Source organism: Erinaceus europaeus, chromosome 22 (assembly GCF_950295315.1).
Source record: "Erinaceus europaeus chromosome 22, mEriEur2.1, whole genome shotgun sequence".
Taxonomy (NCBI): Eukaryota; Metazoa; Chordata; class Mammalia; order Eulipotyphla; family Erinaceidae; genus Erinaceus; species Erinaceus europaeus.
Window position 1 is genome coordinate 3,559,195 of NC_080183.1, and position 56,446 is coordinate 3,615,640.

The window sequence follows — 56,446 nt, forward strand, 5'->3', positions numbered from 1 at the left end:
TGCTCTGAAAACACATAGGGGCTGCAGACAGTGGCACACTGAGTTGAGCCCAAGTGTCACCACAGATACCAAGGACCTGGGTTCAAGCCCCCGGTCCCTGCCTGCAAGAGGAAAGCTTTGTGAGTAGTGAAACAAGGCTGTAGGTATCTCTCTCTCTCCCCCCCTTCTCAATTTCTCTTCTTTCTTTCTTTTTTAATTTCTTCATTGGGGGGATTAATGGTTTACAGTCGACAGTAAAATACAATAGTTTGTGCATGCGTAACATTTCCCAATTTTCCACATAACAGCCCCCACTAGGTCCCCCTCTGCCATCATGTTCCAGGACCTGACCCCTCCCCCACAACCCCAGAGTCTTGTACTTTGGTGCACTACACCAACTTCTCTTTATTGTTATTATTGGTGATTTAATAATGATTAAGAAGATTGTTGGGAGTCAGGCGGGCAGTAGCACAATGGGTTAAGCGCAGGTGGCACAAAATGCAAGGACCGGCGTAAGGATCCCGGTTCGAGCCCCTGGCTCCCCACCTGCAGGGGACACAAGCAGTGAACCAGGTCTGCAGGTGTCTGTCTTTCTCTCCCCTTCTCCATCTTCCCCTCCTCTCTCCATTTCTCTCTGTCCTATCCAACAACAAAGACTTCAATAACAACAACAATAATAACTACCACAATAAAACAACAAGGGCAACAAAAGGGAATAAATAAATAAATAAATATTTTTAAGAAGAAGATTGTAAAATAACAGGGGTACAATTCCACATAGTACCCACCACCTGAGTTCTGTATCCCAACGCCTCCACTGGAAGCTTCCCTATTCTTTATCCCTCTGGGAATATGGGCCAAAATTCTTTTTGGGGTGCAAAAGGTGGAAGGTCTGGCTTCTGTAATTGCTTCTCCACTAAACATGGATGTTGGCAGGTGGATCCACACCCCCCTCTCTCTCTCTCTCAATTCCATCTGCCCCTTCCCTCTCAATTTTTCTGCCTTTATCCAATAAATAAACAAGAGTTTTTTTTAAAAAATAAAAAATAAAACATATAGTCTTGTAGGTCACTTTACAACAAGTAAACATCTCCAGAGAAGCTCAGAATTCCCACAAGGAGGAGTCAGTGTGGATAGTTTAAACCGGGAACAATATTCATCCATCCTGATGCTGTAAGGAGGCTATGCTGGGGAAAAAAGAGGGACAAGGACGTGTGGATTCAAACCTCTGGGCCCGGAGAAGAGAGAGGGTCTGCTGTGCTGGATCTAGGCCTGTACCAAGAGCTGTGGGGAGGGTGTTGCCAGGTCTGGAGGCCAGTGGCGGAGACAGGCAGGCACGTGGAGAGGAGAGGCAGGGAGGCTGATTTCAGGTTTGGATCCAAGTCAGACACGCTCTCAGTGTTTTGGGGTTTGAAGCTCTGGCATGTGGCTTGTTTGGGCTTTGAAACTCTGGGCTTGTATATTTATCTGACTCTCGGTGCTGGGGATGGAGCCTGGGCCGCCTCACAGGCTCGTCCTGTGCAAATGTGTTTTGTTTTTTTCTCTTGAGAGATTTGTGTATCTTTGGGGGAGGGGGAGAGAGAAGCAGGACTTCACTCTGGCATGCGTGAGGTTGGCATCAAGCTCTGGGCCTGGTGTAAAGAGTCTAGCACATTATCTGTCCATGTTTGAAAGTTTATAAGGGAGGAGCAGCATAATGGTTTCCTGCCTGAGGCTCTGAGACCCCACTTTCAGTTCCTAGCACCACCATCAACCAGAGCTGAGCTGGGTTCTGGTAAAGAAAGAAAGTAAATAAGAAAGAGAAAAAATTAGATGGTTCAAATGGTACCCGGGAATGTGTAAGTTTTGACAAAGGGGCCTTCACTGTTAAATGGAAAAAGGAGAGTCTCTTCAACAAATGGTGCTGGGAAAATTGGGGTGAAACGTGCAGAAGAATGAAACTGAACCACTACATGTAACCAGACACAAAAGTAAACTCCCAGTGGGTCAAAGACTTGGATGTTAAGCCAGAAACCATCAAATATTTAGAGGAAAACATTGGCAGAACTTTCTTTGATCTAAGTTTTAAAGACCACTTGGAGGATTCAAGCCCCTTCGCCTGGGACCTTGGAGCCTCAGGCATGAGAGTGTCTTTGCATACTCATTATGCTGTCTATCCCCACCCAAATAAACCATTTTTTTAAAAGAATGTAGATTCTAAAAAAGTAGAGAAGGAGCAGGAGGAAGAGATTAGGGTTCAAGGTTGGTTCATAGCAGACTGAGTGGTGCCAGCCCCCAGCTCCGGGGCTGATGGCCGTGGAGACAACCCCAGAGACCTCACACAGCGGCCAGCACCAGGACGTGAGGAAAAAGTACCGGGCACAGGCACAGCGAGACCAGGCTGTGAGAGTGGTGACCGTGACTCCCTCCCACACACACGGAGCAGCTGTCTCTGATCTCACCCTGGGGACAGGTCCCTGCACAGAGACAGGGAGATGCTACCAGGAGGACCCACATGTGTGGGCTGGGGGCATGAGTCCGGGGTTCGAGTCCTGACAGTCAAGGCATTTCTGAAGCTGCAGTCTCAGCCAGAAGCATTTTCTGGAGAAGAATCCGGGAGGACTCTTGGTAGCTAGCTCCCCCGTTTCGGATGCGACCTGGGATGGACCTGACCACCCCCACCCCACGCTCGACCTCCCCAGCCTGGGGTGCTGCTCCCCACTGCCAGACAGAGGCTCCGTGTGGCCACCCTATTATCTAGGCCTGAGCTTCCTGTCCTTGGGCTGGGTTCCCAGAAGCAGGCTTGGGGGAGGGTGCTGCTTCCCGCTTCTGAGGGGGCTAAGGATCCTCCCTTGTCTAGGGGAGCCAACGCCCCAGCCCCACCCACTGCCCTGCCTGGCCTAGAGTTTCCAGAAGGAGAGGGCGTGAGGAAGGTGACAGCTCTATCCCTTTCCTGGAAACACCTGTCACTGGCCTCACGCCACTGCTGGGACAGGCAGAGTTCTGAGCACCCAGGTGACTCAATGCCATCTTTCTGGACCACCCAGATGGTGCCTGGCCGGAGGCTGGTGGTCTGCTGAGGCCACAGGAAGGGAAAGCAACCCCCCAGGATGTTGGTGTGTCTACAGCTGGGGGTTGGGGGGCCCTTCAGAACTGGCTGCATGACTCCCCACCTCCTGGCCTCAGCCTCTCCCATCTGACCTTTACACTGCCCCACCCCCAACTAGCTCAGCCTCTCTCCTTCCCCACGTTCTGCCCTGCCTGGGTATGAGCCTTCCCTCTCTGTCCAGGCAGTGCTCACAAGCTGCAGGGCTGGAGGGCCAGGGCACTCTCTGTGCCTCAGTTTCCTTCTTTGTCAAATGAAGAGTGCTGCTGTGTTAATCACTGTGGTGAGGACCAAGAGCAAGCATGGGCTGAGCAGGGTATGTGCTGAACAGATAGATGGATGGATGAATGAGTGAATGAATGAATGAATGAATGAATGAATGAGCTGGCCTAGCCTTAACCACAGTCTCACCTGCCATTACTGCCCTGGATCATGTTTCTCATGGAGAGAGAGGGGGGGGGGGGCTGATTTATCAGGATGTCATGGTATTGGGTGACCTTACCCTGACTGCAGGTGGACAGAGAAGCAGGGCACAGGGTGGAGGAGGTGTGGAGAGGCTGTCCTCAGTGTTCCTCACACAGGCACATGGCCTCTGTCTCACTGCAGACAGGCGCCTCGGTCAGGAGGCAAACATTGTGTCTGAGGCAGAGAAGCGTGTGGCGGTCACAGGAAGGCAGGTGGGAGGCAGCTTCTGCTTGGGCTTGGGCCCCCACGCTGACTCGCTTGGCACAAGGCCGTCTCTGAGACACTTGGTTGGTAGATGTGCTTGGTCTTCTCGTGGGCACAGCCTGGGTTCAAGCCCCATCACTCTGTCTGCAGAAGGAGCTTTGGCCTCTGTGCTATGGTGTCCTCCCTCCACCCCCGCTTTTTTTTCTTTCTATTTTTCTTTTATTTATTTTGGATAGAGACAGAGAGAAGAGAGGGGAGAGGAAGAGAGAGACGCCTGCAGCCCTGCTTCACCATTTATAAAGTGTCCCCCCTGCAGGTGGAGACTGGGGTCTTAAACCCAGGTCCTTGTGCCTGGCAACAGATGTGCTCAGCTAGGTGTGTCGCCACCCGACCCCTCTTCCTCTTTCGGCCTCTCCTGCCACCTCTGACTCTGGAAGCAGTAAAATCACATGAACATGAAGCCCTGGCACTGCAAACTAATTTTAAACGATAGCTGGTAGCAGTGCGGGGCGGGAGAGGGCACTGGCAAGAAGCAGGTGAAAGAAGGGGGCCCCGGGAAGACTGGGGACCCAGCCGACTGCCTGTCTGACCTGCTCCTCCTCCTTTCTTGCCCAGGCAGGTTCCTCGGCCCCCCAGCCCAGACATCCCTTCAGCTTTGCATCCTGCAGCCCTCAGTGGGCTGGGCTTTGCCTTCCCAATGGGGTTTGAGCAGTCATAGAGCCCCCCCAGTCCCCCTGCAGGGCTGTATGGGGACGCTGGGTGACAGTGACTGAGCTCAGCAGAGAGCAAGTCTGGCCCTACCAGCTCCCGCAGGTCTGGGCTTTTATCCCAACATCTTGTCCAGGGACTCTGCCTTGTCTCCCTGTGTGTGTGTGTGTGTGGGGGGGTGTGCTCCCCACCCCCTGGGGGCCCCTCCTGGGATCTGAGCACTACAGATGTGGCCAGAGCAGCCGGCCAGTGAGTAAGCCACTATTTTGGGGGACCAGTGCCCCCCCAGAGCCACAGACAGCCTGGCTCTTCCCAGGGTGAAAATTCCAGATCCTTCTATCCCGTGACCCCAGCTCCATGACTGACCTGATGCATGGGACCCCAAGCAGCAGGTCTGAGGGGACAGGCAGAAGATGAGGCTGGGACGGGGGGTGGCAGTTCTGAACTGTTTCTGGGGACACAGCACTGACCCCCACTTTGCCAAGCTGGTTGGGGCTCTGGCCCGGGATGCCTGCTGGAGCCCAGAGTTCTCAGCGACCACAGTCCACTTTGCAGAGGGGGAAACTGGGGCTAAGGCCACATAGCCAGGGTGTCCCAAACCTGCCTGGCATGGAGACTCGTCTGACCCAGACAGCAAGCCGCCTCCCACAGTTGTCAAGGCCATTCCCACAGCCATTCCCATGGCCAGTGCACACCGCCAATGGTGTGGTCATGGTAATTACCAGGCTGGTTCCCCCCACCCCTACCCCAAGCAGGTCTGCGTCACTGTGTCATTGGGCAGGGCTCTGACTGGTACAGAAGCAGGCGGGGTGGGCAGGGGCAGGGGCAGCACTGAGGATGAAGGCCCCATGGGCAGATGGCATGGTTGTCATTCAAAAAGGCTTTCTTGCCTGGGACTCTGAGGTCCAAGGTTCAGTCCCTAGCACCGCCATCAGCCAGAGATGAGCTGGACTCTGGTCTCTCTCTTTGTATCTTTCTGTCCCCCCCCCCATATAAAATAAAAAGAAAGTAGTAAAAAGAAAGAAAAAAGGAAGGAAAAGAATGAATGAATGAAAAGGGAGGAAGAAAGAAAGCAAAGAAGGTAGGAAAGAGGGAAGGACAGCCACACTTGCAAACTCTCTCTCTCCTCTCTCCTCTCTCTAACACACACACACACACACACACACACACACTCTCTCTCTCTCACACTCTCTCAGACACACACACACTCTCACAGACACTCTCTCACACACACTCTCAGACACACACTCTCTCTAAGTCTCTCTCTCTCTCTCTCCCTCCCTCCCTCCCTCAGACACACACACACACACACACTCACACTCTCTCTCACACACTCTCTCTCAGACACACACACACTCTCACAGACACTCTCTCACACACTCTCAGACACACACTCTCTCTAAGTCTCTCTCTCCCTCCCTCCCTCCCTCAGACACACACACACACACACACACACACACTCTCTCTCTCACACACTCTCTCTCAGACACACACACACTCTCACAGACACTCTCTCACACACACTCTCAGACACACACTCTCTCTAAGTCTCTCTCTCTCTCTCTCCCTCCCTCCCTCCCTCAGACACACACACACACACACACACACTCACACTCTCTCTCACACACTCTCTCTCAGACACACACACACTCTCACAGACACTCTCTCACACACACTCTCAGACACACACTCTCTCTAAGTCTCTCTCTCCCTCCCTCCCTCCCTCCCTCCCTCAGACACACACACACACACACACACACACACGCACTCAAAGCACACTGTTACGCTTACTCCCACTCCCACCATGCCAGCCAAGTGCTCTCCTCTGAGATGCCAAATGTGCTGCCCGGCTCCATCCTGGAGCTTCTGCCCCCATAATGCCTTGTGTTCTCCAGGACAGGTGGGCCCACCTGTGCTCACCTGCGCTCACCTGGACAGGGAAGCTCACCTGTTCTTGGCTCCCAGCTCTGCAAATCTCAGGACCTGTGAGACCCAGGGTCCGCTGTGCTGCCATTGTCACTGCTCCCCTCCGGGGCCAGGAAAGCACCCCCCCCCCAACTACAGAGGGGCTCGGGGACTCTGCCTGGCTGCCTCCACATGGCCCTGTGGCCCAGAGTGCACTGGCTCTGGGCTGGCTCTCGGGGCATCCCTTGTACTGAGGACTCGGCCAGCCCATAGGCCCCCGTCTTCCTGCTCCCATGCCTTCTGTCATGCCTTCTGTCCTATCAGGAGGGTTGGGAGAGTGGGGAAGCACCCATCATCCTTCAGTTTCCTCACCTGCCAACGGAGTGGAGTGTAGTCTAGCCCTGTGGCCCCGCCAGCTCTGGGCAGGATGGGCACGTGGCTGTCAGGCCGCCAGTCAGGGAGGGCTTTGCCAGTCTGGGGGTGAGGAGGGTGGGAGCACCCCTAACAGGGCAGCGGGCAATGCAGGCCAGGAAGCTGGGTCTCAGGTCCAGGTGTGGGTGGCCAGGGTGCTGAGGGGTGGGGGTTGGGGTAGGAGCCTGAGACAGCACGGGGCCCTGGCATCAACCGGGTTTCCTGGAAGGGAGCTGGGCCTGACGCGGGGTGGGGGCCGGGGCTGGAGGGGCGTTCTGGAACCCAGTTCCAGGTACTTTGAGTTTTGAGCCAGATGAAAGGACCTTGAGCTGAGACCAGTGGATGCCCCCCGGCCACGTTTGTTCTCCCCTATTAAGCCCATGGGTGGGACGGGCTTCTCTGGAAGAGGGTGAGGCAGGAGTCCTCTGTTCTGCGCGGCCACAGAGGATGGGGGTGCCTCCATGGCGCCCCCTCGTGGCCAGAAGCGTTTCTGCAGCCGTTCCACCCAGACTTGTTCATCTGGGACCTGCCAGGTGCTCTCAGAGCAACCCAGCAAGCGCCACGCCAAGAGCCCGCGAGGAGGGAGTCCAGTCTGTTTCCAGATCATCAAATAAAACTTTGGAAAAAATAAGTCAGGACAGCTGGGTGGTAGGGCACCTGGTGTGTAAGGACCACCCTCCCACCCCCGGCTTCCAGATCCGGTCCTCACCAGGACACCAGCCAGGGACAGATGATGACTCACACAACACATCATATGCTCGTTTTATTTATTTATTTTGCATTTCCTTTATTTGTTGGATAGAGACAGCCAGCAGTCGAGAGGGAAGGGAAGATAGAGAGAGAGAGAGACAGAGAGATACCTGCAGCCCTGCTTCACCACTCATGAAGCTTTTCCCCCCCACAGGTGTGGACCAGGGGCTTGAACCTGGGTCCTTGCACATGTTAATATGCGTGCTCAACCAGGTGCGCCACCACCTGGCTTATTTGACACATCCAGACTCGTGTGCTGGCTCAAACAGCAAGTCTGGGGTTCCCAGAACTTTCTGGAAGGGCACCAGGTTGAGCTAGGTGGGAAAAATTTATTTACTTATTTATTGTTGTGGGATACAGTTCCTTGGGCTTTGATTTCTCAGGACTATATAAAAGCACTTCCTACACTTAAACATATAGGACATGTGTAAATATTCCTATACTCACAGACTCGGTGACGTCAAGGAACCAGGAAGTGACAGAACTTCCTGCCAGTGGCTGAGGCTGTCTGACCATAACTCACTTTCCTCGTGGGTGGGGGGCTTACTCTTAACAGACCAACTCCCAGTCCTCAGAGAGCCTCTCTCCATGGTCTGGAACATAGTTCCCTGGTTTTCTTTGTTTGTTTTTGGATAGAGATAGAGAGAAATTGAGAGGAGAGAGAGAGAGAGAGAGAGAGAGAGAGAGAGAGAGAGAGAGTGGGAGGAGGAGGAGGAGAGGAGAAGAGAGGAGAGGAGGGGAGGGGAGGGGAAGGGAGGGGAGGGGAGAGAAGAGAAGAGAAGAGAAGAGAAGAGAAGAGAAGAGAGAGTGAGAGAGAGAGACACCTGCAGCACTGTTTCACCACTGTAATGTGTGTGCTTAGCCAGGTGTGCTACCATCCAGCTGTCCAGGCTTATTTTTTTCTAAAGTTATATTTAATGTGAAGATCCTGCAATGTTTCGCCCACATTTTCTTCTATAAACGTTAGAGTTTCTGGTCTAATATTCAGGTCTTTGATCCATCTGGACGTGATTTTGGTGTGTGGTGGTAGGTGGTGGTCTAGTTTCACTTATCCACATGTAGCTAGCTGTCCGATCTCCCCGACACCATTCGCTGGACAGAACCCCCACGGCTCCTCCCCCACCCCCAACTCAATGGCTTCAGCCTTGTCACATGTCAGGTGGCTGTATAAACATGGGTTTGTTTCTGGGTTTTTGATTCTGTCCCATTGATCCCAATGTCCCTTTTTAAAAAAATATTTATTATTTATTCCCTTTTGTTGCCCTTGTTGTTTCATTGTAGTTATGACTGATGTCATTGTTGTTGGATAGGACAGAGAGACATGGAGAGAGGAGGGGAAGACAGAGAGGGGGAGAGAAAGATAGACACCTGCAGACCTGCTTCACCACCTGTGAAGCGACTCCCCTGCAGGTGGGGAGCCGGGGGCTTGAACCGGGATCCTTATGCCAGTCCTTGAGCTTTGCGCCACCTGCGCTTAACCCGCTGCGCTACCACCCGGCCCTCTCAATGTCCCTTTTTAGTCAATGCTGCTTTGTAGTAGAAACTGAAGTTGAGGAGCATGATGCCCCCATTCCCCCCCCCTTTTTTCCCTCACAAGTACTTTGGCTATTCATGGTTTTGTCTGTTTGTTTGTTTCCATTTTATTGGACAGGACAGAGGAAAATTGAGAGAGGATAGGGAGAGAGAAAAGGAGAGAGAAAGAGAGATACCTGCGGGTGGGGAGCCGGGGGATTGAACCAGGTTCCCTACACCAGTCCTTGCACTTTGTGTCATGTGTGTTTTTTTTTTTTTTTATTGTGTTAAGTTTTTCTTTCTTTTCTTTTTTTTTTTTTTTTAATTTTTTATTTAAGAAAGGATTAGTGAACAAAGGCATAAGGTAGGAGGGGTACAACTCCACACAATTCCCACCACCCAATCCCCATAACCCACCCCCTCCCATGATAGCCTTCCCATTCTCTAGCCCTCTGGGAGCATGGACCCAGGGTCGTTGAGGGTTGCAGAAGGTAGAGGGTCTGGCTTCTGTAATTGCTTCCCCGCTGAACATGGGCATTGACTTGTCGGTCCATACCCCCAGTCTGCCTCTCTCTTTCCCTAGTAAGGTGTGTCTCTGGGGAATCTGAGCTCCAGGACACATTGGTGGGGTCTTCAATCCAGGGAAGCCTAGTCAGCATCCTGGTGGCATCTGGAACCTGGTGATTGAAAAGAGAGTTAACATACAAAGCCAAACAATTTGTTGAGCAATCATGGATCCCAAGTTTGGAATAGTGGAGAGGAAGTGTTAGGGAGGTACTCACTGCAAACTCTAGTGTAATCCTGCTTTCAGGTATATATTTTGCAGTAGTTTATGGATACGTGTGAACATAAGCTCTCTCTCACAGAAACTGTTGTATGTCTAGGTTATGGGACTTTGTTAGAAAGTGAACTACCTGAGATGAAATTAGAGTGTACTATTAAAGGAAAGGTCTCACCCGAGTAATGAAGCTGAAGGGTTGTCATTCCACACGTGAAGTCTCTGGATACAGTCTGAGGTGAAGCATGTTGAGATGGCAATCGTTGCTTTGGTTAGGTTGTGATCGGCGGATGCAATATTATTTGGTTTGGATTGGGAGATGCATACGGGAAAGTGGGCCCTATCCAAGGGTGCCAGGACTGAGGGAAGTAGGGGCTCTATAGTGAAGATGTGAGGTTCCTGCTGCCTTAGGGTTCAAAAAGACAATCAATAGTTAATATTATCATCACATTATTTGTTAATAGGGTTAACTTTGAAAAGTCCCTTTGTTATGGTTTGCTGTACAGTACCCAGTATCTTGTATATAGCTGTGCTATTGGAAGCTTCTAATCTACTTGGTCTAGGCTTTTGAGAGAGTCCGCATATCAAATATGTAGCCTATCTATTTAAAAGATTCAAGTTTGTCTTTTGAGAACCTTTGAGACATACAATTGATTTCCCCCTCTCATATTAATTAACTACTGATTTATATGTCTACATTTTGCTAGGAGTGTACATAAACACCATTCCCATCACCAAAGGACTGTGACCCATCCCTCCCGCCCACTCCCACCCCCCACTGGCCCAGGAAGCTACATGTCTACCCCTCACCACTGGGTTTTTACTTTGGTGCCCTACTTGTGTCATGTGTGTTTAACCCGCTGCGCTACCCCCTGGCCCCCTGCACTTCATTCTATGTGCACTTAACCTGGTGTGCCTCTGCCCAGCGCTCCCTATTCTTTCTCTTTTCTTTTGGGATTCCATACACATTTTTAGACAAGTTGTTCGATTTCCTTAAAAAATGTCACTGGAGTGTGAGGGAGACAGCATCATGGTTCTGCAAAAAGACCCTCATGCCTAAGGCTCCAGAGTCCCAGGCTCAGTCCCCCGCACCAGCATAAGTCAGAGCCGAGCAGTGCTCTACAAAGAAATATAATAAAATTCTCTGCAGTTTTCTCTGGCTAAGGCTCAGTGGTCAGAGGTTGTGGGCTGGGCTGCTCCTGGAGCCTGTGTGTGGTCCCAGCATTATCACATGTACCAGAGCCAAGTCCTGCTCTCTCTCTCTCTCTCCTCTCCCCCTCTCTCTCCTCTTTCTCTTTCTCTTTCTCTCTCTCTCTCTCCCTGTGAGCAGATAGCTTTGTGGGCCCTGAGTCATCTGCTGACATGCAAAGCCACAATCTGGGGAGGAGAGCGCTCTGGTCTCTGCAGCTCGAGGCCGGTTTCTTCAGGGCTACGGGGTTCAAAGGCCTGGCTTTGCCTCCCTCCAGCCCCCAAACACTAGGTGGAATTGTCTCAGTCACTGGTCACAACAGGAGCTTAGTTACCTCATTCATTCATTCATTCACTGTTTTCATCCATCCACTTGATAGAATTCAGGTGGGAAACCGCTCAACATCAGAGCAAAGACTCTCCTCCCAAGGCTCTGAGGTCTCAGCTTCAACCCCCAGCAGCACCATCAACCAGAGCTGAGCAGGGCTCTGGTTTCCAGATGGAAATAAGCAAATTCTATTGTATATCCATGCCAAGAGAATCCCCAGCACTTGGAAGACCCCCCTCCCCGCCCCAGAGAGGGGCCCTCCCTCCGGGCTGGGGGAGACAGCTCTGGCTTGCACAGCTAGAGCATGGGAACTATTTCCGAAAGTGCGGCAAACTTACTGGACCTTCCTCCCTCTCTTTATTTATTATTATTATTACCATTATTACTATTATCACTATTATTATTATTATTATTGTTATTATTATTATTACCTCCAGGGGCTGGGTGCCTGCACTATGAATCCATGGCTCCTGGAGGCTATTTTTTCCCTTTTGTTGTCCTTGTTTCTTTTTTTTAAAAAACATTGCAGGGGTGGAGCCTAGGCCTCAAGCATTCACACCATGCGCCCCACCCATGAGCCCCCGCTGAGGCGCTGAGGCTGCCTCCAAGGCTTTGCTCCTTACCTGTGGCTTTTCCAGCTGGACTAGGCTGTGCTGTGGAATTGGTCCTGCCTTCTGTTTTCTCCAATTCCTGGTTCTGCCTTTTCGTCTCTGTTATCAATTTCAGAAAATTCCTGCAGTCATTATTGATTACTGCAAGTGTTTTATCTGCCACACCTCCCTCCCTCCCTCTCTCTCTCTCTCTCTCTCTGGATTTCCAGTTATGCATTTCTTAGGCCTTCTGAATTTCTCCCACATTCTTGGGTGTTCTGTTCTGCTTTACCCCTGTCCCCCATTTTGTATATTCATTTGGGAAATTCCTGCTGGCTTATCTTCAAAGTGATGGCTGTTCCTGGCCGCGGGCAGGCTAGCAGGGTGAACCCAGCTCCCTGGCTTTCTTCATCCCATTACAGAGTCTTCTGCTGTTACCCTTTCTGCATCCAGAGGTGGTGCAGTGGATACAGTGGGTCTAAGCATGAGGTCTCGAGTTCGGTCCCCAGAAATGCATCGCTAGAGGGATGTCCTCTCTCTCTCTCTCTCTCTCTCTCTCTCTCTCTCCTTCACAAACAAATACACTTTGAATTAAAACTCCATCTTTCTTGAAGTTGCATCTCTGGTCCTATTTCCCATCTGTCTTTGCAGGGTGTCAGCCTTTCCATCCCTGCCCTCTGGTCAGCTCAGAGTCTGTGTCTGGCTTTGGTGTCCTCCCTCTCCAATGTCCTTTCCTCCGGGGTCCTTGTCAGGTCTCCCCTGTTGTCTTTTAAGATGTCCCTTAGTCCTTCCTTACTGTAGTCCCTCTCCCAGCTGGAACTGCGTCTCTGTGCTTATGATATGACGTGTAAGGAGGAATGACTGATGGGCTCTGTGATGTCAGGTCCCTGGTTGTGACATGCACTTCTGATTTCCAGGTTAGACGGGAAAAGGGAGGAGGGAAGGATTGGTCCAAAGGTCCCCACAGGATGGCTGAGACTGGAGACCTCTGCCCTGTGGATGGGCTTCTGTCGAAGCTACACTGTGGACCTCCTTCACAATGCCTACCCCCACCCCCCAAAAAACCCTGGAGACTGAGGGGAGGGACTGTGGCGTTCTAGAGTTGTGAGTCACAGAACTAAGTCTCCCTCCTGTAGACTGTGACACCCCCCCCCCACGCCCAGCGCTTCCCAATGAGTCAGAAAAATGCCCAAGTGAGCCAGACTCTTGGGTTGTGGCTCCAGAAATTGTCCGGGTGGGGGCTGGGGGCACAGTGTGACCTGGGTTTCTGGTCTCCCCAAATTTGGTCTCGAAGAGTCTCAGATTTTGTTTTATTTTTAATAATTTTTAATGTTTTGTTTATTTATTGGATAGAGATAGAAGTGAGAGGGAAGAGGGAGACAGGGAAAGAAAGAGGAACACCTGTGGACCTGTTTCAGAGCTCCAGAAGCTTCCTCCCTGCAGGTGGGGAGTGGGGGCTTGAACCCGGTCCTTGTGTATTGTAGCCCGTGCACTCAGCCAGGTGTGTTACCACCCTGGATCTCAGTTTTCATATGGTTCTAGGGAAAGTCACCAGCCTTTTCCTCCCTCCCTCTCTTCCTTTCTTTCCTTTGTCCTGGCATTTCTAACTTTCTTTCTCTCTCTTTTTTTAATCTTTTTTTTTAAATGATTTTTTAAAATATTTATTTTCCCTCTTGTTGCCCTTGTTTAACATTGTTGTGGTTATTGATGTCGTTGTTGTTGGACAGGACAGAGAGACATGGAGAGAGGAGGGGAAGACAGAGAGGGGGAGAGAAAGACAGACACCTGCAGACCTGCTTCACCGCCTGGGAAGCGACTCCCCTGCAGGTGGGGAGCCGGGGCTCGAACCGGGATCCTTACTCCCGTCCTCGCTCTTGGAGCCACCTGCGTGGTGCTTAACCCGCTGCGCTACTGCCCGACTCCCTTTATGTGTCTTTATGGGGGGAATTCATGTTTTACAGCGCCTTTCTCATTAAAATATTTTTGAAAATGAAAATCAACGATCCGCTGCTGCTTGTAATGACCGAGAACAGGAGGGGGCGCTGCGGGCGGGCCGGGGGTTGAACCTGGGGCCCGGGAGGGACACGCACGTCCTGCGCTCCGCCGCCCAGCCGCCGCGCGGCCCCACACCGCGACCTTGGAGCGGTTCCCGGGGGCCGGCTGTGCGCCCCGCCGGGCTGCGGGCGCCCCCGGGAGGCGGCGGGGAGCACAGTCCCGCGGGCCGGGCGTGGTGGGCGGCGGGGCGGCGGGCGGCATGGCGGGGGCGCTGCTGGCGCTGGGCGCGCTGGGCGCGCTGGGGGCGCTGGGGGCGCGGGGACACCCCCAGTGCCTGGACTTCAGGCCGCCCTTCCGGCCGCCGCGCCCGCTGCGCTTCTGCGCGCAGTACTCGGCCTTCGGCTGCTGCGGGGCGGAGCGGGACGCGGCGCTGGCCCGGCGCTTCGCGGCCCTGGCGGCGCGGGTGGACGCGGGCGAGTGGGCGGCCTGCGCGGGCTACGCGCTCGACCTGCTGTGCCAGGTGAGCGGGCACGGGGGCGCGCACGGGGCGGGGGCAGTCTGTTGTGCCGGGGGCGCGCACGGGGGGGGGCATGGGGGGTCGGGGGCGGGAGGACCACCTGGTGGGCCAGGTGAGGCGCGGGCACTGGGTGGGGGCACTGCAGGGACGGAGGGGGCGGTCTGCTGTGCCAAGGGGCTTGGGCGCAAGGGGGTCTGGGCACAAGGGGGCGCACAGCGGGGTCCAGGCGGTCTGCTGTGCCGGTGAGGCGCGGGCACGGTGGGGGTGCGGGTACGGGGTGGGCACTGCAGGGACGGAGGGGGCAGTCTGCTGTGCCAAGGGGTGTGGGTATGGGTCGCGGGCACAGCGGGGTTCGGGCACAAGGGGGCGCACAGGGTGGGAGGCACAACAGGAGTGGGCAGGGTTGTTGTGCCAGGGGAGGGGTGTATGGGACCCCCACAACTGGGGAACCCCAGGCCCACAGGACGAGACATTGGACACCCCAGCCTCCACCGGCTCTGACTTGGGTCTGTCTGTGCCTCAGTTTCCCCTTCCTGGGGACGAGCCATCGCCCCCTCTCAGCTCTCGCACCGCCTGGAGTCAGCTCGGCCCAGGAGCCTTCCTTGGTTGGGGTCCCAGGGTGGGGGGCCCTGCTCTCTGCTCCCTGCACCCCTGCACCATTAAATGTTTCCCAAGGGAGGGACACTCAGAACCCTGCAAAGGTTACAGTCAGTGCCCTGGAGGTGGGGGTGTCCAGGTGTTGGGGGCCCCCTGTTCTTAAATGAGGACCCCTCACCCCCAGGGTGTAGTGTGAGGCTCTGGCTTGAGAGGGTGCTCAGAGCTGGGTGAGAGGCCTCCGCCTCCTCCCGCCGTCCGTCCCCCTGTGGGCAGAGCCATCCCCCCTTTCCCGCCCAACCAGCTTGTGTCCAGCTGTTCTGCCAACTGGTGAGGCTGCCCCCTCCCCAGGTCTGAGTCAGGTCATGTGGTCCAGGGCCCCCCACCTTTGGCCAGTGCGGTGAGACACTGGGGAGAAGCGGGCAGCCTGGAGCCAGACATGCTGGGGGCTCCATCTTGGCTCTGACTGTCCTGGCTGTGTGAGCCTGAGCGGGTGCCCACACAACTTGTCTTTATTGGACAGAGACAGCTAGAAATCAAAAGGGATGGGGAGATTGAGAGATAGACATAGATAGATAGATAGATAGATAGACACCTGCAGCCCTGTTCACCACTTGTGAAGCTTCCCCCTGGCAGGTGGGGACCAGGGGCTTAAACCCAGGTCCTTGTGCCCTGTAATGTGTGCGCTCAACCGGGCACGCCCCTCCCCACCCCCCCACAACCCTCTTTAAAATGGAAGCAACCGGGGGTCGGGCGGTGGCGCAGTGGGTTAAGCGCATGTGGCGCAAAGCGCAGGGACCGGAGTAAGGATCCCGGTTCGAGCCCCCGGCTCCCCACCTGCAGGGGAGTCGCTTCACAGGCGGTGAAGCAGGTCTGCAGGTGTCTATCTTTCTCTCCCCTTCTCTGTCTTCCCCTCCTCTCTCCATTTCTCTCTGTACTATCCAACAACGAATTGCGTCAACAAGGGCAATAATAATAATCACAACGAAGCTACAACAAGGGCAACAAAAGGGGGGAAAAAATGGCTCCAGGAGCGGTGGATTCATGGTGCAGGTACCGAGCCCAGCAATAACCCTGGAGGAGGAAAAAAAAAAAAAAAAAAAAAATGGAAGCAACCTTGCCCACCCACCTATGGTTGCTAAGCAGACAAGATGTCACTCCAAGGGACTTGGATGGTTCACTAGGATTCTCTAGCTCCTCCTCAGTGGCTGAAGAAGACAGAAGGGGGTCCCAGTGCCAGGTCTGGGAGACCAAGAGAGGTGGGGACCCCATCTACGGTCACACAGCCCGGTGGTGGCACTGGAGCCCACAGGGACCACAAACCTTGCAGGTGTGAGCTGTCAGTGAGACAGGCTGGAGGCAGGGCAGAGAGCCTGGGAGGGGGGTCCCAGAATACAGAGTCGGGGTGTGCCATGGGCCTTAGTAGCCACTGCAGACCCCTCCATACCCCACTGTGCATCTCAAGGAGCAAGTGTGATCTGGACAAGCCTCCTCTGCCCCACTCACCAGCCGGGGGCTGTTCCTGGGGGCCGAGCACATAGCTGGGGTCCTGCACCCTGTCCACATTTTTAACAAAGAAAATTACTTCCAAGAAAGAGAGAGAGAAGTGGATAGGACAGTGGACCATCGGTGTCAGGGGTGGAGTTCAGGATCTCATGTATAAGCCCGATGCCCCACCACAAACCCCTTGTTTACTGAGCACCTGGTGTGTGCCCAGCTCGGAAGGGCCAATGATGGGCAGAGTGGGGGGAGAGGAGCATGGGGGGTGAGGGCAGAGGGGTCTGGCTAGAGGCTTCTCTTTCCCTGGGAACATTCCCGGGACAGCCCGCCCTTGGGGAGCCACTGGTGAACCGGCTAGCACCTCACCCGGGCGTTGGGGGGTGACCTCATGTCTGGAAAAAGCAGCTGTGGCTGGCTCACGCTCTCTCCCTGGCGGGGCCTTGCGGGAGGGAAGGCAGCAGACCGCGGGGAGGTCTGCCAGCCAAACCGGCTCCCTGACCCAGCGCCTCCTAATTTCCACAGGAAGCCCGCCAGGATGCCTCAGCGGCAATGTCCGTCCAGAATGGGTTCACTTCTGCCCTGGGCCGGGGGTGGGGAGGCTGCAGACAGAGAGGGGCTGTTGCCAAGCTGCCTGCACCCACAACCCCTTCAGAACCCACTCGGCTGGTGCCCACAGCTCACAACTCCCCAGACACCCAGGATGCTTTTCCACTGGAGACTGGTTGTCCCTTCTGCCCAGGGAGTTTCCGAAGTTAACTAATTCAGATGGGCAGGAGTTCCACTCCACAGCTCTGGCTTGTGGTGGTGCCGGCGGTTGAATCCAGGGCCTCTGGGCCCCCAGGCGTGGGCACATCCTGCGCTCTATCGTGTTGAACTATCTCCCAGCCCGGCAGGGCTTTGTCTTGGGGCTCTGAGCATCTGTTTTGCTTCTGATGGCCCTGGGCACCCTTGGGAAGGGCCCAGTCTCGACTCACCACTGCCTGGCACCAGCCTTCCGTCGGCCTCAGCTTCTGTCTCCATGCCAGGCAGCCCGCAGACTCTGCCCTGCTCCAGGGGGTTTCTGCAACACAGGGCAAGACAGAGGCTGCCTGCCCCTCTGTGGGGTGGAGTAAAATGTCTGTAACGTGGTGTTCCCCCATCTGGGACAGCCCCCACCCCGGCTGGGGGCACGCTAGTGGCCAGAAATCCCACGGTAACAGCAGAGGACAGCACGTGGGGTGACAGAAGCCACAGTCCAGTTGATGACAGGGAGAGTGTGCTGTGGCCGGTAGCCTGAGGACACACCAGCAGGGCGGCCTGCTGATGCTGTCGCTGGAGCCTCCTGTTGGAACCCCAGGGCCCTGCCTGTGTGGGGGGGGGAAGGGGAGGGGGTTGCTGGGCCTGGGACGGGGTGCAGGCCTGGCAAGATTACGGGGCCAGACACGGACATAAGGAAGTGCAGTCAGGGTGGCACCAGGGTCTCATGTACAGAGAGAGAGGACACACAAAGCATTAGGGTGGTGCTGAGGATTGAACCTGGGCCCTTGAAGTCTCAGACATGAAAGTCTTTTGCATGAGAGAGAGAGAACACCAGGGCATCACTCTAGCACACGTGATAAGAGGATCAGACACAGGACCTCAGGCATGAGAGGCCACCACCTTACCCAGTGTGCCACTTCCCAGGCCCACATTTATTTATTTAATTAACTGATTTTTTTTTCAGGAGTCGGACAGTAGCACAGTGGGTTAAGCGCAAGTGGCGCAAAGCGCAAGGACCGGCATAAGGATCCCGGTTCAAGCCCCTGGCTCCCCACCTGCAGGGGAGTCGCTTCACAGGCGGTGAAGCAGGTCTGCAGATGTCTTTCTCTCCCCCTCTCTGTCTTCCCCTCCTCTCTCCATTTCTCTCTGTCCTATCCAACAACAGCTATGACGACAACAATAATAATGACAACAGGGGGTCAGGCGGTAGCACAGCAGGTTAAATGGACATGGTGCAAAGCGCAAGGACCGGCACAAGGATCCTGGTTCGAGCCCCCGGCTCCCCACCTGCAGGGAGGTCGCTTCACAGGCAGTGAAGCAGGTCTGCAGGTGTCTGTCTTTCTCTCCCCCTCTCTGTCTTCCCCTCCTCTCTCCATTTCTCTCTGCCCTATCCAACAACGAATGACATCAACAACAATAATAACCACAACAAGGCTACAACAACAAGGTCAACAAAAGGGGGAAAAGAATGGCCTCCAGGAGCAGTGGATTCTTGGTGCACTGAGCCCCAGCAATAACCCTGGAGGCAAAAAAAAAATGTTAAAAGAAATAAAAGGGGGGGAGGGGAAAATGGCCTTCGGGAGCAGTGGATTCGTAAGTAGTGCCTGGCCCCAAGCCCCGGCGACAACCCTGCCGGCAATAAAACTAAATGAATAAGGAGTTGGCGGAGCGCAGCAGGTTAAGCCCAAGTGGCGCCAAGCGAAAGGACCGGTGTAAAGATCCCGGTTCGAGCCCCCGGCTCCCCCACCTGAGGGGAGTTGCTTCAGAAGCAGTGAAGCAGGTCTGCAGGTGTCTGTCTTTCTCTCCCCCTCTCTGTCTTCCCCTCCTCTCTCCATTTCTCTCTGTCCTATCCAACAATAATGACATCAATAACAACAACAATAACTACAACAAAAACAAGGGCAACAAAAGGGAAAATAAATATAAATAAATGAATGAATAAATAAAACACAAATACATCAGTGCAAGTGCGGGGAGGTAGCCAGGAGCGGGAGACGCCTGGCAGGCGGGGTGGCCTCCTCTGCTGGCCGGGAGCCCCAGGCTGAGCCTGGCGGGGTGCTGCCCTCTCCCTGCAGGAGTGCTCGCCCTACGCAGCCCACCTGTACGATGCGGAGGACCCCGCCACACCCCTGCGCACGCTGCCCGGGCTCTGCCAGGACTACTGTCGCGACCTGTGGCTCACCTGCCGCGGCCTGCTGGGCCACCTGTCTCCGGAGGCCGCGCTCGGGCCGCTGCTGGACGACCCGGCCAGGCTGTGCGGGGCGCTGGCCCTGGCGGACGCGGACTACTGCTTCCCGCGCCTGCTGGTCAGCGAGCGGCTCAACGCGGGGCTGGGCCAGGTGCGCGCCGACCCCCGCGGCTGCCTGCAGCTCTGCCTGGAGGAGGCGGCCCACGGGCTGCGCAACCCGGTGGCCCTGGTGCACGCCCGGGACGGCACCCACCGCTTCTTCGTGGCCGAGCAGCTGGGGCTGGTGTGGGCCTACCTGCCCGACCGCTCGCGGCTGGAGCGACCCTTCCTCAACCTCAGCCGGGCCGTGCTCACCTCGCCCTGGGAGGGCGACGAGCGCGGCTTCCTGGGCCTCGCCTTCCACCCCGGCTTCGGGCGCAACGGCCGCGTCTTCGTGTACTACTCGGTGGGGCTGGGCCTGGAAGAGTGGATCCGAGTCAGCGAGTTCCGGGTGTCCGAGGACGACGCCAACGCGGTGGACCACAGCTCCGAGAGGTGCGGGGACTGGAGACCCCGGGGTGGAGGCCTGGAACTCCCCAGGCACCTGAGTTGCGCACCCCCAGGGGCATGAACCTTTACACGCGCCCCTGCATGGCATGCGTGCCTGCGCGCACACACCCCTACAGATACACACCTGTGCTACACACACCTGCGTGCATCTTACTTCGCACCAGCATGCACCTGCCTCACGCACCCACACACACCAGAGAGCACCTTCATATTTTTTAAATATTTTATCATTTATTTATTTATTTACTTATCTTGCCTCCAGGGTTCTCACTGGGGCTCGGTGCCTGTGCTACGAATCCCCTGCTCCTGGTGGCCATTTTTAAACATTTATTTAAAAAATGTTTTTCAATATTTACTTATTTATTCCCTTGTGTTGCCTTTGTTGTTTTATTGTTGTAGTTATTATTGATGTTGTTGTTGGATAGGACGGAGAGAAATGGAGAGAGGAGGGGAAGACAGAGAGGGAGAGAGAAAGACAGACACCTGCAGACCTGCTTCACCGCCTGTGAAGCGACTTCCCTGCGGGTGGGGAGCCGGGGGCTCGAACCGGGGTCCTTGCTTCTCGCCATGGGCCCTTAACCTGCCCGACTCCCCATTTTTTTTCATGTGTATTGGACAGGATAGAGAGAAATGGAGAGAGGAGGGGGAGAGGGAGAGAGGGGGAGAGAAAGACAGACACCCGCAGACCTGCTTCACCACCTGTGAAGAGACTCCCCTGCAGGTGGGGAGCCGGGGGCTCGAACCAGGATCCTTATGTGGGCCCTTGCGCTTTGCGCCACGTGTGCTTAACCTGCTGCGCCACCGCCCGCCTCCCCGAGCACCTCTATATGCCTGCCTGTGTGCGGGTGTGAGCACTTGTGTCACCTCTGCTGCGCCTGCCTGCTCCCTTGTCTTGCTCTGCTGGTATGAAGACCCGCTAGTTCCTGCCAGGTGCTTGCTTAGTGGTTAAATATTTGGCTCTCATGCCCAGTGAGGGGCTCAGCCTTGTGTCCCGGGGCAGGGAAGGGACACGTGTCCAGGAGACACCACAGGATGTGCCCACACCCTCTGACCGCACCACACCCTCCCTTTGGGCTTCTGTGGAGGTTAATGTTCTTCTTGCCTCGTCTCCCCCCGACCCCTCACTAGGTAGCTTCAGAGCAGCGACCTGGGGGACAGACTGCCCATCCGCAGACCCTGCCCACTGGTCCACCTCGTTACGCTACAGCTCCAGGCACCTATCTTTTTTTTTATTCAGAGTGGGGATGAGAAGGAGCCCAGATTATTGCCCAGTGCAGTGCTGGGGTTCGAGCTCGGAGCCCTGTGCCCCTCCCACTGTGAGACATTATTGCTGGGGCTGTCTCCCTCCTCCCGCGCCACTCCCTGGCACACTGCTGTCCCTGCCCGCAGCCTCCAGTCCTCTCAACGCGGACTCCATGCTCTGTGCATCAGTTTTGCTCCTACTGTTGTTCCAGCAGATACCACCAGCCCGGCCGGCGGGCCTCCATCTGACCTGCGTGTGCCGGGGAAGCAGACCCGTGCCCGGCGCTGCCCGAGGCCGCCAGCCCTTCCATCTGCCTGCTGGGCTAGTGCCAGCATCTTGACTGAACCTGGCCAGAGGCCACCCAGCAAAGAAGGCTGGGAAACAGAGTGGCGAGAGGAGAGGGGGAGGGCCAGGGCTGGGCTCCAGCGTAGACACCAGAATGGAACGTATTTGATGGAACTGTCAGGTCTGGTGACTGGGATGGTGGCTCAGCAGAGGACATGGGACCTGCATGTCTGAGGTCTCAGGTTCCGTCTTCAGCACCGCATATAGCAGAGGGATCCTCTGTCTCTTTCTTCAATCTGTCGATTCCCCTCCCCCATCTCCTCCAGAGCCCTGCTCAGCTCTAGCTGATGGTGATGCTAGGGACTGAACCTGGAACCCCAGAACCCCAGGCAGGAATATCTCTTTGCATAACCATTATGCTGTCTCCCTATCCCCAATCTTTTTGAATCTAATTTTTTTTTTAATTTATTGGAGGATTAATGGTCTATAGTTGACAGTAAAATACAATAGTTTGTCCATGAGTAACATTTCCCAGTTGCCCACATAACAGTTCAACCCCGCTAGGTCCTTCTCTGCCACCATGTTCCGGAACATGAACCCTCCCACACACACACCAGAGTCTTTTACTTCGGTGCAAGATATATCCTCCCCCTTTTCTTTCCCCCCTGTAAACTCTTGGCTCTGAGAACATGAAGAGGAGGAATCACCAGGTCGGAGCTGTAGTCCGGCTTTCCCACGCGGCCGTGTGTCTGTGTGCTGCACGTGTCCCCGAGCTCTCTGAGCCCCCACCCCACCCTCCATCAGCTCCCTGTCAGAAGGAAGTGAACCGCAGTCAGCTGCCGTGACCCCGGACAGAAGCGGTTTCATTCCCAGATCTTGTTTTGATCTCTCTCCTCTCTGGGGGGGATGGGCACCTCCTTGCAGGATAATCCTGGAGATCGAGGAGCCAGCCTCCAACCACAACGGCGGCCAGCTGCTCTTTGGACCAGATGGCTACCTGTACGTCTTCACGGGAGATGGCGGGATGGCCGGAGACCCCTTTGGGAAGTTCGGCAATGCCCAGAACAAGTATGTACTGTTCTCTCTCCCGGGAGAACTTACTCTCCAGCCACACAGTTTAGAGGGCTCTTGGTCCCTGCCCAGCCAGCACCAGCTAGTGGGGACCCCACACATTCATTCTGGGATGGATGGACTGATGGATTGTTGGGTGGATGGATGGATGGATGGATGGATGGGCAGGTGGACAGATGGACAATGAATGCATGGGTGGGTGGATTGGTGGGTGGGTGGATGATGGATGGATGGATGGATGGATGGATGGGAGGAAGAATGAATGGGTGGGTGGCTGGCTGGCTGTACGGATGGACGGGTGGTGGATGGATAGATGGATGCATGGATGCATGGGTGGGTATGGTGAATGGACGGATGGACGGATGGTTGGTTGGGTGGACTCTTGGAGGCACCCAGCTGAGAAGTGAGTGGCGGGCTGCCCCCAGTTCCCGGCACCTGGTGGGGGTGTCCCTTGGTGCCCGGGCACCGAGCAGGCCCCCCAGCCCGTCCCCCACCCCCAGGTCAGCGCTGCTGGGCAAGGTGCTGCGGTTGGACGTGAGCAGCCCCGAGGGCGGCCCACCCTACCGCATCCCACCTGACAACCCGTTCGTGGGGGACCCCGAAGCGCGCCCCGAGGTGTTCGCGCTTGGTGTGCGTAACATGTGGCGATGCTCCTTTGACCGTGGGGACCCGGCGACGGGCGTGGGCCACGGGCGCCTCTTCTGTGGCGACGTGGGGCAGAACCGGTTCGAGGAGGTGGACCTGGTGCGGCGAGGCCGTAACTACGGCTGGAGGGCCCGCGAGGGTTTCGAGTGCTACGACCACAAGCTGTGCGCCAACGCCTCGCTGGGTGACTGCTCCCCGCCCCCCACCCCGGGCTGCATCCCCTCCCTGCAAGCTGCACCCCACCCTCCCCAGGGCCTGTACCCCACCCTCCATAGAGGCTATGAGCACCCTGAACCCCAGACTGTGGGCACCCCCTCATCGTGTCCACTGGCGCCCTCTGTTCCCCACCTTGATCCCAGAGTCTCCTTTCCTTCTCCCCTGGCTGTACCCGGATGTCCCCACAAGGGATGTCTTTGTCCCCTGTCCCCAAGGCATCTCTGGGTGACCCTCAGGGATGCCACCTCGGGTCCCCTTGTCGCCAAAGACTCAGGACACCCAGGAAGTGTGCCTGGTATGTGTGGGGGAGGCTGGTCCCCGGAGGTCACCCGCAGGCTCACCCAGCATGTCCTCTCTCTGCAGAGGATGAGCTGCCCATCTTCGCCTACCCCCACAAGCTGGGCAAGTCGGTCACAGGGGGCTACGTGTACCGGGGCTGTGAGAACCCCAACCTGAATGGACTCTACATTTTTGGAGATTTCATGAGTGGGTACGTGGCCTGGGCGGCTGAAGCCACCATGACCCCAACATTCGAGCGATGGGGCTCTGCCAGGGACCCCCGGCTGGGGGCCAAGAGGCTTCCGGGGTCCGTCCCAGCGCACACCCCCTTTCCCGCCTTTGCTGCCTGCCCCCACACCCTACAGAGCCAGAGATACTTAACATACTCATTTTATGAGATTTATGTGTGGTTGCACTGTTCCAGGTAATTTTTCAAAGAGAGAGACAGGGAGAGAGAGAGAGAAGGAGAGAGAAAGGGAGACGGGGAGAGAGAGAGAGAGAGAGCAATGCCAGAGCATCACTGGCATGTGTGGTGCCAGCAATCAAACGCAGGACTTCCCACTTGCAAACCCTCTGCTCTCTCGCCCACCCAGGGAGGGAGAGGATGGCATCTCATACCTGGGATTCTGAAGGTCTGAGACTCTGGAGTCTGTACCCAGACTGCTGGGGGGTGGCAGCAGCAGGACGCCAAAGGTGGGGCTGAGGGTGGGTGCACCCTCTGACCCCCCCAGGAGATGGTGGTTCTGGAAGTGTGACCTTGGGGTCCCTAGGAACCTGATCCCCACACTCTGAGGTGGGGCCCCTTCACCCACTGAGACCCTCAGAGTGGGACAAGATGGGGAGGGGGCAGGGGCGGGGTGAGTCCGGACCCCACAAACTCCATAGAAGAGGCAAAGTGTCCATCCTTTTAGCTTTTAAAAAAATTATTCATTTTCCCTTTTGTTGTCCTTGTTTTATCGTCGTTGAGGTTATTATTGTTGTTGTTGTCATCATTATTAGATAGGACAGAGAGAGAAAAATGGAGAGAGGAGGGGAAGACAGAGAGGGAGAGAGAAAGACAGACACCTGCAGACCTGCTTCACTGCTCGTGAAGTGATCCCCCTGGAGGTGGGGAGCCAGGGGCTCGAACCGGGATCCTTACACCGGTCCTTGTGCTTCATGCCATGTGTGCTTAACCCTCTGTGCTACTGCCTGATCCCCACCCCTTTTAGATTTTTTTTTTAAATGTCTATTTTGGGAGTTGGGCAATAGTGCAGCGAGTTAAGCGCAGGTGGCACAAAGCGCAAAGATTGGCATAAGGATCCCGGTTCGAGCCCCCGGCTCCCCACCTGCAGGGGAGTCACTTCACAGGTAGTGAAGCAGGTCTGCAGGTGTCTGTCTTTTTCTCCCCCTCTCTGTCTTCCCCTCCTCTCTCCATTTCTCTCTGTCCTATCCAACAACGACAACATCACTAATAACTACAACAATAAAGCAACAAGGGCAACAAAAGGGAATAAATAAATAAATATTTTTAAAATTGTATCCATTTTATTTATTCATTTTGGATGGGTATCAAGAGAAATTGAGGAGGAGACACAGAGAGACACCTGCAGCCCTGCTTCACTGCTTGTGAGGTGTCCCTCTGCAGGTGGGGACCAGGGACTTGAACCTGGGTCCTTGTGCACTGTAATGAGTGTGTCAACCAGGTGGGCCACTGCCCAGCTCCTTCTTTTAGTCAGGGCTCCAGGGATCGAACCCAGGGCCACTATAGCTCCTCCTCATCTTCAGGCGACTGATGTCCCTCCGGGAGGAGCCGGAAACGGGCCAGTGGCGCTACAGTGAGGTGTGCATGGGACGCGGGCAGACCTGTGCCTTCCCCGGCCTCATCAACCACCACCACCCGCATATCATCTCCTTCGGGGAGGACGAGGCAGGTGAGCCCTGGCTGTTCTGCTCTGGGTGCTGCCGGCCTGGGGTCTGAGGGTTTTGGGCACCGGGCTGCACCGTGGCCTGTCTCCCTGTGGTGGGCTGCGGAGCTGTGAGGGGCTGAGCTGCACATTTCACCTCCGCAGCCCTGGGGCTGTGAGTGCCTGGCCTATGCAGAGCGGCTGGGCTGTCTGTCTCCAGCAAAGGGTGGGCACCCCCTTCCTGCCTGTCCATGGGGCCCCCATTCAGGCTCTGGCTTTTTCAGTGCCAAGAAGGGGGAGGAGAAGGGGTGGGGAGCCGGGGGCCCCTGCTTCTGCCCCTGGGTTGGGCCCTTGGCCCTGAGTGTCCCTGGACAAAAGCCCAGGGCCTTCTGGGGGCTGGTGGATGCTTGGCTGGGTTGCTAGGCAGTGCCGACCTAGGGGGTCTTTGGAGGAGTGCCCACAGCCCCCCGGCCGCCAGCCTGGGAAAGCTTTGTGGAACTGACACCGGCAGAGTCCCCCTGCTTCAAAGGGGAACCAGCCGCCCAACCCGCTGGTCGCCTCAGACTTTCTTCAGTGAGGTTAATGGTCAGTGGGGGCTTAACTTGCTTTAGAAGGAGGGGTGTCCCCCGCCCCCAGGCAGAGGCAGGGCCTGGAAGGCCCTCTGTCTACTTCCTGAGTGACAGCCAGCCTGAGGACGCCCAGAGACACACAGTGAGCTGGGGGGGGGGGGGGCGGGCGTGTGGTGGACAGCAGGCGATGACAGTGACAGCAACAGCAATCCTCACACCCGGGGAGTGTCACCCTGACCCCCCCATTTTAGGGAGGAGATGCACTGGGTTCTGCAGTGTCAGTTGGGCGGTAGAGGGGGATGTCCAGGCTGGGACCCGGGGCCATCGGTGGGGAGTCAGGTGCAGAGCCAGGGGAGCCCCCGGAGTAGACACCTTCCCCAGCGCTGGTTTCCGGGCTTGCAGCCTGGGTCCAAGACAGAGCTGGCCAAGCCAGGTGTCCAGTGTCCTCACCCCTCGTTCTCCCCCAGGGGAGCTGTACTTCCTGTCCACGGCGGAACCTAGTGCCACGGCGCCACGCGGGGTAGTCTACAAGGTGATCGACCCTTCCAGGTGAGTGAGTGCTGTGAGTGCTGGCCCTGTGTCCGGAGCCGCCCGGGGTGTGGACAGCCGCAGACTCAAGTGCCAGCCCCACCGGCTCACTTAGCCAAAGGGTGTTATTGGTGATTTATTTTAAAGGTGATTTATTTTATTTCAGAGGGGAGGGGAGATAGAGCGATAAAGAGATACCTGCAGCCCTGCTTCACTATCTACGAAGCTTCCCTCCTGCAGGTGGGGATTGGGGTGAGGTGGGGTGGGCTCGAACCCGGGTCTTTGAGCACAGTAATGTATGCACTCAACCAGGTGCGCCTCAGCCTGGCCCTATTATTTGCAGTTTAACGGTGGTTTTCCAAACCGTGAGCTCTGTGCAGTTTCACACCACAGGCCTGTGAGTCCCCACCATAACCACCACCATCAAACCTGTAAATGCATATATTTAGGGGGGCTGGGTAGTGGTGCACCAGGCAGAGTGCACACATTGCAGTGAGCAGGGACCCGGGTTCAAGCCCCAGCCTCCCACCTGCAGGGGGAAAAGCTTCACAAGTGATGAAGCAGTTCTGGTGGTGTCTTTCTGTCTCTCAATTCCCCCTCCTCCCTCAATTTCTCTCTGTCCTATCAAATAACAAAGAAGAAAGGAAAAGAAAGGGAGGGAGGGAGGAAGGAAGGAAAGCAAGAAAGCAAACAAGAGAAAGTGGCCAGGAGCAATGGGTTTATAGCGCTGGCCCAAGCCCCAGTGATACCATCATGGCAAACAAAGGTCGAAGAGACAGCTCAGCTGCTGGCACTCACATCGCCATGTGTGAGGACCGGGGTTCAAGCCCCCATGCCCCACCAAGGGATCACCAGCCTAAGGAACAGTGCTGTGGTGTCTCTTCTTCTCTCCGTCTCTCAAGCCCTCTCTCTCTTACCTTTGATCTAAAAAGAAAAATAAGACTCCCCTGGTAGTGATGGAGTAGAGGCAGGCACAGAGCCCCAGTGACTGACAATCCTGGTGGCAAGATAGGATATAAATGCGGGGGGTGGGGGGGATCCACTTTTAAGATCATTTAAATTTTGCAGACAAGCTGCAAAGAGGGCAGAGTATCTCCCTTGTGCCCGCCTACTCCTCACCCAGCCTCCCTGGGGGCAGCAGCTGCATTATGGGGCCCACAGGGCCCAGTTTAGTTCAGGAGGCGTCTGTGCCAGGCGTCTGTGCCAGGCGTCTGTGCCCGGCGTCTCCGTGTGGCTACTCTGAGCAGCGTCCCAGCTCAGAGTCTCTGTTTTCTGATTTAGAGTGAGTGGGGCTGGAGGTGGGGAGGGAGGCAGGGGAGAGTCAGGGGCATTCTGCACAGGAGAACAAGCTTTCCAGGTGGGACTGGGCCTGGCCAAGCACACAGTCTGGGCTCCACACGGGAGCTGTCACGACTCCAAGGGAAACTGGTGCTGTGCTATCTCTCTTTCCGTCTGTCTCTCCCACTCTGTCTCTTTCTATCTCTAGCTGGGTGAAAAAGCAGCATGGAGAGATGAAACACCCACACAGGAGTCTTTGGTTCAACGAGTAAACAAGTAAATCAAATAAGCAAGCTCAAAAAATTTAAGTGGCCCAGGTTCCCTTCCTCTCTTTCTCAACTTCATTTTTTTAAAAATTATTTTATTTTATTGTGGGATGGGCAGAAGTGCAGCGGGTTAAGTGCACATGTCGCAAAGCTCAAGGACCAGCCTAAGGATCCCGGTTCGAGCCCCCGACTCCCCACCTGCAGGGGGGTCACTTCGCAAGAGGTAAAGCAGGTCTGCAGGTGTCTGTCTTTCTCTCCTCCTCTCTGTCTCCCCTCCTCTCTCCGTTTCTCTGTGTCCTATCCAACAGCGACACGGCTATAACAACAAGGGTAACAAAATGGGAAAAATAGCCTCCAGGAGCAGTGGTTTCGTAGTGCAGGCACTGAGCCCCAGCACTAACCCTGGAGGCAACAACAACAACAACAACAAAATTTTTATTATTACTTTTTTCTTTTTTGCCTCCGGGGTTATCACTAGGAATCCACTGCTTCTGGTGGCTATTTTTTCCATTTTATTAGATAGGACAGAGAGAAACTGAGAGAGGAGGAGGGGGAGAGAGAGAAAGACAGACAGATCGCCATTTGTGAAGTGATCCCCCTGCAGGTGAGGAGCCGGGGGCTCGAACCTGGATCCTTGTGCTTAGTGTGCGCACTTAACTGCGTGAGCCGCCACCTGACCCCCTTTACCTCATTCTTTCCATTTCTTTCTTTTTCTTTTTTTGTCCTCATCTGTATATTTTAACCAAGGCTTTCTCAGATTTTCCCGAGCCCTTTTCCCGCCCCTAGACCCGCCCAGGAGCCCCTGTTGCACTGAGTCAAGCAGCTGCCCTGACCTCCTCTTCCTGACTGGCCTCTCAGGCTTCCTTGTTTACTACACTTGTTATTTTTCTGAAGCCCGCCTGTCAGTGACAGTGAGGCCGTTTATTGAGACCCCCCCACACACACACACACAGATCTCTGACGTCTCCTTTCTCTGTGAATGACCAGCACGGAGGAGGGTGGTAGGCAGGCTGAGTGCTTCTGCTCTGGCTCCTTCATCTCCAGTTTGTATAAGCATCTCTGAGTTGGGAGTCGGGCGGTAACGCAGCGGGTTAAGCGCATGTGGCGTGAAGCACAAGGACCGGCATAAGGATCCCCGGTTCGAGCCCCCGGCTCCCCACCTGCAGGGGAGTCGCTTCACAGGCGGTGAAGCAGGTCTGCAGGTGTCTGTCTTTCTCTCCCCCTCTCTGTTTTCCCCTCCTCTCTCCATTTCTCTCTGTCCTATCCAACAACAAACTACTACAGCAACAATAAAAAGACAACAAGGGCAACAAAAGGGAAAATCAATAAATAAAATTTTTTAAAAATCTCTGAGTTGCAACATCACCCTGGAAGTTTTGAACAGCTGTGTCTTTTCCTGTTGAGTCACAATGCTGTCATTGTCTTAATGTGTCCTGGCCGTTTAGCTGCGAGTGCACCGAAGATGTATTTATTCACTTACTTTATGAGGGAAGAAGATGATGGAGATGAGAGGGGGAGGAAAGAAAGGGAGTGAGTCTGGTCTTCAGACACGCAAGGGGAGGGGAACCTCTACTCCTTGGTGGCTATGTTCAATAAATAAAGCAATAAAGGTTGATTTTAGTTTATGAGAACAGAAGACTGGGGCACAGTTCCGCTCTGGCAAGCTCGGTGCCAGGCATGGAGCCTAGGATGTCAAGTTTACACACCCTGAAGTTGACAAGATGAGCCTCTCATTTCTAGTTATGTATTTATTTTTAGAAGGGTGGAGCATATGGGGGGGCGGGAAGAGGGAAAGGGAAAGGAAGAGGGAGAGGGAGAGGGAGAGGGAGAGGGAGAGGAAGAGGTGGAGGAAGAGGAAGAGGGAGAGGGAGAGGGGGAGAGGGAGAGGGAGAGGGAGAGGGAGAGGGGGAGGGGGAGAGGGAGAGGGAGGGAGAGGGAGAGGGAGAGGGAGGGAGAGGGAGGGAGAGGGAGAGGGAGGGAGAGGGAGAGGGAGGGAGAGGGAGAGGGAGAGGGAGGGAGAGGGAGGGAGAGGGAGAGGGAAAGGGAGGGAGAGGGAGAGGGAGAGGGAGGGAGAGGGAGAGGGAGAGGGAGAGGGAGAGAGGGAGGGAGAGGGAGAGAGCACTACTCAGCTCTGGACTGTACAGTGCTGGGGACTAAACCTGGGCCCTCAGCTTGCACGTCCTGCACTGTCTCGCTGAGCCGGCTCCCCAGTGCCAGCCTCTCGCTTAGGACAGCAGCTGTGTGGCTTCTCGTCTGCCTGTCCGGTCAAGGCTGTGTGGGTGGGTGGACCCACCAGAAACAGGCCAGATTCCCTCCCGACCCTTTTCACTTTTCTCACCTGGAATGAAGAGGCACCCCCATCACCATACAAACAAAAAATGTGAGAAAGGGAGTTAAGGCTAGGGCCCTACACTACGTCCACACAACCACTGTGGCGTTGTTGTTGTTTTTTTGCGGGGGTGGTACTGCCCACCCCCTCTGCATAGCAAAGACTTTTATTATTGTTGTTACTACCATTGTTGGAAATTCACTGCTCCAGGCTGACCTTTTCAGATAGAAAGAGACAGACATATCTGGGGATCGGGCGGTAGCGCAGCAGTTTAAGCTCAAGTGGTGCAAAGCGCAAAGACCGTCATAGGGTTCCCGGTTCGAGCCCCCGGCTCCCCACCTGCAGGGGAGTCGCTTCACAGGCGGTGAAGCAGGTCTGCAGGTGTCTGTCTTTCCCTCCCCCTCTCTGTCTTCCCCTCCTCTCTCCATTTCTCTCTGTCTTATCTAACAATGACGCCATCAACTACAACAATAATAACAACAACAAAGATAAAACAACAAGGGCAACAAAAGGGAATAAATAAAAAATTAAAAACAAAAGATAGAGACAGACAGACAGACGTAAAGACACCACAGCACCAGCATCTCCTCCAGTGCAGTGGGGCCTGAACCTGGGTCACGCACGTGACAAGGCAGGTGCACTAGCCAGGTGAGCCGTCATGCCGGCCCCACCAAGACTTTCGAGTGCCATTTCCTGAGGAGCTCCTTGTGGAGTTTAGAAGAGGCAGAATACCTTGCTCTCTCCTCCAGTCTCCTGGGGCCCAGGCTGGTGTACTGTCTCTGTGTCCCTCTTTTGCCAAGCCTGTCTGGAAGCCTCCCGCATCCTCAGCACCCCCCCCCCCAGCTGATGGAATCTCAGCCCCACGTGGGACAGTCCCAGATTAGTACACCAGTCCCCATTCAGAGACTCCCCGATCCGCAGCCAAAAACCAATTAAAACGGGATTCCATCCTTACTCCTCAAAGGCACCCAAGGAGATCTGATTCAAACCCACTCAGACCCCTTTCTGCCCTGGCTGCCAAGCCCCCCTCCAATTGCCCACAGACCAGCCACTCTGCTCCCCACTCTGAGCCCCCAGCCCTGCATCCTCCAGGCAGGGAAGAGGATCCAGCCATCAAAGGGCAGAGATGAGAGCCTGCTCCAAAGCTGGGGGCTGGGGAGGAGGATTCAAGGTCAAGTGCAGGAGCCAGGCTGTGGTTCCACTAGCTGGGGGGGTGGGGGGGCCTGACTTGGCATCTGGTCCCAGACAGTCCCTGCTCTGAATGACAAGTGGCCGAGAAGGAGGCCTCTCCCGGCAGAGGGCACTCTCGAGCTGTGCTGGACCTTTGTGGAGGCCACAAAGGAGCACACAGGGGTGTCACTTGGTGGCTGCTCTGTTAATGGTCATGACTGTCCCAGTCCCTGCCCGGGTCCTCGCCCACTCCCCCTGCAGTTGTCAGGCCTGCTGAAGTGGGGTGTGAGTGTGGGAGGGGGGCTCCCACTGACACCCAGCTTGCTCCCGTGTGTCTGCAGGCGGGCACCACCTGGCAAGTGTCAGATCCATCCAGTCCAGCTAACAGTGAAGAGCCGCCTCACCCCGTTCGTCCCCAAAGAAAGTAAGTGGCAGCACGGGGACGGTGGGGAACACCTGCAGGGCGGGAAGCAGTGCCACCCCCAGGCCCCAGTAGGCCTGCATGTCCTTCCCTGCCTCCAGTGCCAGGCACACCTAGACACCCAGCGCCCTGGCCGGGGGTGGGTGGCCCCTGGGAGCACAGCAGAGGGAGGACCTCGGGGGACGCCGAGGACCTGGGTGACTGGGGAGTTGCTCCAGATGCAGGGACCCCAAAATCAGGCTATGGCTGGCTGCCCCGTGGGGCCAGAACTCTGGCAGGAGTGTGGCCAGGGAGGGGCTGTCCCATTAGACCTGAGGGAGGCCCCTCATCCCTAGACCCTGTGGGTCCCTTTCTACCTTAGCACCTCACTGCTGAACTTCACGCCAGCCTCCAGAGCATTGTTCCTTTACACACATTTTTGTTTCTTTTAAACTTATGGGGTGGGGGGATTCTGGTACATGAGATACAAGAGCAGAACTCTGGAGCATGCGGCAATGGGGCTTGAACCAGGAGCCTCGAGCAAGCCGAGGGAATCCATTGTTCCTGCACCTTCCCGCTTGGCTCTGGGGACATCCAGCTGAGGACATGGATATCCTTGTCCCTCATCCTGGTCACAGTCGCCGGCGTGATGGTGTTGGAATCTGGTTCAGCACTGTCACAGTCACCCAAGGAAACACTCCAGCGGCCAAGCCTGTCCAGGTGGGGTGACCAGTCTGAGGTCCGGGCGCCGAGCAGGGCGTTCTGGAGGTGACTGGAGTTGACACCGGGTCTGGCCTTGCCCCACCGTTCACTGGCACTTCTGCCTCTGGTTAGTTATGTGAGGGCCACTGTTACTCCATATTGTCTAAGGTGGCCAAGAAAAACCTCATAATCCAACTGCAGCAGTACAGATGCACGTTACCCTTGAAAAGCCAGTCTCAACGTTTCTACCTACCAGCAGTAGTTCTGTGGACAGAGGTCATGAGAGCCCCAAAACCCAAAATCTGCTTAACTGACAGAAACTGCCAGGGACTGTGGTCACAGATTCCCTGACAGACAGGTCTGAACTTTAAGTGACCCTCCTCAGTCCCCCCCCAAGCCCCCCCTCCCGATATGGATAAAAAGAATCTGTTCTGCGTCTCTTTGGGGCTCACACGCCACTACTGAGAAGTGCATGGAGCCCAGGCTTAAGCTTGATTCAGTAAAGGCTCTTTGCTTTCACATGTGACTCTGGTCTCTTCCCTGCGAGAAGGGGATTTAAAGATCTGGGCATAAGATGTGGGGGCTCATCCGGGATATCCCCCCTCCTGGAAGGGAAGACGCCTGAATCACTGAACCCGCGGACCGGTCCAAGACTCGTTAGGTAAATTTGTGTGTTGTCCTGTTTTCTGTACATCTGGTTCTGGGCCCAAATGTTATGCCCAGATCTCTAAATCCCCTTCTCACAGGGAAGAGACCAGAATCACGTGTAAAAGCAAAGAGCCTTTACTGAATCAAACTTAAGCCTGGGCTCCATGCACTTCTCAGTAGTGGCGTGTGAGCCCCAAAGAGACGCAGAACAGATTCTTTTTATCCATATCGGGAGGGGGGATTTGGGGGGGGGGGACTGAGGAGGGTCACTTAAAGTTCAGACCTGTCTGTCAGGGAATCTGTGACCACAGTCCCTGGCAGTTTCTGTCAGTTAAGCAGATTTTGGGTTTTGGGGCTCTCATGACCTCTGTCCACAGAACTACTGCTGGTAGGTAGAAACGTTGAGACTGGCTTTTCAAGGGTAACGTGCATCTGTACTGCTGCAGTTGGATTATGAGGTTTTTCTTGGCCGCCTTAGACAATATGGAGTAACAGTGGCCCTCACAGTTAGTGACCCGCTCCGTGCCAGATGTGGGGCACAGAGGACAGACCCAGCCCTGTCCTCGCCTGCCAGGGCAGAAGTGTGTGCTGGGTGCCCCTGGGACCCAGGGTGCAGTGGGGCTTGCTGGGGGTGGGCAGGGCCAGTCTGAACATCAGGAGCCCAAGTGGGAGCCCCCCAGCAGCCCGGGAGCCCCCGTGTCTTTAACTGGGAGCAACAGGGCTCAGGAAAGGGCGCCTCTGGCTCACCCACATTCGGTCTGCTTGGACCCCCGGCCCCCTTTCTCAACTGCCCGCCTGCAGGGACTTTCCAAGTGAGTCTGGCCTGCGGGAGGCATCAAGGTGGCAGTGCTCCCAGTGCTGTCCCCATGGCAACCCAGCAACTTGGGGGGTGGGAAGGTCCCAGCTCGCCAGAGGGCAGCGCCGGCAGGTGCCCCCAGTGCCTGGGCCAGTGGGGGCCCGAGTGGAGGAAGGAAGCGGGAGCCCAGGGCCCCTCTGACAGCTGGCTCTTCCTCTGCGCAGGGTTCATCCGGAGGCCCGAGAGCACCCCGCGCCCCCCCACCGCGGCGCCCCGCCGCCCCCCAGCGCGCGCGCCCACCCGGGCGCCCCGCCGCCCCACGGCCGCGCCGCGCGCGCCCACCCCGCGCCCCACCCCGCGCCCCACGCGGCGACCCGGGGGCCGAAGGGGCGGCGGCGGGCGGCGGCGGGGGCGGCCCGGCCCGCGGGACCCCGCGCCCCCCGAGGGCTCCGTGCGCCTGGCGCGCCCCCCGGGCCTGAGCCCCGGCCGCGGCCGCGTGGAGGTGTTCGCGGGCGGCCGCTGGGGCACCGTGTGCGACGACGCGTGGGACAGCCGGGCGGCCGGCGTGGTGTGTCGCCAGCTGGGCTTCGCACACGCCGTGCGGGCCGCCAAGCGCGCCGAGTTCGGGGAGGGCCGCGCGCTGCCCATCCTGCTGGACGACGTGCGCTGCGCGGGCGGGGAGCGCCGCCTGCTCGAGTGCGCGCACGCCGGGCTGGGCCGCCACAACTGCGGCCACCAGGAGGACGCGGGCGTCGTGTGCAGCCACCGCGCCCCCGAGGCCTAGGGCGCCCCGCGTGTGCTCGCCCCCGGGCGCGGCGGACGGACGGGGGCTGGGGCTGGGACGGGGGGCTGCCTGCGCCCCTGCAGCCGAGGGCGCGGCCGGAGACCCGGGGCTGGAGGGCGCTGGAGGGCGTCCCGGCAGAGGTGGCTGCAGCTCGGGCGGGGGCCGGCGCGCCGGCCGGGTCGGAACCCTCGGGGGGGGGGGGGTAGGGGGTCCCCGCAGCCCCGTTCTGCGGACCTCGGGCGCCCCCGCGAGGACGGGCGGGGATGGGGCGACGGGCGGGAGCGCGGCTCCCCAAGGGCCGAGAACGCGGTCCCCGGGCGGCGCGGGAGGGGGCGCCCCAGCCGCGGGAGGGACCTGGCGCCGCAGCGCTGGCCGCGTGCGCAGAGGCCGGGTTGCCAGGGACGACGCGTTCTGGGCGGGGCCGCCGCGGGGGCGGGGCCCGGGGGGCCGAGCGATTGGCGGAGGCCCCACGCGGGGGGCGGGGCTCCTCGGGGGGCGGGGCCCGGCGGGGGCGGGCCCGGAGCGCGGGAGCCGGAGGCGGGGACGTGGTTGGCGGGGCGGCCGGCGGAGGCGGGGCCGCGGGCCGGGGGCGGAGCCTGCGGGCGGGGGCGGCGCTGGGTCGCGGGGCCTGGGGCAGAGGCGGCGGCGGCGGCGGCGCCCGCAGCCCAGAGGGTTCGCGCACTCGGGCCCCCAGCCTGCGCCCACCCGGCCGGCCCGCCCCGAACCATGAGCCCCGGGCTGCTGCTGCTGCTCGGCGGCGCCGCGCTGGTCGCCTTCGGCCTCTGCTGCACCTTCGTGCACCGCGCTCGCAGCCGCTACGAGCACATCCCCGGGCCGCCGCGGCCCAGGTGAGCGGGGTGGCCGGTAGGGCCTGGAGGGGGGCGGGCGCGGGCCGGGGCCGGGGTCCGGGATGGGCGTCGCGGCTCCGCGGGCCCGCGGGGGGCGCTAACTATTCTTAGCACCCCATCGCTCACAGCCGCCGCAGCTGCCGGCGCCCCCCGCCGCCGGGCCGCCAGCGTGACGGCGGCGACCATGTTAGGTAGCGCGGCTGTCACCCCATCGTGCAGACGAGCAGACTGAGGCGCGCTCGGGCGGCGCCACCGGCCCAAGGTCACCGGGTCGGGAAGCCACTCGCAGCCCGGGGCGGGCGGCCCCAAGTGGGTGCTCTTAACCGGGGCCTCGCCCCGCAGGCCGCTCGGCTGCAGCTGTCACCGGCCCCTTCTTTGTGCTTCTGCGCCGAGGGGCCCGGGGCTTCGTGGACCTGCATCCCGTCTCTGGCCCTGCCCCCACCCACTCCTTTCGCCTCCCTCCCCCGACACCTTTCTGATCCCGAGATCCGGGGGTGTCGCTCCTCTGCTCTCCTGGCCCTCTGGGACCTGCCGAACCGGGTTGTCAACTCACCCCGTTTGGCGAGGTGGTCGCTGCTGCCGAGCTCCCAGCGCCGCTGGCTTGCTGCCCCTCTTGAAGGTGCGCAGCCCACCCACCCTCATTCTTCCTGCACCCTCACCCCACGTGGGTCCTTCCTCCAGAGTCCGCTTCCTTCCCCAGTATGGGGCTGTCACCCTTGAAGTCACCTTCCTGTCTGTCACCTGTTGACTGTCTGCTCACCTGTTGACTGCCCTCCCCTGTAGAATGTGAGCCCCCCCACCCCAAACCCACCCCCGGGCAGGGATTCTGTGTGGCACGTCCCAGCACCGTGCCAATGATGATGATGATGATGATGATGATGAATAAACGTGTGTTGAATGAATGAATGAAGTGATTGCATTAGACACACTTTGTAAAAGGCACAGGACCTGGACATTCTGGAAGGCACCAACCAGCTGCCTGGTCACCCTCGCTTGGTCGCCGAACATCCTGCCGGCTCTCTGGCCTCTCAGGTGTCCCTGCCACGCTGGGGTCTTCCTGACCCCCTCCCCCACCCCCAGCCTTGCAGAGCTGGCGTAACCGCTGACCCCTCAGGCAGCCCCCAGCCCCCGGCCCTGAGTGTGCTGTACCTCTCATAGCTGGAAATGGAAGTGGGGAAAAAGTACATGATGATGACATCTGTGACCTCTTGCCAAGCATCTATGTTGCCCAGAGGCCTGTGTGTCCTGTTTACAGCGTGTCCCCATATCTGGCACAGCGAGGCCCCGGAAACAGAATCGGGCTGGACCATGGGAACTCACCTGTGAGCGCTGCCAGGTACACAGCCACCACGTGACGCTGTCACACTGGCAGAGAGCGCCCGGCAGACAGCTTGGAGTCAGGGGGGCCCCGCCTGGCTTTATGAGGCCCCCAAGACAGGCTTCTGAGAGCCCAGCTGGTCCAGTGCTCAGGGCCTCTCTCCGCACCGGCTCGCACAGCGCAGCAAAGGAATCCGGCTGCGTGCGTGACGTCTCTCCTTCAGAAGCGGACAGCCCAATGCTCCTGAGTTTTGTGGGGGTCTTGGGCGACTTTCACTATCAGTTCTCTGCACAGCCAGCCACCGCGCCCCCATCAGCTCTCACGCACTCACCTCCCTCCCCCAAGGTCTGAGACAGCAGCCACTCAGCCTGCCACCTCCGTGCAGCTCTCCGGGGCCCTCCGCCGAGTGCCACATGTCCCCAGGTCTTGCCTCCACCTGTCCAGGCTGTCTCCACGCGTCACTGCACGCAGGTGTGCGGCAGTGCTGGGTAGGAATGGCGGTGGGCTTCCAGTTCTGAAGGTACACGCAGTCAACGCTGGAACCTTTGCCAGCACAGAACAGGAGCTTCGGGCGTGCAAGTCCGGATGCCCTAGCTACAGCTGCCCGTGCATTTGGTCTCCTGGTGCTGCCAGAACCCTCTGCTGTGGTTCCCCCCATCCCCCGCCCCTGCTCATTCTGCAGTAGTCACCAGGATGTCCTCTCCTTCAGGAAGCCCTCCTGGAGTGCCCCAGCTCAGTGCTCAGATTAGAAACAGCTCCCTCAGTATATCCGTATAACTGCTGGAAACCCAGAACCCATGTTCAGATAAGCACATACCCACGGAGCCTCTGTGCTCCCCTACGCCTGCCCCAGAGTGCCCTCCAGTGAGAAGCCTCTTCGGGTCTTGCGGTTTACAGCAAGTGTTTCTGGCTGTGGGGGTGGAGGGGGCAGGCGGTCCCTGGGGAGGGACAGAGGGGCCCACTGGCTCTGTGGGGTGGCATTTCCAGTGGGCCCGGGGTGCCCAGCTGGGCACTCACCACGCCCTCCCTTTGGCACTGGCCCCTCGCCAGTCTTCTCCTGGGGTCTCAGCCCCCTCTAGGGGCCCGCTCGCCCTCTGCCACCCCCCACCCCCACCCCCAGGTCTTTCTGTGGCCTCTGCTGTGGTTAGGGGCCAGGCTACCCACCGGCACCGCGGAAACTGCGCGGCCACGGGTCCCCTGCCACCGCTCCCTCTGCCCTGCGTGTCTGTCTGTCACCAGGAGCGCCCGTCTGCTCCGCCGCCCACTCGGCTTCCAGCGCCGACCCGCCTCTCCGGCAGCTGCTGTTCCGGGGCTGCTGCGCCTCTCGGGCGCGCCCTGCAGGAGCTGGGCGGAACAGCGGCTGCTCGCTTCTCTGGCCTGGCGGGGCTGGGGTGGGGGCGGCTGAAGCCCGGGGCGGGGCAGGGTCGCTCGCCAGGAGTGGGGTCTGCCGGCCTCCCCCCACCCGCTCCATCTGCACCCGGCTTGCTCCTGCCTCCCCAGCAAGGGAGAACCAGTGCCCAACTGCTCCCCCCTTCTCTCCGCAGGTGGACTCTGTGTGGGCCATCACTGCCACCCCCACCCCCGGTGACCCTGTCCGCCACCACCACCACCCCCCGCTGCCATCTTGCCTCTTGCCTCCTCCTTCCCATATTTTACATAAGACGCTATTAAAAGTCGCTTTCCTCCCGCCCTCTTATTTCCCTTCCAGCTGCCGCCCCCTGTCTGCACCCCACGCACCCCGAGAAGCTGCCTGCCCGTGGGCCCCCACTTCCTCCCCTCCTGTTCTCTCTTGAACCCCTCCGCCCCTGAGGGGGGCTGGCTCCCCCTTGCCACCTGCCTGCTTTCGCGGAGCTTCTGGTGACTTCCTTGTGGCTGAGCCCCCCAGTCCTTGCAGGGGAGGGGTCCCCATCTTGCCCTCCGCCTTCTCCTCCTGTCCTGACTTCTCGTGTCTCCCCTAGCGTCTTCTGTCCTGCTTGTCCCCTCTGCATCCCCAGTTCCATCCCCCTGGCCCCATCCCCGGGCCTCTTCTCCATCCACGCTCAGCCTCTTGTCTAACCAAGCACCAGGCTGTACTTTCTGTCTCTTAATGATGACGCTCAAATTGCCACCCAGCCTGGAGTCCCTGCGAGTCGCCACTCCTCAAATAACAGCACCTGCTGGGGTCCTTCTGTGTCCAGCTGGCAGACACAGCACCCAAGGCCAAGGTCCAGGTCCTGACTAATCTGTTTAGCACATGTCAAGCCCCGGAAGTCCATCCTGGGCTGAGAATGGGACTGGATACCAGGAGGGGACCGGTCAGCCAGCAAGTCACCCCCTCCTGGACTCTGGGAGCCCTCAGGTGGGCTGAGTCTTCCGGCCTTCCCTTCAGCAGGCCCCCTGTACCCTTCACCCCCGAGTGGTCACCCATCTGCCCAGACATTCCAGTGACCTTATGGGCTATCCAGGGCTACTCTGATGACCACTCCCCCCAAATAACAAGTCCCTGGGCTGTGCCTTCAAGACACATTCTTCTAGCCACTTCCAGGGGCCAAGTTCTTGTCACCCCTCAGTCACCCTCTCTGGGTGACTGTACCTACATCTGCCACCCCACCCCACCCCCCCAGCTGCCCTGGTTACTCTTAGCAAGAAAACACTGGACATCCACGTTCGGTCCCCTCTCTGTTCAAAGCCCAGCCACCGCCCTCCACAGCCCCAAGGGCAAAACCAAAGTGTAGACAGTGGTCCCCAAGGCCACCCAGGGTCTGTCTCTGGCCTCAGAGATGTCCACATGTCAGGGCTTGTAATTCCTGCTTCATGACTTGGAGAAGCCAACAACGTTTTTGTCCTCAGTCACCCTAGATGGATCCAGCCGTCAGGGGTCGCAGACGCAGGGTCCTGAGCACAGAGGGCACCCGCTGGGCCCCCATCAGGTGCTTTCCATCTGGTGGTTACACTGAAGGCTTAGCGTGTCCACCTCCCCATGACAAGGGCACTGAGAGGGGCATAGTGCCAGTTGTGGGCGGGTGCTGTCACCTCCCCAGGCTCGGTTGTCCTGCCAGTGGAGTCCTTACAGGTGACCTGCTGGCCCCCCAACCAGGGTCACCACCTGCCTGCCTCAGTCTCCCCATCTGCACAGCATTCCTGGGGATCTCGCCAGAAGGAGGACACTCCTGTGGGGACTCCGGTGACCTTCACCTCCCTCTTTCCCTTACAGCTTCCTTCTAGGGCACCTCCCCTGCTTTTGGAAGAAGGACGAGGTTTGTGGCTGCGTGCTCCAAGATTTGTTCTTGGATTGGTGGGTCCTGACTTGTCTTCTGTTGTGCTCTCCCCCCAGGCCCGTGGGCTGGCTCCCCCCCTCCACCTCGGTCCCCTACCCTGGCCCCACATCCCTGCAGCCCGGCAGCCCCTCCTGAGTGGACAGCTCAGAGGGGAGAGGTCTGTCTTGTCCATACAGACAACCCATGACCAGTTTGGCTAGTCATTGGAGCCTCAGTTTCCCTGTCTGTAAACTGGGTGGGGCCTGTGGCTGGGTAACAGTCCCAGCTTGGATGCTCTTTAATTTGAATAAGATTCGTTTATTATTAAAAGGGGGGGGGATCAAGAGCTCCACTCTGGCACATGTGATGCTGGGGATCGAACTTTGGCTTATGGTGGTGCTGGGGATTGAACCTAGAGTGTCAGAGCCTGTGGCATGGGTGCTACAACTTCCCAAAGCTGACCCCGTGGCTGGATGCCCAGCTCAGCTTTGCCAGGCTGAGGAGGAGAAAGCAGTCCCACTTCGTGCATGCAGAGCTGGGTCATCAGTCCCCCACCCCCAGGAGACCCCATCTCACTGGGGGGTGAGCCCCTGGGGTTCGAGGCTCCAAGCCTGACAGCCTCCTCCATCCAGGCCCTTTGGCTTCCAGGGCTAAGAAGTACGGGCCCGTGGTGCGTGTCAATGTCTTCCACAAAACCTCTGTCATCGTCACCAGCCCCGAGTCGGTCAAGGTAGGGGGCCGGGAGGTTGCCGGGCTGTCCTGCCATCTCAGCCAGGCTGAGGCCCCAGCTTGGGGGAACTTTGCAGAGTCACAGCTCCAGACTGGTTTCCCAGGAATTCCGGGGGGCAGGGCCCACTCTCTGGCCACCTGCTTTTCTGCTGGACCTGCCAGGCTCTGGGTGCTGGGGGGACATGACCCCGGGGTCAAGGGTGTGGCCCAGCTGCAGGCTGATGAAGTGGGATCACTAACCCCATGCCCAGAGTGATACTGAGAAGCGGGGGCTGATTGATTGACTGACTGACTGACTGACTGACTGACTGGTCAGGCAGTATCCTAAGACACCTCCGTCCTCCACAACCATTTGTTGGCTTCCTGCCCCACTGCCATCTTAGCTAGTTCTTATTTTAAAGATTGATTTGGGGAGGGGGATGGGAGCATTTCCTAGTGGGGGAAGTGCCATATAATGCATGCGGCTTGGGTTTGAACCCAGGCACTGAGGAAGCTTGGATGTGGTGCTGCCTCTCTCTTTTTAAAATTTTTTTTTTTTTTAAAAAGTGCTCATTTGCTATTGAAAATCTGTCTTCATAACGGGAATGTTATGCATGTACAAACTATTGTATTTACTGTTGAATGTAAAACATTAATTCCCCAATAAAGAAATAAATTTTTTTAAAAAAGGAAAAGATATATATATATAGAGAGAGAGAGAGAGAGAGAAAGACATACACAGAGAGAGACCAGAACACTGCTGATGGTAGTGCTAGGGATTGAACCTAGGACCTCAGAGCCTCAGGCATAACCAGTGTGCTATGGCCCCCGGCCCCTGACCCTCTCTCTAGCTGAAATCAGGAGATTTCACCACAAGGCCCAAAGCAAACCAACAAAGACAGGCTCTGTTCACTTTAAGATGGAGGGAGAGAGAGAGAGAGGCCGGAGCAGACTCAGCTTTGTCACACATGGTGCCCGGTGCCCGGGGCTGAGCCTGGGACCTCAGGCACGTGGGATCCACCCTACATTGAGCCGTTTCCGGTCCCTATGTGGAGATGAGGGCCAGGCAGGCTGCACGGGCTGGTTGACACTGGAGCACCGTCAGCTGGGCAGACAGGGGCCGGGCTCAGGGTGGGGGGCTTTCTAGGGCTTTGCCCGGAGCCCACATTTGCTGTGGGGTTGTCTGAGCCTCACTACTGGTGGGTGTCTGATGGGGGCCTAGAGGGGGGACAGAGGTTGGTCCCCGTGACCAGTGTCCGCCGGAGCAGTTCTGGGCCAGCGTGAGCTTTGCGGACAGTGCAGCATGTGGTCTCCCCTTACTTCCTCCCTGCGGGAGGGGGGCTCCCTGGACCCCCTGGATGGGGCCCCCACCTGGACAGGCTGCTGACCTGGATGTGGGCCAGACACAGCCAGAGGGACTGTAGACGGCGGCTCACACCCCTGGCTCTGTCACCCCCACCGCAGTGCAGTGTGGGACCATAGGCACGTCCCGCCTCCTGTGGGCATCTGCGGCCCCCAGGTGGGTCTGGTTGTCACCTCACCATGCCCAGGAGGCAGCTGGGCAACCCAGCCCTCGCCCTGTGTCCCAGTTTCCAGTCACAGTTTCTTCCTCTGTAAGTCAAATGAAACCAAAAATAGCAGCCACACCGGCGGGGGCCGGACACTGAGTGGACCTCGGGGAAGGGGAGCGCCGCTGGCTGGCCAAGCCCCTGCTGCCACCTGCTTTGGTCTGACAGGCTGACGCCTCCTACAGGAAGCCTGCCTTTGCTGCCTGGGCTGAAATGGCACTGACCACTCTGCTTCAGGGCCCGAGGAGTCCTCCATCAGGGGCTTCCCCTCCTCCACGCTGCACCCCCTTCCCAGGGCAGCTCGCGGTGTTGTCTGGTTGTGGGTCTTGGGCACAGGTATAAATTAGTTAAGGAACACCCCCCCCCCCACACACACACACACACACACACCCCTGCCCCACTCCCTCAACCCAGCTGGAGTACGATAGGGTGGACTTGGAGACGGGTACCCGCTGAGGTGACACTCAGAGTGTGTTCACATCAGGCTCTTGGCTCAGGGGGGGCTGGGGGGTGCTGAGTTCTTGGCAAACCGCCCCCCTCCAGCTCACCCTCTCTTTCTGGGGCATTTAGCGGTTCCTGATGTCCACCAAGTACAACAAGGACTCCAAGATGTACCACGCTATCCAGACGGTGTTTGGCGAGAGGTCAGGCCTGCAGGAAGGTGGGAGTGGAGCAGAGGCCATGCTAGGACTTTGGCCGCCCGGCTCCTGTCACACTTTGTCCCTTTCACCTTCGTGGTGGGGATGGGGGTGGGTCACTGTGTGTGTGTGTGGGGGGGGGGGGGCTATGTTCCTTTTCCCCAGATTTCTTTTTGCTCAGGAGCCACGGTCCACAGCTCCCAGAATGCTTTAGGAATTTTAGAGAATGGGGGCCAGGTGGTGGCGCACCTGGTTGAGCGCACACACTACAGTGCACAAGGATCCGGGTTCGAGCCCCTGGTCCCCACCTGCAGGGGGAAAGCTTCACAAGTGGTGAAGCAGGGCTAGAGGAGTCTGTCTGTCTCTCTCCCCCCACCTTGATTTCTCTCTGTTTCTCCCCAAATAAAAAAAAGAGTGAGACAGAGACAGAGAGAAGGAGGTGAAACAGAGCCCTCCCCACTCCACTGCTCACGGAGCAGCCCTGGTCCTGTGTGCGGCCGGAGGTCCAACCTGTGTCCTCAAGTTACCGGCCAAGCTGCCTGCTAGCCCCAGATCTTGTCTATTTATATATTTTTTAAAGTTTTAAAAAAATATTTATTTCCTTTTGTTGTCCTTGTTTTATTGTTGTAGTTATTGTTGTTGTTATTGATGTCATCGTTATTGGACAGGACAGAGAGAAATGGAGAGAGGAGGGGAAGACAGAGAGGGGGAGAGAAAGACAGACACCTGCAGACCTGCTTCACCGCCTGTGAAGCGACTCCCCTGCAGGTGGGGAGCCGGAGGCTCAAACTGGGATCCTTAAGTTGACCCTTGTGCTTTGTGCCACCTGCGCTTAACCCGCTGGGCTACCGTCCGACTCCCCTGTTTTAATCTTGGTGAGGCTCCTATGATGAAGTGGGTACAGCTGAACCAAGCTGGGGCACCCAGCCAGGGGCCTATGACTGCACCACTGCCCAGGGCTGGTTCCGGAAGGTCTCCCAGAAGGCAGGAGGCCTGGCCTGTTCCTCACCGCCATGCCTGTCCCTCTCCCCGCAGGCTGTTCGGCCAAGGCCTGGTGTCCGAGTGTGACTATGAACGTTGGCACAAGCAGAGACGCGTCATGGATCTGGCCTTCAGTCGCAGGTGAGTGAGACGGGGGTGGGGCCACCCGGGAGAAGTCAGCGGGGCGCTGAGCTGTGGTGCCCCTGGTGGAACACATTGCTACGTTCGAGAATCCGGGTTCAAGTCCCTGGTCCTCTCTCTCTGTTTCTCTCTATCCTATCCAAAAAATAAAGGAGGGGTCAGGCGGTGGCAAACCTGGTTGAATGCACACGTTATAAAGCGCGAGGGCCCAGGTTTGAGCCCCCAGGCCCCACCTGCTTTGCAAGTGGTGAAGCAAGGCTGCAGGTGTCTCTCTGTCTCTCTCCCTCTCTATCTCCCCCTTCCCTCTCAATTTCTGGCTGTTTCTATCCCATCAATAAAGATAATAAAACAAATTTTAAAGATTAAAAAAAAAAGAAAGAAAAATGAAGGGGGAAAAGTGTATGTGTGTTGGGAGGGGGTGGCCACAAGGAGTGGGAGACTTGTAGCAGTGACACGTGGTTCTGGGTTTGAACCTAGGTGTCACACATGCAGGACACTGACATGCCAGCTGAGCCCAGCCACCCCCCTCCCCGCCCATAAATATTTCCTTTAATCCCAAAGGCACTGGCAGTGGGCTCTCAGCACCACAGAGCTCTCTCTGGGCATGGTTGTGAGTTTGGGGGTTCCCTCCCAGACCTCAGAGTTGAGACGGTGGCTTCCTGGGCTCTGAGGATCCCTGTGCCTGGGGGCTGGGGTGCTGTGTCTCTGGGTGCGGGGAGCAGGTGGGGAGCAGAGGGGCGGCCGCAGGAGGCCCCACGTGGAGTCCTGAGCCCTCCTGCTCGTGGTCCCCTGGAGTCCACGCTCCCTTGAGCCCCCGAGGGCAGAGCCAGGGGCTGCCTGGGAGTGGCCCTGAGCCACACCCCGTCCCCAGCTCCTTGGTCAGCCTCATGGAAACCTTCAACGAGAAGGCGGAGCAGTTAGTAGAGATCCTGGAAGCCAAGGCAGATGGACAGACGCCAGTGTCCATGCAGGACATGATGACGTGGACCGCAATGGACATCTTGGCCAAGGTGACGGGGCAGTGGGGGCTCAGACCTGCAGTTCCGAGTGGTACCCCTGGAGTACGGCCCAGTCCCCCCCACACACACACAGCAGGCGCCCAGGTGACCCCCAAACCAAGGCTAGGCAGGCCGGACTGCTGGCATGTGGAGACCCCCTCGGAGGGACGTTGGAGCTACTGTCACTGCCCTGGGGACTGGGGTTAGGGACGCGGCCTTGAAGGGCCATTGCGGCCTCCCAGGCAGGCAGCCCGTTTATGAGCTACATGATCTTCACTTAGTGCTCCTGGACCCTCCCCTGTCCTGCGGGAGGATGGAGGATCTTGGGGCGTTGGAAGGGATCCCTGTGAGCTCATAGCTGGGCTCTGCCCTGGACCCCCACCCCCCCAGGTCTCACCTGCCCTCCCTGCCCCCCAGGCAGCCTTTGGGATGGAGACCGGCATGTTGCTGGGCGGCCAGAAGCCGCTGTCCCGGAAGGTGAAGCTAATCTTGGAAGGCATAACGGCCTCCCGCAACACACTGGCCAAGGTAGCACCCAGCACCCAGCACCCAACACCCCACACTTGGCCCATCTGTCCTCAGCCAGCTCCACAGGAGCTGGACTTTGAGTCCTGGCATATCTGGAGTGGCTTCTGAGCCAGCGCGGATTTGCAGGCTGGGAGGGTGGGCGGTGGGGGCGGGGGGCTTGGGAGCACTGTGGTTGGAGTCAGTTTGGGCTTTGTCTTCTGTTATATAGAGCAAGACCCCACTGAGGCAGTCTGGGTGGCCATCATGGCACCTCTTTATCACAACAAGGCTGTCACTGTTCCAGCTATCACCTCCTTACCCCAGGCATGAGAGAGGAAGGGGTGGGGGGAGCTGATTTCTAGGCAGATGTTCATTCCTGGTCATCAGCCCCCAGCCACCCTGCCTTTGCAGTCACAGACGCCTCCCGTCTGCCTCCACCTGCAGGGGCCCCTCCTGCATCCCAGCGGGTGTCGGTGGCGCCTGCCCTGTCATTTTCAGAGCCTCTGTGCAGTCTAGACTCCCTTGAAAGTTCTGGAAACTTCTTGCATAATCCCAAGGGCCCAGCTGGAGGTTTCCAGAGTGGTTGGGGGAGCCAGGGGCTGCAGGGCCCGCCCGTGGGGCTCAGGGGCTGCCTCGAGCCACGCCCTGCCGGTCAGTTCATGCCAGGAAAGTGGCAACAGCTTCGGGAGATCCGGGAGAGCATCCGCTTCCTGCGTCAGGTGGGCAAGGAGTGGGTGCAGCAGCGCCGGGAGGCCCTGAAGAGGGGCGAGGTGGTGCCCCCCGACATCCTCACACAGATTCTCAAAGGTACCGGGTTGCTTGGGGAGGCGGGGGGGGGGGCACATCGGGAGGGGACCAAACAGCTGACAGGGTGTTTCTGACGGCCTCCAGGAGAGAGCCAGTGGTGGGGGGGTGCTGGGGGGCCAGGGCCAGCCAGCTCACACGGGCACCCCTGTCTTCCAGCTGAGGAGGGGGCCCCAGACGACGAGGTTCTGCTGGACAACTTTGTCACCTTCTTCATCGCGGGTGGGTACCTCCTGCATGTGGGGGGGGCTCCTTGGAGCCCCCATGCAGAGACCTTTGCTTTCTATATCTTTTAAATTTTTTTAATATTTATTTATTTAGTCCCTTTTGTTCCCTTGTTGTTTTATTGTTGTTGTTGTTGATGATGATGATGTCATTGTTGTTGGATAGGAGAGAGAGAAACGGAGAGAGGAGGGGAAGACAGAGAGAGGGAGAGAAAGGCAGACACCCGCAGACCTGCTTCACTGCTTGTGAAGCGACTCCCCTGCAGGTGGGGAGCCCGGGGCTCGAACCGGGATCCTTACACCGGTCCTTGCACTTCAAGCCACGTGCACTTAACCCACTGCGCTATTGTCCAACTCCCTACTTTGTATTTTTTTTTAAATTATTTATTTATTATTGGATAGAGACAAAGGGAAACTGAGAGGGGAGGGGGAAACAGAGAGGGAGAGAGAAAGAGAGACACCTGCAGCCCTGCTTCACCTCTCGTGAAGCTTTCCCCCTGCAGGTGGGGTCAGGGGCTTGAACCCGGGTCCTGGCACACTGCAATGTGTGCGCTCAACTGAGTGCACCACTGACCAGCCCCACCAGCTGATCTGTCTCAAGCACACTTCTTCCCGCCTGTTGGTCAACGAGGAATTATTCTGTGGACCGGAGCCCCGCTCAGCTCTGGCACATGGCAGTGCTGGGGATCGAACCTCTGGCAGGGATGTCCTGTGTCAGGCATGAGAGAGGCCCTTCCTGGGCTCTGGCGTAAGGTTATAGGGGCCGAGTGTGACTCCGGCCGCGGTCCAGGCTCTCAGGCTGAGGTAAGGCTGGCAGCTCCCTGAGCTCTCAGGGCCGGCTGCTGGATTCTGGCCTGGTACCCTCTAGATTTGAGCCTAAAAAGAAGTCCGTGGGCTGTGCTCTGTGCACCCCAGCTTGGGCAAGTGGACGCTCGTCTCCAGCCACACACTTATGTCCAGAAAACTCCTCATTCATCAGCTACATCAGCCATCCCACGGGAGCTGCTTCATCAGTGATTGCTCAGGCCGCAGCAGATCCCCACACTAGAGTCTCTCCCCAGCACCAGGCTTCCCCTCTGTCCGTGTGTGTGTGTGTGTGTGTGTGTGTGTGTGTGTGTGGACAGAGGGACAGCAGACAGACAGAAAAGCTGGAGAAGATGAAGGCGGGAATGGGAAGGCGGAAATGGTGGCTCCCGGCTCCAGGAGCAGATGAGGGAGGGTCCCCACTCCTGGGGTCTGGGGCCAGCTCAGGGCACAGGAGGTGCAGAGTGGAAGCTAGCCCAGCTGGGGGACACTGGCACAGGGCCTGCATGCAGCTGTGTGGCCTGGGCCTCAGTTTACCCATCTGCACCCTCGTGTTCTCCCAGTGTCCCAAAGCCCCTGGTCCAGACTCTGAGGGTTGGAGGGGTGGTGGTGGAGGGCAGACCACCCACCCCTCCTTCATCGTCCCAACTGAGTCCCAGTTCAGATGGAGCCAGGCTGGGCCCCCAGCGCCCTCCCCCCTCCCCACAGGCCACGAGACGTCTGCCAACCACCTGGCCTTCACGGTGATGGAGTTGTCACGCCAGCCCGAGATCTTGGCCAGGTATGGGGGTGGGGTGAGGTGGGGCGGGGGGCGGGGACCACTGGGCTTGGTGACGGGGCTTCAGGTCGGGGTCCTCGGGGAGACTTGGATCAGTCCCAGTCATGGTACCACAAGCCTGAGGTGGGGCTGGCGGTGGGGGTGGGGTGGGCTGTGCCCAGCCAGGAGCAGAGACTGAGCACCGCAGAGGGAGCCCTTGTCCCCCGCTGGTCAGAGACCAGGTGCCCCACTCGGTTTCCCGGAACCCCAACACTCCACTCTCCTCAACGTCTCAGCCCAGACTGAGCAGCCCCCCCACCTGAAAATTCAGGGTCCCGGGGGGTGAGGAGCCATCTCTCCAAGGCCCTGTCACGGGAGATGACCCTCACCAGACCTGCTTCAGGGCACTGTCGCTTGCTGCCTTTTGATTCTCAGCCTTGATTTTTTTTTTTTTTTTTAATTGTTACTAGCGATTTCACAGTGGTTCACAGAACTGGAAGCTCCTGGACCTATACCATCACTCGTTCCTGCTGTAATGTGACCCCAGACCGCCCCCCCACCCCCCACATACACACCAGCCCTGACAGTTCTCACAGAGTCTGGGGCCAGTTTGCTCTCTGCTTTTTCTCTTTAGTCAGCTTCTTTGAGCAGAGCCCTCTGTTGGTTATTTGCTCCTGGCTTATCTCATTCCGCAAAATCACTCCCCGCTCCCTGTTTGGTCCCAAATGCTGCGGTATCATCTTTTTGACTGCAGAGTAGTATTCCACATAACATCTAACTCATCACTTCTATTTATTTACTTACTTGCTGCCTCCAGGGTTCTTGCTGGGGCTCAGTGCCAGCACTGTGAACCCACTGCTCCTGGCAGCCATTTTTTTCCATTTTATTGGACAGGACAGAGAAACACTGAGAGAGGAGGGGGGAAGATAGAGAGGATGAGAGGAAGAGAGAGAGAGAGAGAGAGAGAGAGACCTGCTTCACTGCTTGTGAAGTGACCCTTCCCCCTCCCCCCCGCAGGAGGGGAGCCAGGGGTTCGAACCAGGTTCCTTGCGCACAGGTCCTGGCTCTTGGTCCAATGTGCCAGGCCTGCATCCCACCAGCTGCCCCTGCACTTGTGGGCACACTGCAGGCGTTAGCCCTGTCACTCGGGCCCTGACCACTGGGCCTTCTGGTGTGGATGGCCTGGCCAGCTCGTTGGTGGTGGGTGGTGTGGACAAGCAGGGGTCTCCACGCTGCTGCTGACAGACAGTTCTCTCAGGGCTGACCACCCTGTCATGTCCGCCCCGCAGGCTGCAGGCCGAGGTAGACGAGGTCATCGGCTCCAAGCGACACCTAGACTTCGAGGACCTGGGGAGGCTGCAGTACCTGTCCCAGGTGTGTGGCCTGTCGCCCCCCCCCGCATCCCGGGGCCCCCAGAGCCCCCAGCTTCCCTGCCTAGGAGACCGGGGACTGGGCTGCAGCATTGGAAGGGCTTGCCAGAGAATTCCCGGGTGCAGCCAGGTGGAGAGTGGCCTTTAGAACCTCTCCATGGCCCGGGTTCCGGAAGCTTCCAGAAGCTTCTAACAACATCTGACAGTGGGAGGCCTGGCATGCTTGGTCTAGCCGGAGGAGTGGGGGGGGAGGCTGCTCTCCGGGATGTGGGTGCCCAGGCACAGCGCCCCTGTTCCTGCTGGCGCTCGAGGTGGGGCTTCGTTTCCGTGAGGGGCCCAAGGCCGGGGCGTCCTTCCTCAGCACCCTGACTTCTCTCCTGTCCGTGTCTCCCGGAGGTCCTCAAAGAGTCCCTGAGGCTGTACCCGCCGGCCTGGGGCACCTTCCGTCTGCTGGAGGAAGAGACCCTCATTGATGGCGTCCGGGTGCCCAGCAACACCCCGCTCCTGGTGCGTGGGGGGGCCCTTTGGGGTGTCCTCCGGGGGCCCGGCATTCTCAGCTGAATCTCAGGAACCCCCTGCCTGGGGACCCCTCCCTGCTCACCATTCTGGGTCAGCTTCGAGGGGGATTCTGGAAGGGGGGGCACTCTGAGGGGTTAGGGCCTCTGTCCTCCTCGTCCCAACCCAGGTGGGACACCCACAGAGGCCCCGCCCGCAGCTCCCCTGCTCCTCCCCCGCCCCACCCCTGACATCAGTCCCTCAACCTCTTTTATTTTCTTTTTATTTTTTAAGTGTTTTTTCTTTTTTTATTTGCTTTTCCCCCCTTTTGTTGCCCTTGTTTTTATTGTTGCTATATTTATTACTGTTATTATTGATGTCGTCGGTGTTAGACAGGACAGAGAGAAATGGAGAGAGGAGGGGAAGACAGAGAGGGGGAGAGAAAGACAGACACCTGCAGACCTGCTTCACCACCTGTGAAGTGACTCCCCTGCAGGTGGGGAGCCGGGGGCTCGAACCGGGATCCTTAACACAGGTCCTTGTGCTTTGCGCCACGTGTGCTTAACCTGCTGCACTACCGCTTGACTCCCCTGCCTCTTTTAAGTTTAAAAAGTTGCATTTATTTATTATGAGAGAGGAAGAACGCAGAGCCCTCCTGGGCCTCAGGCACACACATCCGGTGCTCTTGCGGGCTGGGCTGTCGGCCAGGCCAGCCCCGGGGTTCAAATCCCAGGTTGACTGACAGCAGTGTCCATCTTGAAGTCCTCTGGACCTGAGCTGCCTCCTCTGCAAGGTGTGGGGGGGTCTGCTAGCCCTCTGGGGGGTATGAGAGCCTCTGGGGTGTGGGGGTACATTAGCCCTTGGGGAGATGTTAGCCCTCTGGGGTGGGGAGGCTAAGAGCCGTTGTCCTCAGCACACTACCCTGGCCCCCTTTCCTGCTAGAACTGTCCAGTGGCAGTGGACCCCACCCCAGTGGGGGTTGGGGGGATGCAGAGGGTGGGGTTGACCTTGAGTCAGCGGCCAGCCTCCCTCTCCCCGCAGTTCAGCACCTACGTGATGGGACGCATGGACACCTACTTTGAGGACCCACTGACCTTCAACCCCGACCGATTCAGCCCCAAAGCTCCCAAGTAAGCCCCCCTTTGGGGTGTCCACCTGGGGAGGCCAGCCACCCCCCACCCCCCCCCGCCCCGAGTCCGTGCAGTCTCCCAGAGGGCGCAAAGCAAGAGAGGACAGCCCAGCTCAGAGAGGTCAGTCAGGGAGCAGCAGAGCTGGGTGCGAGTTCAGCAGAGAGGGGTTCCAAGCCAATGCTTCCTGCTGAGGGGGCCGTGACATGGGCTAGTGGCCGTCCCCCCCACCCCCATGGTCTCACCCGGGCACCAAGGCAGTGCAGGCAGCGTGTGGGTGCAGGCCACGTGTCCAGCCAAGCACGTTGAGTAGCAGGGTCCCTGGCATGGCTTGAGCCCTGGGAGCCGGGACCTTGCCCTGCAGAGCAGGAGGCTGGCGGCTCCTCTAGAACATGACCAGGGCAGGGCGCCCAGACCTCAGCCACTGTCCCCCCCCCCCCAGGCCACGCTTCACCTATTTCCCTTTCTCGCTTGGCCACCGCTCCTGCATCGGGCAGCAGTTCGCACAGGTAGGGTTGCGGTGGGGAGGGGGGCTGCTGGGGGCTCTGGGCCCCTGAGGCTGGGGGGTTTGGGGTCTCTGGGTCCCTGGGGGTGGGGGTTTGGGGTCTCTGGGGCTGGAAGGCTCTGAGGGGCTCTAGGTCCTTGTGGCTGGGGGGCTCTGGGCCCCCTTCTGGGGGTACCTGCCGTGACACGGTCCTCCTGCAGATGGAGGTGAAGGTGGTAATGGCCAAGCTGCTTCAGAGGCTCGAGTTCCGGCTGGTGCCCGGGCAGCGCTTTGGGCTGCAGGAACAGGCCACCCTGAAACCGCTGGACCCCGTGCTCTGCACCCTAAGGCCCCGGGTCTGGCAGCCCGCACCCCCACCCCCACCCTGCTGAGGGCCCCCCACCACACTCTGTTGGGCGACATGGTCCCCGTCCTTCTGAGGGCCCCCACCCCATCCTGCTGGGGGCCCTCTGACTCTGCTGAGCTCCCTTTACCCCCTGAGGGCCCCCACCCCTACTGAGCTCCCCTTCTGCTGAGACAACCCCCTGCCCTGTTGAGGTCACCCCTGTCCTGCTAGGGGTCCCCCTCTGCCAAGGCCCCCAGGCCCCACCCTACTGAGCCCCCCCACTGCTGACCGTGGCCCCTGACCCCTCCCCATCTGCTCCCTACCTCTGCACAGGCCGGCACCCCTCTTCACTCTGGGCACCCTCTCCTCCAGGCCACCCCCACCCCCACAGGGTGAGCCCCTCCTCCAGGCTCCCTTTCACACACACTGGCCACACTGGCCCCTGAGGGTCCTTCGGCGTGACCGGCTGCCCCCCTCCCTGGAGGTGGGTGCGGGCCCACCCATGTGACCCCCCCCATGCTCAATAAACGTGTGTCCAGTGTCTGCATGGACGGGCAGTGTGGCCCAGTCATCTCCAGGGCCTCCCCGTGAGCTGCTCAGTACTGGCTTGCCCTGCACCACTGGTCCCGTGCTGCCCCCTGCTGGCCACCGGCGGCGGTGGGTGAAGACGCTGCCCCTCCTACAGCAGGTGCTGGGTGGGCCGTGTCCACCCACGTGCCGCCATCTCCCTCGGCTTGGGGGGCTTGTCAGTGTGGAGAGCCACACCTCATCCCACGCTGCGTCCCCCCAGCAGGTCTCCTTCCGCCAGGAAAGGAACAGACTCCATGCAGACCTACTCACACACCAGATGGGCAACAGGCCGGGGGGAGGCAGCCGGCTGTGCAAGCTGGGGTCAGCTGGACGTGCCAGGGTCACCTGTGGGCCCCCAGGCTGGAACGCTGGGCTCTACCTCGGGGGCTGAGGGTCCCTGCGGGGGGACCTCCAGCCCCCTGAACCCTCATCAATCCACACCCATGCCTCTCCATTTCCCTGCTTGGTGCGGGAACCAGGCGTGGGGGACCTGGACCCCACCTGATGTGCTGGCAGTGGGGCAGAGCCTGAACTCACGGACGACTCATCCGAGCCAGCTGGGTTTACTCTGGCTGCATAGACAGACGAGTTCTTCCTCCACCAGCCGCCGCTCATAGGGCCTCAGTTTCCCCACTCACAAGTGAGGATCAGTCCTGGGCCCGCAGGCCAGGCGTGGTGGGGCCCCTGCCACTGTGCCCCCTACCCACTGTGCCCCCTAGCCTCGGAGGCCAGGCAATGCAGTTCTCAGAATGGCCACTTGGTGGCGCCCAGGCGCAGTATTGACCTGACAAAGTTGAGGGGCTGGAGCCCACGGCAGGGAGGTCGGGGCAGGGATGCCAGCTACCCGCCCCCCCCAAAGTAGATGAGGGTCAGAGGATGCTGGGCTGGCCCGCTTCTGCGCTGATCATGTGCACAAGGCCAACCCCTGGTGGGGGTAAGGGATGGAAGGGGCCAAACCCACTCCTATCCCCGGCTCACCCTGGGGATCACTGAGGCCTAGCAGGATCAGGCAGGGCTGTGCGTGGGGGGCACCCCGGCCTGCGGGGTGCAGTCTGTCAGATTCCACCGCCACGCATACGCACACGCCCCGGCTAACTCAGGCAGCTAACTCATCCATCTCTCATTCTTCCTATTTCACGCTTGTTAGTTTCAGACAGACAAAGGGTGTGGAGACAGACAGAGACGGTCACCCCCCCCCCCAGCCCCACTACACCCTGTAGCACACGGCGCTCCCCGTTCTCGCTCACAGCCAAGTGTGCACTCTACCAAGTGAGTTATCCCTGGTGCCCAGAGGTCTGGAAGCTGGTGACTAGGGACACTCAGGGAATGGCCCAGGGGGCTGGGCAGTGGTGTGCCCGGCTGAGCACACGTTACCATGTGCAGAGATCCGGCTCCCCACCTGCAGGTGGGAAGCTTCACGAGTGGTGAAGCAGGGCTGCAGGTGTCTCTCTGTCTCTCTCCTTCTCTATCCTCTTTCCCCTCTCAAAAAAAGGAAGGAAGGAAGGAAGGAAGGAAGGAAAAAATTACTGTCAGAATGGTGGTGGGTTTATAGTGCCGGCACCAAACGCCAGCGGTAACCCTGGTGGCAATTAAGAAATAAGGGGGGGGGAGTCTGGTCCTGAGCTGTCCTGTCTCTCCCCCCCCCCCCCAGAACCTGTTTTGGGAACTTCCTACTCATCGGAAAACCCTACCTTCCCACAAGGCACACTCACTTTGTCCCAGTGCTCCTGTGCTCACGTGAGCACACCCATCCCGCCTGCCCGTGCAGACATCCTCAGGCCCAGGTCAGCCTGGGGTCCCCAGCAGGGGACACACTGTCCCCAAGTCGAGAAAACAGGAAGGGTTGGGGCAGGAAGGGGGAGGGGAGTGGCTGCGACACTGGGGGGCGGAGCTAATCCCTGCCACCACCCCACAGGGTCACTCCTGGGTGTCAGGAGTGAAACATGGCTGTTCAGGCTGGTCCCATCCCCGGAGGACTGAGGACCAGCCCCCTGAGAGGCCAGGATCCTCAGGTCTAAGCACCCCCCCCTCCCGTGCAGTGGCCAAGGGGACACCTCTCCCTGGAAGCCAGGAAGGTGGGGGGCGGAGAGGGTCTTTGGGCTCCCTCTGCAGCCCTCAGCTCTGTCTAGCCCTCGTGGGGGGGGGGGAGGCCTGCACAGCACTGTCACCCTCCTCCCCATGCTCTTCTCTGGGGTCCCTCTCAACCCTACATCCCCACCTCTTCCTTTCACACCTGCTGGCTTCTCTGCCTGAAATCCACATTTTTCTCCCGGAAACACCTTATTTTTTTTTTTTTTCCTCTTTTGTTGCCTTTGTTGTTTGTCGTCATTATTATTGTTCTTGTTATTGATGCCGTTGTTGTTGGATAGGACAGAGAGAAATGGAGAGAGGACGGGAAGACAGAGAGGGGGAGAGAAAGACAGACACATGCAGACCTGCTTTACCGCCTGACGCTTGTGCTTCGAGCCATGTACACTTAACTCACTGCAATGTCTCCCGCCCTTCCCCAGAAACACCTTCTAACCCCTCAGTGATATAGCTCAAAGGCAACTCCTCCAGGAGGCCCTCCCAGATCTCTCTGATTGAGGCTGATCACGGCCCCTCCCTCTTCTCTTTAAGCTGCTTCCCTTCCTCTGGGCTCTATGGGCAGAACTGGGGGCCATGCAGAATGGAGGGGGGCTGGGGAGGCCTGGGCCTTTGCCTCTGGGGAGGATCTGGGTGACAAGAGCTTGCCCAAGTTGATGCAAATAATGAAAACAATAAAAACAGCAACTTTAGTGCCTGGGGTCCTGGGTTCAGTCCCCGGTATCATCATCAGCCTGAGCTGAGCAGTGTGCTTCTCTCTCTGTATTATCTCTTTCATTAAAAATAAATAAGCGGAAACATTCAGAACAGACACAGCCTAATTGTTCTGCAAACAACTTTGCTGCCTGAGGCTGCCAAGGTCCTGGGTTCGATCCCCATCGGCCAGAGCTGAGCAGGGCTCGCTCTGATTAAAAAAAAAAAAAAAAAAAAAGAGCTTGCCAAGCTGCGCAGCCTCCGCACCCAGGAAGTGCCCAGCCATGCCCCCGTCCCAGCACCCAGGAAGCGCCCACCTGTGTGAGCAGGGCTGCTCCTGTCACTCACAGCTGGAGCGATCGCCAGCTGGCCCCTGGAGCCGGTCACAGTCCAAGCAGCGGGCAGCCTGGGGCGGTCACTTTGCCCCATCTGTGACTGGAGGGGACAGCGGCAGCTGCGCCTGTGGGGGGGGTGACAGATGTGACAGCTCTGTGGGTGTCACCCAGGTGGCATTCTCCTCACCTCTAATGCTGTGCAGGGTGCCATGCTGGGGAAAAGCCACAGACACGGTGAGGGGGTTGGGGGCACCCTGGCTTGGGGCTGAGTACTCACTGCCCAGACCACACCCACCCGAGAGTGGGGGGATGCACAGATATATCCTCCAA

At 58.1% G+C, this 56,446-nt stretch overlaps 2 protein-coding genes across 2 annotated transcripts; both read left to right on the plus strand.

Moving 5' to 3' along the window:
* Positions 1-13,992: 13,992 nt before the first annotated feature.
* HHIPL1 (HHIP like 1) lies at positions 13,993-35,209 on the plus strand. Its single transcript, XM_060181034.1, has 9 exons — positions 13,993-14,418; positions 19,323-19,969; positions 22,437-22,580; positions 23,084-23,412; positions 23,808-23,934; positions 25,491-25,636; positions 26,646-26,727; positions 32,091-32,173; positions 34,520-35,209. The coding sequence occupies exons 1-9, from the start codon at positions 14,158-14,160 to the stop codon at positions 35,077-35,079; spliced, it is 2,379 nt and encodes a 792-aa protein (XP_060037017.1). The 5' UTR covers positions 13,993-14,157; the 3' UTR covers positions 35,080-35,209.
* Positions 35,091-52,984, plus strand: LOC103109288 (cholesterol 24-hydroxylase). The gene is made up of 16 exons (XM_007518330.3): positions 35,091-35,927; positions 40,439-40,519; positions 41,130-41,211; positions 43,328-43,401; positions 44,431-44,517; positions 45,389-45,527; positions 45,933-46,043; positions 46,679-46,829; positions 46,986-47,048; positions 48,563-48,635; positions 49,901-49,985; positions 50,378-50,488; positions 51,518-51,606; positions 52,046-52,112; positions 52,309-52,479; positions 52,551-52,984. The coding sequence occupies exons 1-15, from the start codon at positions 35,806-35,808 to the stop codon at positions 52,477-52,479; spliced, it is 1,506 nt and encodes a 501-aa protein (XP_007518392.1). The 5' UTR covers positions 35,091-35,805; the 3' UTR covers positions 52,551-52,984.
* Positions 52,985-56,446: the final 3,462 nt, after the last annotated feature.

What these genes read in the sequence shown, in the direction of transcription:
- LOC103109288 (XM_007518330.3), top strand. Translation starts at nt 35,806, where the DNA reads ATGAGCCCCGGGCTGCTGCTGCTGCTCGGCGGCGCCGCGCTGGTCGCC. An exon ending in CAATGGACATCTTGGCCAAG is followed by an intron (nt 45,528 to 45,932) that starts GTGACGGGGCAG and finishes CCTGCCCCCCAG; the next exon opens with GCAGCCTTTGGGATGGAGAC. An exon ending in TTCAGCCCCAAAGCTCCCAA is followed by an intron (nt 51,607 to 52,045) that starts GTAAGCCCCCCT and finishes CCCCCCCCCCAG; the next exon opens with GCCACGCTTCACCTATTTCC.
- HHIPL1 (XM_060181034.1), top strand. Translation starts at nt 14,158, where the DNA reads ATGGCGGGGGCGCTGCTGGCGCTGGGCGCGCTGGGCGCGCTGGGGGCG. An exon ending in TTCGGCAATGCCCAGAACAA is followed by an intron (nt 22,581 to 23,083) that starts GTATGTACTGTT and finishes CCCCACCCCCAG; the next exon opens with GTCAGCGCTGCTGGGCAAGG. An exon ending in CTTCGGGGAGGACGAGGCAG is followed by an intron (nt 25,637 to 26,645) that starts GTGAGCCCTGGC and finishes GTTCTCCCCCAG; the next exon opens with GGGAGCTGTACTTCCTGTCC.